Source organism: Vigna umbellata, chromosome 10, assembly GCF_029865625.1.
Source record: "Vigna umbellata cultivar VRB3 chromosome 10, Vumbellata_1.0, whole genome shotgun sequence".
NCBI lineage: Eukaryota > Viridiplantae > Streptophyta > Magnoliopsida > Fabales > Fabaceae > Vigna > Vigna umbellata.
This window is the reverse complement of record NC_142174.1, coordinates 13,608,320-13,673,372: the sequence shown is the minus strand read 5'-3', so window position 1 is coordinate 13,673,372 and position 65,053 is coordinate 13,608,320. Positions and strand designations below refer to the sequence as shown.

At 29.3% G+C, this 65,053-nt stretch overlaps 3 protein-coding genes across 3 annotated transcripts; 2 read left to right on the top strand and 1 right to left on the bottom strand.

The window, feature by feature from the left end:
* Window positions 1-17,563: 17,563 nt before the first annotated feature.
* LOC148191963 (putative N-acetyltransferase HLS1) lies at window positions 17,564-19,360 on the top strand. The gene is made up of 3 exons (XM_088100923.1): window positions 17,564-18,063; window positions 18,212-18,384; window positions 18,482-19,360. Exons 1-3 carry the CDS (start codon window positions 17,881-17,883, stop codon window positions 19,344-19,346), a joined length of 1,221 nt encoding a protein of 406 aa, XP_087957049.1. The 5' UTR covers window positions 17,564-17,880; the 3' UTR covers window positions 19,347-19,360.
* A 12,089-nt stretch (window positions 19,361-31,449) lies between these two features.
* On the bottom strand, window positions 31,450-33,148 carry LOC148191962 (glucan endo-1,3-beta-glucosidase 13-like). The gene is made up of 2 exons (XM_088099980.1): window positions 32,887-33,148; window positions 31,450-32,780 (listed from the first exon to the last, which is right to left on the bottom strand). The coding sequence occupies exons 1-2, from the start codon at window positions 33,005-33,007 to the stop codon at window positions 31,450-31,452; spliced, it is 1,452 nt and encodes a 483-aa protein (XP_087956106.1). The 5' UTR covers window positions 33,008-33,148.
* Window positions 33,149-52,475: 19,327 nt separating this feature from the next.
* LOC148191961 (putative N-acetyltransferase HLS1) lies at window positions 52,476-54,586 on the top strand. Its single transcript, XM_088100887.1, has 3 exons — window positions 52,476-52,883; window positions 53,032-53,204; window positions 53,302-54,586. The coding sequence occupies exons 1-3, from the start codon at window positions 52,701-52,703 to the stop codon at window positions 54,164-54,166; spliced, it is 1,221 nt and encodes a 406-aa protein (XP_087957013.1). The 5' UTR covers window positions 52,476-52,700; the 3' UTR covers window positions 54,167-54,586.
* The last annotated feature ends 10,467 nt before the right edge of the window (window positions 54,587-65,053 follow it).

The window sequence follows — 65,053 nt, the reverse complement described above, 5'->3', positions numbered from 1 at the left end:
AGGTCTACCTTGTTTTTCTATATAAAAATGAACATATATCTCAGCAAATTATATTTCTTTCCCAAATTCAGTTAAATTCATTTCCTTAAATTACTGTGTTTGTGATGAATATTTTCCAAAAATCATAAAAGTTAAGAAACCTTTAACTTAATTTTAGAATAATTTTTTCGCTAACAACACATCATACGGAATCCAAACTACTATCAATACATACTTTTTACTCACGCATGCCATAGTAAGAATAAGAAACCATACAAATAAAGAAAAATAAAAACTTATTAAAAGTTAACACATGAACAAGGAAAATTATCTTAAACCTCACGACCTCACAAATTGTGTGATCTGACCAGAAACCAAAAAAACCTTTAAAATCTTATATAAAGGTCAGGATAAGCTCATGCTATATAAAGTAATAAGTTAATGTTTTAAAAAGATGAGTTATTTTAAATAATTGAAGAATGAATTCGTTTTATATATATATATATATATTCATAGTATTTCAACTACGTAATTGTAGATATGTATTTGATTATTTAACAAGCCAAGGTACGGATTGGACTTTGACATCTATTTTTTTCCTAACTGGATCCATGGACGAGGTATAGGCCGAAGCCAGGCCCAAGATAGTTAACATGTTTCAATTTCACCCTTATTCAAAACTTTGCAATTTATGCTATATGACTCTTTACAACTTGACCCTGTCATATTAAAATTGCTTTAGTTTTTCGAAACGACCATAAGTGTTCACTTTTTCTTATATATGCATTATAGATAATGATTGTTGTAGATCTTGCATCCATTAAGACTCAAATAAACCACATTACCGTCAATTCAATAACAAGACACAATAGGGATATACACATGATAATCGGGAAAATGAGTCAATACGTCATACAAACAATTCAGTTGTTTGAACTAGTTCCTTAATATAAAGGCTTACACGCTAGAAAAATACAATCAGCATCTTTATATAAAGGCTTATAAGTAGGAAAATTCGGGAAAGTTTTGCTTTTTTTAATTTATAAATATATATAATTTTTAACGTTAACTTATCCATGAATCGATTTTTATAAAAGTTAAAGAAAGGAGATTATAAAGAAATTATACTAGAGATGTTTTGTAAAATAGTTTATATGTAAAGGAAGTTGTACTGTATGGTGTGCCGATCGGTATACGTTTAGGTAAATCGACTATTGATGGAGCATGATCGCTCTGTACAGACAATTGTTAAAAAGTAGTTAAAAAATAATTAATGTTGTTTCTGCTGAATGAGACCGGGGAAAACTCCTGCTGCCTCCGTCCGAAAACACTCCTCCTCTGTCGATCGGTCCTTCGCCCTTCGCCTTCCTTACGCTCGTTCTCAGTATAAATGGGGTGACCTGCAGGAAACACTTCGACGTCAAGTTAGAATTGGTCTTTGCAGGTCTATATAATTATAGAAAAACCGAGAGTTTACCTTCTCCTTCGATGGTTATTTATATGGTTTCAGAGAATATTACCCATTAATTTACCTCTTAATGACTTTCAATGCCAATCTTAAATACTCTACAACAACGACCGTTACCTCATTAACTATACATTCACGAACATTCAACCGCTGTCTCCAACCGCTGTCTCCAAATGTGATAACAGACATTAATGAACTATTAACGGATATTTTAACGATCAATAATAATCAATTAATAATTTTTATTATTATAAACCTTATAAATATAAGTTTTATGTCAAAAGTAGAAACACTTTTGGATATAATTCAATTTATTAAGATCTTCTCACGAAAAATACTTAATTTGAATGTTAGAGCGTTTTTTGCAAATTAAATACCGATCGATTTAAACCCTACTTACCCAAGTGTAAGTTTTGAAGAAATTGTTTTTGTTAAAATAGAGAGGCGTGAAAATGAGAGAGGAGGAGAGAGGGGGAGATCGAAAAGACAAAGATCCCTACCTCAGAAGAAAGCGACAGACCACGGTCTCCAACTCAAGTAAAATTGAGGGGCAAGAGCCCTAGCGTTCTCACTTGTCGGGAATTCATGTGCCTTCGCTTTTTAAAGAATATTTTCCTCACATACTTATCTTCTACATCAACGCTTCAACCTTCTTAGCCTAAATTGCTTCACGACAAATCTTCCTCCCCTTCCCATTTTTGTCTATTCTTATTACTTATTAACATCCCACACATTCACCTCTTTAAGGGATGTGTCCCTTCTTTTTTAACTCTCTATTCCATCCATCCACATCACACATATGCATATATACCTTCATCTCATCTTTCTAAACTATATACTTAAATTAAATTACTATATTAAATTAAATTCATTACATAACCCACTACCATATATCAGTCAAAACCTCAAACTACATTTATAACCAAACTCAATCAAGACTTTGGAAGAGAAGAATGTCTATAATTGACACATACCATTAATATTATTATTATTGTTGTACTTATTATTATTAATAGACAATATATTGTATAAAGTTCTTCAATTTATATTTGTGTCGCTATTTACTTGACTTATATTTACAAGGTTCAAAACAGTCATTAAATATAATCCAAATGTGAAGTCCATGATATATTAATTTCTCTAAAATAAGGAAAATATAATATTTAAGAGATATACACTTACTTTAAAAATAACTCTTACTAACTGAACTTCAGATAATTTTTACAAATAAATTATTTTTCTTAGTAATTTAAAACTCAGTCACACATCAACCATGAATTCAATCTACCTCAGAAGGTGTTAGACGAATTCGGTAAGAAAAATATATATCATATATGGTACATCGTATTATATTAACCTAGCTGGTAATTTGATGATGCCGGATATTAGCTTCTCAAATCTAATCACTAGATCCGCATGTTATCTTCTGACTTTATGATGTAGCTTAATCGGAGCGTGTAAGCACTCTCTACGATCGAGGATGCGGAGCCGAAGTGCCAGATAATAATTGGAGACAAGGTTAAGACATATAAATCCCGAGATCTTCGTGTTCGTGGGACATTTGGCATATAATCCGATATTATGGAACAATACTGTGTGGGGACCATGTAACTCCCATCATCATAAACAATAAATATGCACTATAATCTATTATCTTATGAATTTGATTGCGTATTTAAATCGACTAAAACAAGGTCGGTATCAAAATGGTGATGAAAAGTTATCACTTTTGTTATGCAAGCCGAACAATTTGTGGTGAATTAAATATGAAGCTAACATGTGGATATATGGTGGATGGTGGCTGCCACTTTTGAACTTCCCTCGAGTTTAGTCACCGAGTGATGGGAATCGGACAGAAGAGAAAAGATACCTAATTAATACTTGTAATATGTTATTGCAATCCCGTCAAAAAAGAAAAAGGAAAGACAAATTAGCAAGTTGTGTTTATATTATAAGAGGGAGATTGTTTATGTGATAAAGCAAATCCAATTATGTGAGATGAAGAGACTTTAAGATACACTAGAAGAGGAAGAAGGTTGATTAGTGGGAATTCTGTTGCACGTCACTAGAGTGGGTTGGGAATGGATTCTGTGATTTGATATTGCAACAAAGGGGAAAAAGTATTGATTTTTGGATCTCTCTAGTCTGTTGAATGTGCAGGGGTTGCATGCGCCGTGTCACTTCGAGAAAGAAAGAGTGGATGAGCTTATGATGATGGGCATGCAATGGCATGCCAGGCATGCATGTGGGTGGATGGATGATGTGATGATGGTAAGTGAGTGGCGCATGATAAGGTTGCTGCAGGGCTTGGAATTTGTTTCTTTGTTCGTTCGTTCCTTTGTTCTTATCCTCTGGACAAAGCAGTCCCATGCCAAGGACAGGACTTAAACAGGGGCATCATGGTAAGTTCGCACCCCAAAGTTGACTCCAGCCTATGGTCTAACACAACACAGCAACCACTGGCACCAAATCCACCAAAATCTTTATATTTCAGAGGCACTTTTGCGGTGGCGAGAGAGCAAAGTGAAAACTGCAAGCACACACGGCAAACTTGTCCATTGTTGTCGGTGACCGTTTATTTACCTTCCTCGATTACAATTCTCAGCTATTACTATTTATTTCAGACACATAGATAAAATAAATATGGATCATGATAATGCATGAAAACCATTTATTGGACTATGAATAAATTCAGTTTAAAAAACCAAACCTTATTATACTTTATTAATCCAACTTGACTAAATCCAACTGATATCTCACTTTCATAGTTTCAATACAAATATACCTAGTTTAAGGTTTCGGTTTCAGTTTCAGACAAGCAAGGAAAGAAACCAAGTATTGAACATATAATTAAATTTAAATTTACCCCTTAATTACGAACATAAACAATCTTTTTTTCTTTTTACTTTATTATGGCTAGGAACATTTTTTTGTACTAACTAATAAATTATCTACCAAATATTATCTAAACATCTATGACATAACCGGAATGGATTTTATAAAAATAAAGATGGAATAATTTGCACTTCCAAGGACAAAAACACATAATATAATGAAAAGGACTTAACATGCATTGGCTTTCTCTTCCACCTCACTTCTATTTTTTGTTTTATTATCTCTTCAGTTCTCGTCACGCTGTCTGATCACATCTGTGTTCTTTTCCTCTTTCACCGTTTTATCTCGTCATATTAAAAATGCAACCATAAGGAAATTAAGAATAAAACCATAATTTGTAATGTATTTAATTAAGAGTGATGATATACGGACACTTCCATTTCTACTGCACAACACCAATAAAACCATATATTTATTTTAAAATATAAAACAATTAAAAAAATAAATAAAAAAGTAAAAGTATTGGTTTTGTTAGATGTTAGATAGGGATAACAAAATGTAATGGTGGTAATATATAATTTTCCTTTAATTAAAGGGGTTTAGAAACAAACTTTTCTTCCAACACCTATATATCAAACAAGAAAAGTATAAAAAATGGAGAAAAGTTTGCACTGGCAAGTGAGCATTCTGAACGGTAAATCAATAATTGCAAACATTTACCGTAGTATTTAGTTTAGCATTTATTTCTACCGCGATATGATTGTTCCTTAGCTTAGTTTCTTTTAAAAACGTTTGGTGGTTGAAATTTAAAGAGAGTACAAAAATATGTTGGGAGATATGCATGTATAGAGAATACAAAACGAAGTATTTTAAAAAGCTTTAAAATAATTTTAGTTGTGTTTATGTGTTTGTATTTCAGTTTATATTCATTTAGTATATGACTTTTACAAAACCAATAATATATACAAAACCAATAATATATCTAAGAAAATTATAACAATAACTTGTGTTGCGTAGAAACAGTCCATTTGTGTTTCGGTTGAAAGGGTCCGAGGATCGGTCATCCTTCCTGATTTTCTTTGATGCTCTAATCGTTCAATACAAGAACACGATCCACACCAACCGATTGTTGAACTGCAGAAGACACTCCGACGCTTAAGTCATATATGTTTTCCAATGATGTCTTTATTTGATTAGAATGGAAAAAAATGTCGAACATTAATCACATATTTATAGGGTTTGTAACAATCAGATTCATTAATTAACCATTAATATTGTATACTTTTAGGCAATTAAATCCATTAATTAATCATTAATACCGTATATTCGTAGAGAGTATGACAATCAGACTCATTAATTGACCATTAATATCGGTTAATATATTCACTAACTGTTCATAAGTAACCATTAACTAAAATATTATCTTGACTAATCAACTATATCTCATCGTTGGATTAACTCTCGTTGTAACACTGATCGGTATATTTGATATAGTACAATTAGAAAAAAGTAATATATTTTTTGGAATTTGTCAAGAAAAGTAAATAATTTGAATTGATGGATGAATAGTTTTTATTGATAAGCTTAAGATGAAAAGGAGTAATGTTGAATGCATTTGCAGCGTGATCTGCGAGGAAGATAGGAGGAAATGTCATTTCAGGGAAAAATAGAGGAGTGTGATGAGCTGCGATGAGATAGCGCTAGATAACAAAAGAGAGAAGGGTGCAGAAATTTGTTGGACAAGCGTCCGAGCCAGGTCCGCACCCTAGTGTCGGACTCTTAGCATACAATCTGCTAAGAAACACACATAAAATAACAAGTTCAGAGAACTGACACCTCCTCCTCAACCTCTTCTCTTTCTGCATGCTTAGTCTCACTCACCTTCACACACACATGCATGCATCATCAATTGATAACTCCTTCGCCACCTTTTCATCCCATCTCTGCCTTTGTCTCCTTCCTCTGTCAAGCAGCCCCCCAACATGCAAAGCTGTACACCACCTAAGCTACCTTAATTTCTGTTTTTGGAACATTTTTTTTACCTGCGTGTATGGTCACAATTTCAGCACTTCAATTAATTTTGTATTTGTGGGTGGATACCTAGCTATACTACTACCCAAACAGAGAGCATCCTATTTGACTGGGACACTGCAAACCTTGCTTCTACATGCAACGCAATGCCTTTATTATTTTATGTCTTTATTTTATGTGTTTATCTGTGGGTTGCCCTCCAACTTATACACTGTGAAAAGGTCAAGGTGTAGCTATTTTGTGTCGCCAACCCGGAGAACATGTAGGCTTTACTGGATTAAAATATCATTCTTTTTCTTACCGTTTCATTTGTGTTTCTCTTTTGAGTTCTCAATAACGAGGACAAAGAAACGTACCATGTCATGGCCAACTACGCTTTGTCATGAAAAAAATAATAAATTAACCACTAACAACGATTACTCACGGAATTAAGTTCACTAATCAAGAACGTATACAATTATATATTACAAACAAACGGAGAAGAATACGTATACATTACATAGAACAAGCGGCAGTTAATTCAGTGATCGATATCTCATTTCCCACATAAACATTCCTCGAGCCACGCTATCCACACGCCATTTTTTCTTCTGTTTTCCCTAATCATGCATGGTCAATTTACCCAATTTTCTGTCTGTTAATTTTTAATCACTCCTTAAGCATTGTCCTCCTTGTTCGTTCCCACACTGGGCCAGACAAAGTGCAAGATTATGGTGAATGCGCTGCCTAATTGTTGCCATTTGTTTAACCCTAACCCCCTTTCATGCTTCACTGTCGATTGCCAAAGTGGGTGAGGGGATTAATATTTATATTAAGCAAAAGTTTAAGCATTTAATATAATCAGATCCCACAAAGCGAACGTGGTTTCTCCTAACCCTAATTTCTCCATGTGGTAGCCACACAAGAAGAGACATGGCATAACAACAGGGCCTATTGTTTGGAATCGACCCTACAACATTGGTTGTGCTTCGCGACCTAGTGATTAGTATATAAATGAAAATTAAGGTAAGAGGGCATGTACGAAAACCAAACCTGCATTTAATATAATAAAGAAAAAAAGGGGGAACCAGATCTCTACCTTTGATCATTTCCTAGGAGATTTTCCCCTAACTGTTTTCTTTGTCTCTTTATTTTAGCATCCGGATGAAGCACATAAACACGATATGTGTCCAGCACCTACGTTCTTGTTTTTGATTGGGACCATACATAAACCTTCCAAAATCTAAATATATATACATATGCTACACTTCAATATTTCGTCTAAGATCTTTTGTTGAACCATGTTCTGTGGTCCTGCCTTTCTTTTCTTTTTTTTGTTTTTTTTTTTTTGCTAGATTGTACCTTCTTTAAGCTCTACTATTTCCTTATTAAAATTATTCAAAATTGCGAATAATGGCCACACATAACGAAAGGAGTGGAAATAACAACTCGACAAACTTCAAACGAGGTAAACAGTGACAACTTGATCATCTACATTGACCTAATATTTAATGTTCCTAAGTCTATTCAATCAAACATATCGGAATGGAATATGAGAATGGATTAATGCCAAAAGATCGCAGGAATAAATAATGGGTTTGTTAGTGATCTTTTACTATTGGCCCGTTGCACTTATTTATTTGAATGACTTGTATATATAATTGTTGACGAGACATTGTCTAGAGACTTCACTAAAGTAGAGTAAATTAGCGGATGTAAATCCTAGTTTATAAGTCGAAGTTAACTTTTCAAAATGATATTAACGTTTATTATCTTAATAGAGTAAATGCAAGAGATATGTTGGAAATATTATGTTTGGATGCAAAAACCCTATTTGTATGAAGTCAAGCCAAACTAAAATTCATTTTTTTAAGAATTATTATTTTCTTTTAATAGATATTTCGGGTACGATCCAAGAATGAACAGTGAGTAATTGTGGGACAAAATGTTTCTAAGTTTGGAATTCCAAATAACATCATGAACAAAAAGGATAGATTTTTTTATAAAAGAGAAGAAGAAAGAATCAGCCATAAGAAATTCCATTTTAATTGCGATGTGTTTTGATTGCTTTAACTTCATTCCAGATCTAATGGAATAATACAGCTTGAAAAAGTTTTAGACACAGAATAAATAAGTTGGTCAGAAAAATGGTGGTGGACTCTTGGGATCTAGGTTTGATTTGAAGATGGTTAATCTTAAATTAATTAAGAATGAGCAAGAATCTGATCATGTCGTTTTAAATTTTCACACTTTATTCCACTCCGGAGTATACATTGCGAGGTTATGTGCATGTAATACGGCATATGCCTCTCTGTTCACCACCAATTATTGAAATTTGGAAAGGACAGTTGAATCTTGAAAACCTCACTTATCTTCCAATTCTGGTTGGGATTGAAATTTTTAACTTAGATCTGCATAATTAATCTTACTTCTAAGCCTATGTCTTTGTTTTAGTATCTAATTATTATTAAAAAATAAACTAAAAGAATTTAGGTCTGAAAACAAGAGGATGGTTTCTTACTGTCGCTGAGAGCTGTTGTTTTGTCTGGCGTAACTGCAGCTGTAAAATACTATTAAATTTGATCACAGAACGTAGACTCTCCCCAACACAGCAATTTTGAGAACGATAAAGTTGGATAACTCTACCACTCTACATTTTTTTTACAGATACTAACTATTCTATTGCATGAGAGCTGTTCCATCTAAATTTACTGGCTTTATATATACCTATTAAATTAGTTTATAAATTATCTCATGTCATATGCAATACACTATTATCTCACCTCTTATAGTTAATAGTTCTTTTGTGCATTATAATTAAAATTCACCTATACCTTTACCAATGAATTTTAGTATTGTAATTACCAATGGTTATTTCTATATGTAAAATTGAAGCTAAAGTTCTTGTTCTAATTTTGATCATGTGGTTGTGAAATATTTTTGTTATGATTTTTCTTTTCAAACTTTTCAATAATTGAATTTTTTTAAATTTATCAATAAAACTGTTAGTAATTGCATTCTTAAAAACATAATAGTAAATTCTTCAAAAATTATATTTCTTCACCCGTTTCTTGTAAAATATAATAAAATATGTGTTATAAATTCAAAGGGGAGATATGAAAAGAAAAGAAGGAAACAATAAGAAAACAAAGAGAAAGAGCAAAAGCAAGAGAAGAAAGAGAAAACGACATTGAAAACAACACTGACAAAAACAGTGACAACAATGGGAATGACATCAATGACGAAAGCAATGAAGGAGGAGAAAAGAAAAAGGAGGAGGAAAACCTAAACAACGACGATGAACAACGATAACGATGATAGATGTCAATGGTGGTGGGGGCAGGGAGGAAAAAATAGAAAAGGGAGATTATTGATAAGGAGGAAGTACAATTCCAAATCATAATATTTACTCATGAAAAAGATGACATTAATAATTACTGATAGATTTTTTATTGTCAATAATTTCTAACGATTTTTCTTATTAATTGGCAAAATTTATTGACAAAATTTATCGACGAATATTTTACCAACTAATTTTTTGTTGTCTATAAATCGTCAACAATTTTTCTTTACTAATGGATTTTTGTGCATGTTCATGGTTTTCATTTGTCAATGAATTTGAACTTTTTTTGTAGTGTTTTAAGCCCCCTCGATTCACTTACGTTTTGGTTTGAATTGTTTGACCTAGAGTTCTTAATTTTTTCAACCAACACTTTGGTTTTCATCAAAGCTTGATAATTTTCCTTTTTAACTGTTTGACCTATCCCTATCTACCATCCCTGTTCTACCTTATTTTAATGTTTTTGTTGTTTATTTTAGTGATCTTATACATTCAAGTGGATATTGGCATCAATTTAAGTTTGGAAGTTTTAACATTAGGAATTTTATGTTTCATCCATATCCAAATTTTAAATTATGAAAAGGAATTTTCCTTACATCTTGGCCTAAATAAACTTTTATTCCTATGTTGTAATATATTCCAAAAAACACATGTCTAAACACATTTTCATTTTGAAGTATGTACCTTTGTTATTAAGTTTCATTAGGGATAAAAGTTGGAGATAGTGGGCCTTCAGTTCACTATGGTGCATCACACTTACTATCATACATATTTACATTACAAGAAAAACAAATATTATCGATGGTCAAAATTCGTCAGAACGTCAAAAATCTCTCGATAATAGCTTTCTTCTGACGGATTACTGATAGAGTATGGTAACAATGCAATCGGTAATAATTATCGACGTAAATTTATATTCGTCGATAAATAAAGCAAAAATTCGTCGGTAATTATCGAAAGATTTTTTTCATCAGTGATTCCATTGGTAAATACCGCGATTTGATTCATCTTCTTCCTCTCCCCCTTTTTTCTTTTTTTCCTTCTTTTTTCCAATCCACAAAAATAAACACATTACAGACGAATGTTATACATATACAAACAATTTTATGCACAAAATGTAATCACTCCACTTTTATTCATTATTTCGCTTTGCTTTGTTCCACAATTTTATTATCTCCCAATTATCATTACAAAAATTTCATACAAATTCACACAATTTCATAACCTACACAAATCCATCACTGTCCAACGACAATGTGCTTGGACTGGATGCACCCTTGCATGAAAGAAGAAGAACATAATCATTATCCCTCCCTTGCACGTGTTAGAGAAGAAAAATATGAGCATAAGATCCCGAGCTTGATGATGTAGGAGGCAACGGAGACGACGGTTTAGCTCAACGAAGATGGAAACAGGTCAAAGGGGCATGTAGCAGTGATGAAGTAAGCAACGTCATTTTTCCACCATCCTACATTATTTTCGTCGTCAAATGTCACCACATAGTCGCTTCACCACAACTACTACTTCTTCATTCTTCTTTTTTCTTTTCCTTCCACGTGAACTCCACAACCTTCACTTTGCTTTCATTTCAAAATCCCGCAAGAAAATCGTTTAAGTTGTTTTTTATATATTTTTATTTGTAAGGCTAATGTAACTAACTTTTGTTGAGGTTTTTCACATTATCTCAGAAAATTTATGTGGCTTCCAATTTTAACTTGTTTTGTATTCCCAAGTTCATGAAAAATTTTAATTTTTTATAAATATGTTTTTAATATTTTTTTTTGTATATTTACGTTAAAGTATTTTCTTTTATGTTTGATGTACTTTTTTGTATTTTTTGTATATGTTAAATTAGTATTTAACACATTTACTTGTTGTAAAGATAACTTATTCTTATATTTAAATTTTTGCATATTATGGGTATGATAAATATAATGTATTGTTTCTATGCTAGTTTTGTAATATTTTATACATGTATAATATGTAAAAAGAAATTAAAAAAAAAAAATATTATATAAAAAACACTTTCATTAGGTTTGGTTATAATCATAACTCAAATATAGAGTGATATTTAGTTTCAATTCTTGAAAAACCGAAATCTAATATCCTTTCTAATTAAAAATATTATTTAATTTTAAGGATATTTTACATCAATTCTTCCGATGTCAAATACCTTATTTTGTCTTTGTTCTTGTAAGAATTGATATGAAATAGTCTTAAAATCAAAAATAATTTGTTTCGGTTATTATTTGAACCGAAGACTAATCCACATTTTGTTATATTTGTTATTATTTATTTATAGTTGCATATTTCAATTCCAAGATAATTGAAGCATAATAGATACCTTAATGATTCGTTTGATAAATTAATGAACACAAAAAGTCAATATTTTTTCACCTTGCTTAGATATGTTTCAATTATAAAACCGAAATTCAATATTTAAAATAATTGGTGTCAAAACTCTTTTAGTACCGTAATAATAAACTTCATAAAACATTAACAAACTATACTTATTATAAAAAAATATAAATAAATTTACAAAAATAAAATATTAAACCACTTATTATAAATAGAAATTAATTTAACTTACTTATTTTCATTAAGGAAATAATGAAAGACTTTACAACACAGAATATATATAAGTAAATTATAACAAATTAACCTAAGTGTTCTTTTTTCCTTTTCGCACTTTTGTGTATATTTGTCTTTTAACTCCTAGTCTTACCATCTCATATAAGTTATTGCCACTATTAAAAAAACTATGAAATTGATAATATATTAGATTTTAAGTAGTTTAACTGTCCTTTCTCATTTTTGTATTAGATATCAACTACGTAGTATTTTTGTTTTGTTTAGTTGTATGATTTGTGAGATAATGGTTATTTATTTTTAGTGAATATAGTTTGATTCCATGTTTTTATAATTTTTATTGTAGTATAGAGAGCAGTATTTCAATTTATCAAATTCTATTCACATTAAAACTTATAAAAATCAACTAATTACGTCCGTAAAAAATTAAACAGTTTATTTTCTTTCTTTTTTTAGTAATATTCATCTCAATATAATACCGGTTGAAGACTTCTTTTATGTTTTAAATTAATATTTATTTTACAGGAAGAAAAAATAATACATAATAATTTATTTTATTTTCAATTAAAAATATTATAATAATGTTAATATTTCCACATAAAGTCATATATTAAGTGAATTTTGAAATCCCATATATTGAATATCTAAAACTCATCTATTTTATCATCATGAAAAATTATTAAAATAAAATAAAATAATACAAAATTTTAGAATTTCTCAAATTGTTGTGAATGATAAAAAAAGTAACTTAGATACAAAGAAAGTAAACTAACTTGTATTATTAACTAATGCTGTGAATGGTAAAAAAAAGTTACTTAGATACGAAGAAAGTAAAGAAACTTGTATATTAACTAAGATCAATATTGTTGTGAGATAACCATATTCTAATTTAAAAAATAAATTATACTATTTTGATGAAAAAGTCAAATTAATTTTTTATTGTTATATGCGTTCCTTTTTATTATCTTTTGGCAAAGCAAACTAAGTGGTGATGTACACTGTCACGCTGTATAAATACATTTATATAATATAACATAATAGAGGTTAGTTCGTCATAAATAAATTTAAATTTAAATATGAAAACAATATTCAATTATTTTTTATTAATGATTATATATATTAAATAAAATACCATTATTAAAAATCGAAATTATTTTGGTTGTATTCTTTTACACTTTGCATTTCTTGTAGTTAATGTCGTTGTCATTAGTTATTATCACAAAAGAAATTAAATATTAGGGAATATTTCTTTATATAAATCAGAGGGAGGAACCATTTGACATGACCCCTATGCATGCATGATGTATACATTATATAGATTTAATTCTTGTTGATTGAATATTCTTGTGCAAGTAGAAAGTTGTATATTATCAGTTTTTCAGCTTTATTATATGAATTGAGGATCATTTCTGCCTCTGTTTTACTTCAATTCGTCACCTACACGGTGTGGAAGAAAAGTTTGGACATGGGAATCAAATAATTTTAACTTTATAGAAACGGTTTCAAATAACCAGCAAACCACAATAAGACAATATGTCAAATTTGCAGGAAATGGTGAAGTTTTGCTCAACCTTTTTCCGGACAAAGATGGCATAAAATATTCAATAAATTTCAATCACACAGAGTAGAGAGTGTTTTTTTTTTCTAAAATTAAAAAAAAGAAATTCTTCAGAGTGATAGAGTCAGACACTTCTAAAATATTAAAATTAAAGGGGTTTCTATACTTATTTTATTATTTTAATTTTTGGTATTAAAATGAGAAAAAAAATTATATTTGTGCTTGTTATATTTTTGATTTTATCGATAAAATCTGCCCTACAATGAAATTATGTTTTTATAAGTTTTAATCAAATGGACAAAGCGTGTTCAAAAAATGTGTCACTATCGTTCTTGTTACTCAAGTTAGAATTAAGAGATTGTTTATGTAGAAAAAACAAATTAATAAAAAGAAGAGAAGAAAGAAGGGAGACAGATGTAACTCAAGCAATTAAATAAAAGAGCATCTGACCTATATTAAACTTTAAATCCTTATTATTTTAGTAAACATTGTACCCTATTTCTTAACCAATAAGTTAAAAATTATAACATACTTAAAATATTAAATATTAATACTTAAATGCTTCCTCGACTTATCTACTAGATGTTGACATGTTAATATTATATAAGAGTTAAAAAAATAATGATGGCAGTGATTTTTTAGAGAGAGGATCAATCATTTAAATAGAAAATAAACTAATATTAACAATTCTTTAGTGTTTTTATTTTGAAATAAATTGTTTCTTATTTTATATTAAAATAATACAAATAATAAATTTTGTATATAAATAAAAATATAGTTATAATTTTATACTAAAACTTATGATTGTACTCAGCATTATGCCATCGTTTTTTTCTAAATGTATCATCTGTAATGGTACGCATATCTTACTAGGTAGAAAATTACACTAATTTAAATATATATATATATATATCTGCAAATTCAAACCCATTTTAAGAATGACTTATATTATTAGCATCTCTTAGTAGGTATAAAGACCTTCATTCCTTCATATTTTATAAAATAGGGTCATTTTATCTTCTCTAGATATAATATCTATAATACTTTCATATCGATATGTATTATTATCTAAAAGCATAAATATACATTATAGAGAATTGAGTCATGCCTTTGAAATCTATGAAATTACATATTAACATTATTAAAGTAAATATAAATATTAAGAATAGTCTTTTCTAGGTAAGAAATTACCTGTGAGCGAAACTTCAGAAATTATAAACATAAGTTAGGGTGGTTGTAGAATTTTGTTCACTAACTCAATGAAAAAAAAGCAAATTAATTAAATTTAATACTTATAACAATATTTTAATTAATATATAAACTTTTTGTTTATTATAATACAACTACTTTAAGAAAATAGAGGAAAAAATATTAAAAAAAGTTCCCTTAGATTCTTATCACATCCCTTCTAATGTGGCAGTTGCGTCATACAAGAATAAAACTAATAGAAAATGATTGAGTCATTAATTATTAATTAAAACCCAAAACTATGGTAACGTATTAACTTCTTTCATTACTAATGATGATTAAGGTGGTTTTCAAAATAAACCTTTTGGTTTGCACTACCTTAAATATGCCAAATTGGTGCATTAAACAATAGGACACGTACATAAATGTCAATCAAACACGGTTTAGCCTTAGTCAAGTCCTTTTTTTCATTATAGAATTTGCCTTATATTTATATTTTTTCGAGGTGTTCTAATGAAATATTATTTAATTTAAAAAATCATTTTTAATTAAAAAAATTTATATTTATTGAAAGGAATAAATTATGTTAATAGAATTGTTTAAGAATATAATATACTTATTTTTATCATATTTTTTTTCAATAATGATAGGATTGATCATTTTAAAATTAAAAGCTATCTTGTGAATTGTTAAGATAAGAATAGTTATGCTAGATGCTCTCATCGTATATATTGGGAATAATGTTAAGAGTATAGTTAAAAAATATTAAATAGGTCACAACAAAATAGATATTTTTATTATAATTATATCACTATTGCATTAACATCTTTGAGACAATTAATTTATTATCACTATTGCATTAACATCTTTGAGACAATTAATTTATTATCACTATTGCATTTACAATGCAAATATTTGTAATGTATTTTTTTTTATCTTGTCTCATGGTAATAACACTAACGATATTTATTAACATATTATCTGCAAATGAATAAAATAATCTTAAGAAGGATTTTTTGAAAGCATGACATCTAATGTTGTAAATAGATTTTTTTTGTCATGTACCATGTTATAATGATGTTGATTTTATTAGTATTATTTTTTTGCATAATTAATTAAAAGTGAATTTTTAATCATTACTTTAGGACACGACATCTTCTAATCTTGTGGCAGTATGTACGAGCCTCCCATAGGAGTAGTGAAAATTTTGGCTCATAGGCTTTAATCAGTGGTATGATAAAAGTAAGGAGAATCTTTGCTGCTCACGAGCAAAGAAATCCTAGCAGTCGGTTCAGCGACAATGATATCAACGGCCACGATCGTGTTCAGAAAATCAACTAACAGCAGAGCAGTGTAAGAGGAATCGATTTTGCAGTTCAATGGTCACTGCGACAATACATAAATAAACAAAAATAAATTAGAATTTAATTCTATTAATAATTAAACAATATATAAGAAAATCATAATATTTAGTATATTAAAATTACAATTTTATTTACCATGATTACGTCATATAATATGTGTAGAAAAGGAAGAGATCACGTACTGATATGTCGCTTTTGAATTTTACAATTTAAAACATAAATTTTAAAAAATATATATTAAATTCAATTTCATCGAAAAAGTTGATGGAAAATACAAACTAAATAGGTTGCTGGTTGGGGTTTCACTATAGTTTGGTAGAAAGGGAATACAACATTGATATTATCGCTGGCATCCTATGGATGCAAACAGTTCACAACATTCCACACACACTAATGTGTATGTACCGTAGGTTAAAATATACGTATAATTCAAGGTATATAAGAATTTTTCTCGTGTTTAATTTGAAAAAACAAAATAAAAAGATGAAAATAAAAATAAACATTTTATTGTTGATGAATAAAAATGTCTTAGAATACATGATCAAATTATCTGATGCAAAATAAAGAGATAAATAAAAAAAACAGATGGAAAATAAATACAACTGATTTTATATTTTAAAAATATTTTTAATGTTTTCTATAAATTAAAAAAATAAAACAGGTATGTTCTTCTATGTAATGCATACATAGTAAGGAAAGTGAGAGTATGTAGTAGTATTAAAGGTAATGATTACAAATGGGGTCATGATGGCAACGCATCCTTCCGTATAAAATAAATGATTAAAAATTAAATTAAGAACATCACCACAATACTGCGCAGTCATAGCCGCCACTTATTCGTCCCATTGCCTTTTCTCCTGCCTCTGGCAATCAATATTATTCATTCATTTCCGTCATTATTATTGCTACTCATAAAGAAGAAAATTAAAAATGTTAAGTCCAAAAACAGAAGAAAAAAAAGTCTCCCCAATATAGAAAAAACAATAGATGGAGGAAGGAAGAATAGATAAAGACATATTCCAAATTATTTTAAAGTTATAGTATATATAATTGAATAATAGGAAATGAAAGCAAAAGGAAGTGGTAGATTCTAGAGAGAGAAACTAAAAAATAATCATGTATTGAAAATGAACAAAACCAAGAAAAATATAAACTAACAGAGAAGAACTCAAAAGTTCAGTATTTAAAGGCCACAAGAGTTGTACCTGGCAACTGCGGAGGAATAATAGAAGCTGAAATATCTAAATAAACAGCCCCTTCTCTTCTCTTTCTTTTTTTTATTTATTGACTTTCCAAATTCATTCATACCTATACAAATCATTTTTCAGCCTCTGTTTGGGTTCTCAAATTTCGAACTTGGTAGTTTAGGTTTTTTGCTTATGGCACAGTGTAACTATTAATCAGTCTTGAAAAAGCTGCAATTTCCTCACTCTCAGACTCCTCTATAAAACTCTATCCTTCCCTTGCTATAGTTCTTCGCACTTCCTTCTGCCGTCTATCTCTTCTATCTTATTTCTCACCACCACAGGAATATCCTACCTTTCTTCTGATGGATGAAGAGTTAAAACCTATGCTGTCTGTGAGAGAGTTCGATCCTGATCGAGATAGAGAGAGAGTAGAAGCTGTTGAAAGGATATGCGAAGTTGGACCCAGTGGCAAGCTTTCTCTCTTCACGGACATGCTCGGTGACCCAATTTGCAGGGTTCGCCATTCGCCTGCTTTTCTCATGCTGGTATATATCAACTGACCAACTTCAATCAATGTATCTACACAGACACTTTTCTCACCAACTCAATGAGAGACGATTATGCTACTGTAAAGTTTCAACGAGATAATAAGATGTTCTGTGTACATAATTATTTTCTCATGTGGATCAACAGGTGGCGGAGATTGGTGAAGAGGTAGTAGGAATGATAAGAGGATGCATAAAAACGGTGACATGCGGAAAAAGACTATCCAGGAACGGAAAACACAATGCCAATAACACTAAGCATGTTCCGGTGTACACTAAAGTCGCCTACATACTAGGCCTTCGCGTTTCGCCCAATCAACGGTAAGAATAAATTAGATAGATGATTGTGTTAATGATATACTGATGAAGATGTTGATGAGATGTTAATTGATTATTTGCTTGTGCTGTGATGATGCAGGAGAATGGGAATAGGGTTGAAGCTGGTGCACAGGATGGAGGCGTGGTTCAGGGATAATGGTGCCGAGTATTCCTACATGGCAACGGAAAACGACAATTTAGCTTCCGTTAAACTCTTCACCGACAAATGCGGGTATTCAAAGTTCCGTACCCCGTCCATTCTTGTCAACCCCGTTTTCGCCCACAGAGCAAGGGTGTCCCCCAAGGTCACAATCATTAGCCTTTCCCCTTCCGACGCGGAGGTTCTCTACCGTCGCCGTTTCGCCACGACGGAGTTCTTCCCGCGCGACATTGACTCCGTCCTGAAGAACAAGCTGAGTCTGGGGACGTTTCTGGCGGTCCCGGGCGGGTCCTACAGTGCCGAGACATGGCCTGGGCCAGATCTTTTCCTGTCGGACCCACCCAAGTCGTGGGCCTTGGTGAGCGTGTGGAACTCTAAGGAGGTGTTCACGCTCGAGGTGCGAGGCGCGTCGCGCGTGAAGCGCACGCTCGCGAAGACGACGAGGGTGGTGGACCGGGCCCTGCCGTGGCTGCGGGTACCGTCGATCCCAGACTTGTTCAGGCCATTCGGGTTTCACTTCATGTACGGGCTTGGAGGTGAAGGCCCAGATGCAGCGAAGATGGTGAAGGCCCTCTGTGGGTTCGCTCACAACCTCGCGATGGAAAAAGGTTGCAGGGTGGTGGCCACGGAAGTATCACCAAACGAGCCCTTACGGTCCGGTATACCCCACTGGAAGATGCTGTCTTGTGACGAAGATTTATGGTGTATGAAGCGGTTGGGTGAAGATTACAGTGACGGTTCCGTTGGTGACTGGACCAAATCTCAACCCGGAATGTCCATTTTTGTTGACCCGAGAGAGGTCTAACGAGTCAACGTCCATCTCCACTTTTTGGTTCTCTTGTCTTTTTTTCTCTTTTGGTTTCCTCCTATTTCCTTTTCTCTCTCCTTTTGTGCATACTTTCTCAAACTATATTATCTAGTTAGGGTAACGAGTTGGGGGTGGAAATGCAGATAGTTGAGGTATATGTGATTTTATTGTCGTTTTTGCTATGTTGAAGGAATATCCTTGTAAGTTATATCCACCATATCCCTTCACCTTTTGTTGTTACGAATTAGCTTTTTCTTAGGACCCTTTTAGTTTCCGCTCTTATTTACCTATCCTCTTTAGCAATTTGGACTTTGCTTCTTTTTTTTATTGTTTTTTATAATATAGTTATTTTACTAAATATAAGTATCGGAATCTATGACTATGCTACGCTTTTATATCAATAATGGGATATGGCTTTTGAGAGAGGGGGATATGAACTCGTGGGTGAATCCCAATATACTTTTTTGTTTGGACATGTCTTGTTTCTAATCTTTTCTTAAAGAACCTTTTTGACGCCAATGTCTTCTGTCCTTTGATAATATGCCCGCAGCTCAGGATCTTATCTTTGCCTAACTTTATTTGATTATTGAGTTCCTCGCATATTTCTTAGATAAATTGTAGTTGCAGGATGCATTTGCATAATTTTTTTATGCAAACAGATTACAACAGAACAAAGAATGTGAGATAAGATTATAAGTGTGATACGATAAAAACCCTGTTATTTAAATTTAAAGAATATAATATACATTTATGTCTTAATGGTGCTAGTACGAGTCAAAAGCTCCCAATTGTAAGCACACCCATGAAATTTATTTAGGCCTCATTATATTCGCAGTTTTTCTTAACTTTTTTCTCTTATTCACTCAATAGCGATGGCTTTTATTCTCCCCATAAAAATTTATTTCTAAACTACTTTGTCCTTTTTTTTTATTTAACTTCCTTTCTCTCTGATGATTATTTTTTCATCGAAGGATTAAAATGGAATTTTTAAAGTGAGAAAACGTCTAAAAAAGATAGAGAGTAAGAATAAAAGACAGTTAAGATGATTAAATATGTTGTATTAAAACGGTCAACATATATTTGACACCGTTTTGTATGGTAATTTGATTAGTATTTATGTTAATGGAATGTATAATGTCAGAGTGTTGTAATGGTTTTTTGTTTGTGTTATTTAGTAATGTTTGTGTGGGGAAGAAGTAAAGTGTGGAAGGCATGAAAGTAATGGGGAGAGGTGATGATGAGGTGGCGGATGGAGAGTGAAGAGTGTGTGTGGCCTTAGGATTGCACTAAAGTGATGAGTACTAACTTGTTGGAAGTGTGGGACTTAGTGGTGTTATCTTTTCTTTGTGATTCATTTTCCTTCTAATCATAGTATCTTTTTGGGGTTTGCCACCCCCATTCATAATATCCTTCACCCCCATCTTTTTTGGGTGATGGACATGCCATTCATTTTCTTTGACACATGACTCCTCGTTCCAAAAGAGATAGCTACAAAACTGTACCTGCGGTCTGGAAAGGATAACTTAGTCATTTTGCAAGTCAATCGAACTACATGGAGTTGACCACGTACCTAGCATTACCTAATTCCTTCAAAAGTATCGTAGTGCTATCAACTTTGCTCTTATCCTTCACTCACTCCTTGTCGTTTTCCATATATGTCTTTCCCCATTCAAGGATATTTCATTCTTCAAAAAACTCTAATTAACTTTCTAAGTTAAATGTATATTAGTAGTGTTTTGTTTACGGGATTGATGTAATTTGTTTATTATATTTTGGATGTTTGTTTTCATTATTGTTTGTTTTAAAATTTTGTTTGGTCTAAAATTACTTATAAAAGACAATATGACTGAAAATTAATAAAAAAGTTGTTTTGAAAATTATGTATATTGAAAATATAATCAAATATATTTTCACTTCAAATTAGTATGTATAGATTTTAAAATAACTTTGAATTATCAACTGTCTAACATGATTCGATTGATATTAATTATGTTTTGTCCTAAATGAATCATTATCAGAACTAATTATTTTTTAAAATGACCGAATGGTTACAATTGTTCGTCTCGAATATGATTATCATAATCACTCTTATTATTTTGATTATATAAATTATTCAATTTAATATAATTAACTTTTAAAATAAAAACATTTTTTTTTCAAATTTAAATATAACATTTTCATCCTATTTTACGAACTAGATAAATTGTACTCTTTACTTTATTTTATTATGTTGAATTTGAGCAGTACAAAATATGTTATCTTGTTAACTCGATGGAGTAACATGATGGGTTAAAAAAATCAATTTAAAAAGAATTGAATCAATTTCATCTAATCCACATCCAACGGCTTAACCACGTTAAATGGAATTTAAAAAAAAAATTGTAAACTATTGGGTTTATTTTACTATGTTATTGTTATATGTTTACTTTTATAACATATGGAATAAATATAAATAGATTAATAAATTGGTTATACCATAAAAGAAATTGCAGGTTTTATACTAGATACAAATTAATTTATATTCTATTAGTAAATTATTCTACAAATTGGTTTTCTAAAAATAAGTTAAATTTAATTTCACTTTTTAACATGATAAGAAAGTCTGTTTTATTGGATTGGTATTAGATAACTTACAAATATAGAAGTGATAAGAGTGTTAATTATACATTATAAGTAAAAACAACTATCACCTTATAAACATGTAAGTTTATGATAATAAATTAACCTCAAAATTCCTTTTTAATAAGGGATTTAATAAAAAAAATTGAATCAAATTATCAGTTCATTTTTCATCATTAATCTATTGACTCAACAATAAATAAGTCATTAGACAAACTTATTTATAACTAGTCATATATTCATTTTATTCTACACGTTTAAGTTTTTTCACTGTCACGCATTACAAAAAAGTTAAAAACATATTTTATCATTGTTATTTGCATGAATACGTTACTGCACTCTCACACTGATTTTTTTTTTTCATAATAAAATTTTAAATGGACGACTTGCTCCAACTTAATTTTAAGAAAAAAAATATTTATATATTTTTTTTACCAAAAATTCTTTTTTTTATTGTAAACTCCACATTTAATAAGCACCCATGTGTTCTCTATACAAGTTAGTTGGTATATTGCTGGCAAAAATAGATAATTGAACTGACAATGATTTTCAATTTTTTTTTCGTATTATGATATTTTGATCGTTGAATTCAAGAGCAGGGTCATGTATTTCTCTTTCTTTAGGGAAAACGTGATTATCTCCTGTGCTATACTCGTTTTTTTTTTGCCTAAACAAACAGTTGAGTGTAATATTTAATAAAAAGTAAAAAAAGTTATAAAATAATTATATAGAATAAGAAAATTGTTAACATACCATAATCATTAATTTATATATAAAACAAACATAATTTGCAATGGTTGAAAGTCTTAGAAATAAAATTAGTTTAGAGTATATAGGTAAATATAAATTTTAACTTGTAAATTGATTTTGTAAATTTGAATTAAGTTTAAAATCTAATTTTTAATAACCTTCTCGTTCTCAAAATTAGGTTTATGATCATACGTGCATGTAGTTGTTTATGTGACTAAATTCATATTTTCAAACATAATAACATTTGTCCTTTTGTGAGGAGCCTATCGAGAATAGGGGTTCGAAAATTCCGTAAAAATCCAAGGGATACCTTCAACGAATGTAGCACGCGGAAACACCCTAGTCAAGAATGTTAGTGTGAACATTCATAAGAGTAAAATATTGTTAACAATAAAAAAATACAGAGAAAAAGAAAACACATTCAACTTCAACAACAATTATTTACATAATTGAGAAGTTGGTTGCGTTCGTTTACCTTCTGATTATTTAATGACTCAAAATAAATAATACTGAATAGAGTTTGTTTAACTTTCACACCTCATATTTTGTTTTAAATATTACATTTATCTTAGAATAGTTTCCAATCACATGTCTTTTCTCATGCAATATATATGTCAGTGTCAAAATAGTCAACTTGATCTACTACGAGTTTGAACCGAGATAGATTTAAAAAAAATGTAATTTTTTTATACGAATTACTTTTTAACCTGACTGACTTAGAAACCGCTCACCTAGGTCAAATCCGTGTGAGCTGAGTTGGCTTATCAATGCATAATTTAATGACTCAAAATAAACAATAGTGAATAGAATTTGCTTAACTTTCACACCTCATATTTTATTTTAAATATTACATTTATCTTGAATAGTTTCTAATCACATGTCTTCTCTTATGCAATATATATAATAGTCGTGTCAAAATTTCTTCTAACCCGCGAGCCAACTCAACCTACTACAAGTTTGAGTCGGATTGTGTTTGAAAAAAAAATGTAATTTTTTTATGCGGGTTACTTTTCAACCCGACTCACTTAGAAACTGGCTCACCTAGGTTGAACTCGTTGGCTCACCAATTCACCTAATTTAACTTAATTATTTATTATTTTATGTTTCAGTATTATTAGTTAAAATTTTTTAATTATATCGTAGATGGGGATAAAAAAAAATGTTTCAAAGAGAAAAATATTATAGATTTATCTATTCAAGAGATATTATAAATGATAAGTGATACAAAAATTATGAATATTAAAAACTTATTTGTTCGTATTTTGTGTTTGTTTTTGGATTATGCTTAGATTATATAATATTTTTTTTATTTTGAATTGTCTTTGGAGTTTAACATCATTTTAGAGTGAAATTTATTTAGATTTGAATTAAAAAAATTATAATTTTTTTTATTTTAAAAAATTTATAATTAAGTGAGTTAATGAGTAGTGAGCCAACACGTTTAACCCACTAACTTGTGATAACTCGGACCGAATTCGAATTTTTTCAGTTTACTAATAAATGAGCCGAGTTAGATTGATTAACTAAATAATTGTAGAATAGATGAAATATACTATTAGTAAAAATCTCTCGTTAATCTATTACTCAATTATTTGTGACATTCGCAAATAAAAAACATAAACATTAGGTACTCCCGCCACTGAATGCATACAAAGGTTCCGATTTTTAAATTGTGAAGTGATAGATAGATTCAAAGGCTACCTGTAATTGTAATTATCTGAAACATTAAAATAAGCAGAAAAAAAGATTAGCAATGATATAAAAAGAAGAAGGAAGGAGAAACATGCACGAGTGAAGTGAAGTGAAGTGATCACGGATCAGTGTCTTCCGCGTCTTAAGCCCGAAAGAATAAAAGTAATGATTTGACTAACTAATCTCTTAAACAAATTAGTCTTGATTAATTAGGTCAATAAAACGACCTAAGTTTAATTAATTATATTCTGCAAGCAAACTGCGTAAATTATTATTGGTATTAGTCAATTATGCGAATGGAACATGCCGACTTTTGCCTAATGGTCACTAATTAAACATAATTTAGGTGTAGAAGCTCGTTTCTCGAGTCAGAATTTTCTATTTTAGAGCTTCATAAGACAGACCATGGATACTTCGACGGATCAGGTCAAAGACACAAAAGTGATTCCCAGTTTGCCAAGAAAAGAGAGAGACGTAGAAGATTGAAACGTTTTTCTTTTCCACTATAGAATTTAAAAAAGCTCGATTATAAGCTACTCACCGTGCCTGTTTTCCATTTTCTTTTCCCCCATCTTAGTTTAATGGACCAATTCACTGGTTTGGATTTAAGCACAAAATGACAAATGGTTTGTTATAAAGTTGAAGTCAAGATTGGACGCTAGTATTTTTTTTTATAGCCTCAGTATTTAACAATTCTCATTTTATGCTTAAATTTGAAATATATGATAACTATGTTATTTTAATCAAATAACTAAGTTATTTAGATCAATTCAATGTTAATTGGATTAATGAACTAACAAATCATTTAAAAAATTGAATTAGATTTAAAATTCACTCTTTAACATAATATTAAAACTATAAATTAAATTTTATTCTCACAAAATATGTTTATTGTTCCATTCATATTCATATTGAGTTGTTATCAAATCATCCATTAATATTTTAATTCACATTTATACATGTCAATATGAGAAATTTATTGAAATATTACATTAATTAAAAATAAAACTAATAGTAGTTATTATGATAATTTATAGGTTTGATTGAACAAAAGCATTCATAGAAAGGTAAACTTGTTATACATGAATTTTCCGTTAACTTTGTGTAGATTCGTTTAGCCATTTTCAAGTCAAGGACTAGTGTAAAACTTATCTGTTAAATAGCACTACGTATCATTTGTGAAGTGGCTCTATTTTTACTTTTTTTGATGTCTAAATTAAGGAGAGATCGGACAAAGGTGGCAACTGCTGTCGGAAAGATAATGTCACAATTATGTACTAATTGAATGAGATTACATAAAAATTTATTTGTTTGACACCACATGAACAGAAGGAAGTCAAAGAGGGGAAAAGTGTATATTTAATTTGATTGATAAACTCCATGCTTCTTATTATGGTAAAAAAAAAAGGCTTGTTTATAGGAGAAATAAAGTGTCAAATTAAATGAAAAGGAAAAAATGTATATCCTAAAAAAATTTGTAAGTTAGCTTACTATTTTAAATAGCATTCTTACGTCACACAAAAATGTTTTCTTTTTATAAACTCAAAACAAAGCAAAAGAAAACATAAACCATTTTTCTCCTTTTTTTTTAATATTTTTAGCCTATTTAAATGAACAAAATATTCTATTTCTCCTAATTGTATTTTCTGCTGTTTCAACATATCCAGAAGAAAACAGTTCTATGTCAGTCCAGATTTGTAACAAAGGGGTTAAAAGAGTATTACTAGAATAAATATTTCTCTTATTCAATATTAACCAGAGTGCATAGTACTAAAATTGAAAAGGAGTACTACGTTAACGAATAGAACCTTTTGGACGCAAAATTATTGTGATGAGGTTGAAAGAAGGAAGTGTTGCTCCCTCCACCACCACTCCTTCCTTCCTCTACCATTCCATTCATGTTTTACTCCTCTTTTTTATTTTTTCATTCCTATTTTACCTTTAGTAAAATTTTAGGGTTAATATTTTTTAACCTTTACCCACTCCAATCTTATACATGTATGTCGCGGCAACTCTTCTTCCTTTTTATTGTTCGTCCCCTCATTGTTTCATTGTACTCTTCTTTCTCGTTTTCACGTTTCACTTCTTCCTCTCATTCTTTAATTGTGATAGGACTTTCATTAGCTGGTGTGTTTCGTGAAAGATTGCAAGTGATGGTGGAAGCAATTGATCAACCGTGCCAAGATCGGTGTGTGGTGGTGGTGGTGCTTGAAGGATTCGTTGTGAAGGTGCATAATAAACCCTAAAAAAATAAACGTATAATCTTTAAACGGATGTGAGCATCCCTGAGCGGATGTCAACAACCGTTTAAGGAAAAACAAATGTCGATATTCGTTTGTCTTAAATGAATGTTGACATCCGTTGACGGATGCTCACATCCGTTTAAAGTTACATGTTTATTTTCCAATTTATTTTTTATATTAATTTTGGAGATATTTTAATAATATAATTTATGTTTTGATGTATTATTTTTAATATATTTTTGATGTATTTTAATAACGTATTTTTGAAGATCTTTATTGTTATTAGTTTTATTTATATTTTTTTGTATTTTGCAGTTATATATAATTAGTTTTTTTTTTTAATGTTTTTGTATAATATATATTTTTTATATATGGTTTTTGTATTCTTTAATAAATTTATAATTATATAAAAATTATTTATTAGTTTAATTATATGAAATATATAATTTTATTATATTAATATTTTTGTAATTAAAACAAACAGATGTGGTTGAATTGCGGGGTGGGAATCTGAAAAGAGAGAGAAGGACGGTTGGGAGGTGAGACTGAGTGAAAAGTAAAAGTGGACAAAAAGATAGGGATTGAGTTTAAAGTAAATAAATAGGGTTAAAAGTAAAAAACGTTATTTTTATAATTAAATTTTTTTTTCAGAAGATTAGGGAGGTGGAGGGAGAAGTGGTGGTGGTGGAGGGAGCAACACCCGAGAAGGAACTAGGCCTGTAACAACATAAAGGCCCAACATGATCTTGTGATTGGGCTTAGCTAGGTCTAATTAAGGAGGGGGCTTCTTCATGCACCCCATAATTATTTTCATCCTGCACCTCTAGATTTTGAATTGATTCATATTTTGCTCCCTCCAAATTATATACTAATAAATGAATAAAACTGTCATCTTCTTCCTCCCTCCCCAAAACTCAAACTATTCTTCCTGCATATTAATCCTTTTTGGGTTTGATACTAAAGAACCAAGCATCCGCCGAATCCATGCTTAGCTTTGGTGATGGACTACCCAACAAAGTGTCATGCAATTTCATTGATTGAATCGAGATAATATTTTATTTTGAAGTAGTAAACAGTAGCGATGGATTCTCTAATGTGATGATTTGAGTTCTCCTATAAAGGAACCAAATTACATAATTTGGGCAACGTTTTTGTGCATTGAAATGGGCAATCCAGTTTGAGTCACCGGATCCGGAAGAACTAATCGGATTACCAAATGTGAAGGATGTGAACCGAATCAATCAATCCAGTTACCTTTTATCGCAATTGTACACCCGATTGTCCAGTTCATTAGCTACAACCCTCAAAAGATTACACTTTATTGATTGTTTTGGTTTATATCACATCTCCTAAATTTGATGATTCAGTTTGTCCTCTCAAATTAGGTAATCCAGTTTGTTATCCCGAATCCAATAAGTCAAACCGGAATGGACAATCTGATGCATAGAATGTTGACCCGATTTTAATCAGGTGCACAAAATGTTTCCTAAATTTTGTAATCGTGTTCATTATGCACAGGTTGGTTATTCTACAAAAGATTTATGCACTCTAGTGGATGTGCAATTATGCATAGAATTTTGTAGTTCTATTAGTTTGTACGCGGTTAAATTTTCATATTTGAGATGAAAGCTTATTCTTTAGGCTTTAATACTCACATGAAATAAATCAAAGCTTCAACATGGAATATTCTTTCATTTTAGTCAATGAAAGTGAAATGAGTTATACTAGACCTTTTTCAAATTATGAAGTATTTTCTACATGTGAAAGCTACTTGAGTGGGTGTGAGATATTGTTTTTCAACTTTGAGTTTGTTATTATTATGAGATATGAGATATCAATTGGTTTTGTAGGTGTCATTTATCAATAAAAAATGCTAAATGCATTAAAAACTTGATTGCATCAAGATGTGTCAAAAAAAGGTCACTTACCACATCAGAATCTTCTACACATCTACTTTAATGAATGAATTTATCACACTCTAACAAGATCATTAATTGATTAATTCAATTTTGTGTCATCTTAAAGATCATTTGGAAGTATATATTGCATTACACAATTGCTCTATTGTAGTGTCAAGAATAAGTAAATTTTTCATATGAAATTGACACTTATCGTATATCAAATGGTTCTATTTATGTATAAATAATCCCTTTTACTTTATAATCACCAGATAAGGTACTAAGAAGAAGAAAAATAGGAATTGGATGAATATTTATGATTTGCAACAATTTTTTGAAGAATTCAAAAATGATGTAATTGAGCCCAAAAATTCGCAATTGAACATCAATAAGGTGGCCAAGCAAAAATTTGGAAAGTTACTTTTGCAGGTAAGCCACAAGAAAATGATGTTGAACACTTAAAGGTGATGCATGACTGAAGCACAAGAAAGTGGTGCTCATCCACATAGGTTGTAGAGACAGAAAAAAAAATCCCTCCATGGAAGGAAACCTTTGTGACTGAGTTTAAAAGTTGGGCTTAGCACAGTCCAAAAAATTTTATGAATAAAGACCTCGTGTTCTCATTTTAGACATTGAGTAGAGGATTAAATATGTAGTGGTGGAGTAGAGATAGGTATGTAAAGCTAGAGAAATATTCTTATTGTAAATCTTATATGTAGATGATGTTGAAATTGTATAACAATATTCTATGGATAGTTGAACTTTCTCATGTTGAAGTTAGATGTAATCAATTTTAATTCTCTATACTCTTACTTCTTGAGTATTTATCTATTATCAATTGGTTTATGTCTCAGTTAAAAGGGATAATGACAATTTTCTTGTGCCATTATACTAGATTGAAGGTCATATTTATATTTCCTATACTAACAACACATGTTTTCCTTCAGGTTGCTTATTAGCTCTATCAAATCTCATAATAACATAAACAAACCCAAGCTGAAAAGCGATACCTTTCACTCACTTAAGTAAACCATCATGTATAGAAAATACCTAATAAGTTATAAAAGGCCTAGTATAATCTTCATCTTTCATGAAGTCTCTCAAGTCTAAAGAATAAGCTTCCGTCTCCAATATTAAAATTATAGCCACCTACAAACAACATAACACTAATACGACTACAAAATTCTCTACATAATTGCACATCCACGGGATTGCATGCAAAAATCATTTCTATAATAACCAATCCGTCCATAACGAATCATATCTAGGATAACAAACCAGATTACCTAATCAGGACAACAAACAAGGTCATCAAATTCGAGAGATGTGATATGAACCAGAGCAATCAATTCAGTGAAAGCTTTTAGGAATGTAGTTATGCATCTCAATTACTCCGAAACACTAAATTTATTTAAGAAAAAAAAATCCACACCAATAAAATAATATTTGTACTTTAAAATACAAAAGAAAATCATTTAGAATGAATAGACTAGGAAAGTAAAAATATTGTTTTATTGAGTGTTGGAAAGAGGTATAAAAATTGAGATGTACATAAATTTTTTTTGTCTAAATTAGTCTTGATCTTATGATTAAGAAAGAGAATAAAAGGTGCAGCTTGAGGTGCTTAGGTTTTACCCGAAATTACCCTTTCTTTCACCTATATCCTCTTCAAAACCTTTTAGATCTCTTCAAATACAAACAAGTGCGTTGAATACACACTGTGGCTGACCGTTGCTCCTTTTTCATCCTACTGTAACCCATCCATAATGCTTTTTAGGCAGAAGCATTTTCTTGAATTTTGTTTCACCTTCTTTCGGAAACACCAAAATATAAAACAAACTGTAAAAAGCTGCAGCAGGTGGGCCATGAAACCCAAAAAGTTGAGAGGACAACACTTAACACTGCCCCCCACATCTTTTAAATCACTCATCAGAACTGTATAATCAAACATTTTATCCTTTCAGTAAAATTTAAAAACCCTTCTTAAATGATAGCTACACAAAATTCATAAATGCGTTATAATGCTTAACCTTTTACAGAAAAAAGTAAAATCAAATGCTACAGAAGAAAAATCAAATTAAGGACTAAAACGTTCCACAAATATCAAACTACCTTGCACAAAATTTTCGATTGTATAACCCAAATCAAACACATAGTATAAAACTCAAATCATTCTAACCTGACTCCAATAGAATATTTTACACTTTATTATCAGTTTATAAGGAAAAATGGACATCTGAGTACAGCACTGCCCAATATTCAATCCAAATTACTCTTACATGAAATTCTAATAAAACTATAATGCTGACATACCTCGATTTTGTTTATGTGCTAGATGATTAGCGTAGTTCCGGCTTAGATTTTTGAGGAAAAAAAATTTTAGATGACAAAAGGAAAGACATTTCTGTCATACAGAGCAAGAAAAAAACATTGTAGATCAAAAAAGAAAAGACCCTTCGGACAAACAGAGCAAGGATGTTTGAATTGGGGAAGATAATCAACAATGACTGGATTCAAAACGACAAATTGTAATCCTGTTTTGAAAACTAACCATTCAAGATGTTCTATTTCCATACGCAAATTTCTAACTGATTTAAATGGTATGCAAGAAACAAAAATGTGTTGGTACATCTGATAAAATTTGTATTCTTACAGCTAAAACAACAAAAGACAATTCTAGTAGAAAATTGAAGGAAAAATAGACATATAGATCGGAAAAGTAATTCAGAACAGAACTACAACTTAGTTACTACATATATCCATAAACCATGGGAAAACAAACAACATGACGATTATGCTGGAACGTATCTAAGTTAGTCCTTGTTCTATTCCCAATATAGAAGCTGCCTAGGTCCATACATTATAAATAAACAGATTGCAAGGAAATCAAAAGCAATGTCACCTTAACATAAAATCCTCAACACTAACTGCAAGAAAAAGAAGGTCGCCAGCACCACTTTGATTTCGCTTAGCTAAGAATAAACCGACAGTGAAGAAAAACCTGCAAATCAATACCACTCTTTCATAATGAAGGGAACAAGAGAAGAAAACAATAGCACCAACCAAGCTAAAACAGATTTGAGAAAACAAAGACAATATGGACAATGCATGCTTACTTGGGTCAGCATTGATCAACATGGCAGTGCCTCCAAAGTTGCATGTTCCGCCATTTCTCTTGTGCTTCTGCCAGTAACTGTTGAAAGCATAGGAAGCGTGAGCAACCACAGTATCAGGATAATAGCAGTTTCCCTGTGGCGTAATCTCCATGCAATCAGCACCACCCTCTCCACAAGCATAATCCATAGCCTGTTGCAGGGTTTCTTCAGGAACACTGGGCTTAGCCACACACCACACCTTCTGGACAGGGAATATCTGGGGGTAAGGTGAGCCATTGTGTAGTGGATCACAAGGAGGGAGTGTGAAACCATGAGGTGAACTAGCTGGAACACCAAATGGTGGCTCTTCAGGGGCAAAAGCGGGAGAAAGAATTGGTGGGGGTGAAGAAACTACTTGTGCTAAAGGAGGCAAAGGTACATTGGAAGGGGTCATTGGTGCCTTGGCTATTTCTGGTGTTGGAGCTGGCCTTACTGGTAAAGAACCTATTGGGCTAAAATCAACAACTGAAAGCTTTCTTGCCGTGCTTTTTCTCCCTTTTGTAACAATGGCGATGACATTTATGTTGCCGAGACAGAAAAATCCAAGCTTTTTCAAGGACTCAAAGTGGGAAGACACCAAGCTCAAACTTTTATCAGAGAAATGGGAGAAGCCATTATGTGGGATCACAGAGTATGTGGAGTTTACCTCTTGGAGAAACTCTAATAGGGGTTTGACCATTTTCAAATCATTGTTAGAATAAACTCTGTTTAGAGACAAACACTCCAGAGTAAAAGCAACAGAAACTTTTATGTCTTTCTCCAAACCCCACCTCTTGAGTGAGTGGTAGACATTTTTCAGGGAAGACAGAACCTCAGAGAGGTGGTTGTGTTGGTGCTGTTGGCAGAAAGCAGTGGTTCCCACAACTATGGTGGTGATATTGGAGGCAGGGTAGTGTGCAAGAACGTTGTGTCTGAGCCATCTTTCAGCCAATAGAATACTGAAAGAGACCTCATTGAGGTCTTCAGCGCTCACTGAAACAGCCAAGGGAAGCTCATCAGCTTGTGATGAGGCTTGTAAAATGTCATCACTCGTCTCACATAGGTTTAGGAACTCAATGGATTCTTGACCAGTTACTGCAAATTTAAACCAACAAAAAACAAATATTAGATTCAGAAGAAGTAAAAAAAAACACTGCACAACATTCAAAGTTGAGAACTTTATGAAAACAAAACACATTACCAGTAAGACCCAGAAAACAAAGAAAGAAAATAGGACATAGCCACCCCATTTTCTTCAGAGCTTTTGTATGAAGCACACTTTTTAAACAAACTCGAACTTGCTGGGAAGTTCTCGGGCTCATGCACTTCTTATATTGGAAATGTGACCTTTTTTAATAGCGCAGAAGAACACTTAACTCGTGTTGCGATGTTTATGAGTTTCTCTTTCTCCACAATGCCTACATCTGCAGTTCCACATCCAAAGTTTGAACCATTTGGGGGAAAAATAGAAAATAAGACTCGTCGTGTAATAACAGTACGAGAAAATAAATAAATACACAAAAAGGACAAACATGCTAACAAATTCTTACAAAGAGAAATGGAGAAATAACATCAGTACACATAATTAATGGTCATGCAATATTGAGAATTAAAGAAAAAGTGACCAACTGAATATATATTTATAATGATAAATACCCAAAGGTAATAATAATACAGTGAAAGACTTCACTTACAATATAATATTAAAGCTAGTATTTACATTGTTTCAGGTAAATTGTTACACTATATACTTTTTCCTAGTATTTTAAATAATAATCATACTATTTTAAAAGTAAATAAATAAATACTCACCTTTTTTATATTTTTAACGAAACAATATTAATATTTTTATTTTTTTTATTAACTAACATTTTTCCTAAAATTTAAATAAGTAAAATAAAATAAAATTTTAAAATGTAAAGTTAAAGAAATTAATTGTTATATGTTAACAATGTCAACAAAATCACACCATTAAAATTACCATATAATTAAACATTCTATATTTTGTAATGCTTTACCAAAATTAAATCACAATCTATTTTATATTTTGTTTGATTAAAATTTTAGTATAAAATTTAATATTTATTGTATAAAAATTAATATTTTTGTATAAAATTTTATTTGATTAAATCCAATCCTATTTAATATTTAAGTATAAAATTTTATTTGATTAAAATTATTAAATAATAATATAAGTTATTTAATGTACTTTATGAACTAAACGTGTATTTTTAATATTAAATAATTCCATTCCTTACATGTTGGACAATATATCCTTTTTTAAAAAAAAAAAACTTAAACAGTTTGAAAATTAACATTTTAAAACTACAAATTTTACGAAAAAAAAAATTAATTTGTGATTCAAACTAGTACTATTAAAGATTAATTAAGTTAGATTAAATTTAATAAAAATGTAAATATTAATCTCTACTTTCCAAGTTCAGTAATTAATTCACTTAAATCGAACCTATATACACCCATAAATAGTAGATGCAACTCCAAGTATACAATCCAACCACTTATAAATAGGAATATTTTGTAAATTTAAAATTTATTGAACACTCAAAATATTAATATTTGCGTTGTATCCAACTTATTTAATTCATTTAGACCTTATTCTTTTGAGTAGATTTGAGAGGATTTGAAGATAAATTTTTTTGTCGTTTATTTGAGTGAATTTGAAGGTAAATAAGAGTGAATTTGAAAATAAATTTTTTTAATTTGTCACGTCAATACAATTCTATATTAATTCTCACAAATTTTATTTCCAAATTCACTCTTATTTACCTTTAAATTCACTCAAATAAATGATAAAAAAATTTATCTTCAAATCCCCTCCAATTCACTCCCTCAAATTCATTCAAAAAGAACAACTGCCTTAAGCATGGTGTTATCAATACAATGGTGATTTTTAAATTGAAATGTGTTCATTGCAACTTGAATGATTGTGATGAAATTTTAAAAGACAAAAACAATAAATCATTCTAAAATTTGTGTCAACTCGTACTAGAAAATAGACCTAGGAAAAAGTGCGCCAAATTGACTAATTTAGGTTAGTTGATGGGAAAGTTACATATTTAAGTTACTTTTTATAAAAATTATAGATGCGTCCTAAATACTACAAAAATAATCATTATTAAATCAAATAATTTTTTATTTTTTAAATTGAAATTATGTTTATAAAACATACTTTCATAGCGGTGATGTTGTGAAAAAACTCACTTAAAATTAATCGTATTTAAAAAAAGTATAGCAGAGAATAACTAATGCAAAAAAATGTACTGACATGTGTTTTCTTTAGTTTTTAAAGTAAAAAAAAAAAAATTAACGCTGTATAAGAAGACGGTTATCAGATGTCAGAGATAAAAAAATTAGGACGTTAATTGACATTGAAAATAAGATAATGTGTTAATTAATGTTAAAAAATGAAAATTTTTTATGTTTATTTTTTTGTCATTGTCAATTTTTTTTATTTTTTTAACTAAAAGTGATTTATTTTTACAATTCTACAAGATATGAAAAGAAGAAAATTAAAAAGATGTAGTCTAATTTTTGGCATTTTATAAAGCACTGATTATAAGCTATGAACTATAAAAAAAAATTGTCACAAGTAAATAGTGTTATGGTGAATAGTAGTATGAACTTGAAATTGTTTTGATAGTTATGGTTATTGTTTTCTGTTAGATTTTTTTTACCACTCTTTAGAACTCGTGTTTCAGAATAAAAAAAACACCAAAAGTCTTTACTTTGAGTCTACATGAAATATAAAAATTATTTAGAAAGTCAATTGTAATATATCTTTAAACAACCATATCATTAGTTTCGATTGACCGATTTGTCGTTATTATATGTTGATTTAGGGTAGAACAAAATTTTCAATCACGTGATAGCTCATGTAGACGGTTGTTCCTTCTAGGTTTAAAAAAAGGTTGTTTTCTATTTTTTGTTAATTTTTTTACAAACTTTGCAAAAATATTTCACATACTTAAACTTTGAATCTTGATCTAATTTTTTCTTTGTGAGAGCTTCTCATGATATTTTGGTGCTTGAACAAATTTTCAAGTCATTTGGAGTTGTTTTGAATATACTTTCAGTTTTACCCCAAGTTGTGATGTACAACATTTAGTATGAACAACAAACAAGTTTAACAATACAACAAACAAATTCAACAATACAGCAAACAAGTTCAACAATATCAATATCAATATCAATATTAATACCAATAGGTTCAACCTTCTTCAAAACGAAAACAAAAACTAACATTTTTGAAGAAAGATTAGTCGAAATAAAGTGTTGTCACCAGTGAAAGAGAAAGGAGAACACGCTAATGATAGAGAACATGAAACCAATAAGTCAAAACGAACAAAAATCATACCTAAAGTAGTTAATCAACATACATTTGTATAAAATGAAAGAGAGATTACATGTGTTGGTCGACAAACTTTGTGGGTTAAAAGTTTAAGCAGAAAAGAAAGTCTCGTGCAAAAAAAAAATCTTTCGCCCAAATTTTTATTGAATTCACTAACATATAACATTTGAAAAGTGATATTTTGATGTCTTATAAAAACTAGGGCCTTTGAGGTCATATGTAAATACATTTTCACTTTTGCGCTAAAAATTTATCTAATATGATGCCAGAATTCTAAATTTCTGACATCTTATAACCAATTTGCGTAAAAAAAAGTCCAAATTCTGACGTCTTAATTGAACTTCTATTTACAAAAATATCAACAATAATTTTTTTAGCGTTAATTTTTTTGTTTTATGAAGTTGAACGTGAGACTTTGAAGCTTTATTTTGCAGTGGTATATATTACACAACTTTATTTAAACGGGATTAATTTTAAATAAAGTTATATTTAATCTTCATCACTAACACAAAAATGATGTTTTGTAAACATGATTTTAATTTCAAAATTTTAAAATTTTATAATTTAATGACAACTTATTTATAATAAAGTCATATCTACTTAACCCAATTTGATTTTATTTATAATTATTTTTTAAAATAACCTAAATCAATCATTTTCAATGTCAATTTGTCGAAAGGAACGTAACACGTGAAACAAAAAAGACGTGAAACTCGTGAATTGAAGAAAAAGACCCACACTGAACGAGCACAGAAAAGGAATCAAGACGTTACAATGAGCCCACCACAGACCCAATGGCCCAATTCTCAGTACCTTGCTGGAAGAGACTGTCAAGGACAATAGCCTCATTGACGGTTCCTACCCCTAACGTACAACTACTGAATCAAAATTCCACCAAACAACTTAAACAATATTGTTTTCCGTTCATGGCTGTCATAGTAAAACATTATGTTTTATCATGTCTATGACAGTAAATTTTCAGATTAATTATTTATATAATAAACTTACAACTAGGTTTAAAATTATTTATTATTTACCTGAAGAAAACAGTTTAATTAATTATTCCATAAATCGAGTTCATAAGCTTGTTTACACTCTGTAATTTTTTTTTCACGTTTGAAAGGTGCTACTAAACAAATATATTGAAAGGGAGCAACTGGACCAATTAAAAAAAATAGCAGCATTGGACAGAACTAGGCCCAAGAGACATCAATTAAAATGAGTCACTTGACATAAATAGCCAGTGGCTACTTGTATTTTAAGTAGTTGATATCACTTGTGTTAAATATGTTTTTCTTAAACAAAAATAATAGGTTCTAGAATACCTGTTCTTTAAATGATTAACTATTTTTTTTTATAAAAGTTATTTCTAGTTAATGTTGAAAAATACGTCTTGTTTGTATAATGATTATTATAAATAAATTGTTAATTAGTAGTTAATATGTCACATTTGATTAGAAAATAGGAATGAGAATTTCCCATCAATCATATTTCTATGTATTGAACTCTTCTATTTGTTTGTTTTTCAACTCTATGGAAAAAAGATGTTGGTCCATTTATATTTGCTTCCAACTACTCAACCCGAATATTCAATTTATATATAGAGTAATAATAAGTGTTAAATGAGTATGTAAAATAAATCATTTGGGTATCATTATTTGCCTAAAATACATTCTTAGGTATTCGTGTGAAAGAAAATTAAATGGAAAAGAAAAATATAAAGAAAAAAAACTATATTTTTTTTTATTATGATTGAGGAAAAAAATATATTTACATAGAGAGAAAAAAAGAAGAGAAAAATCATCAAAGTGATTATTAGTTTAATATTAGATAAAATACACTGAAAACACACACTTGATTAATTAAAAATTGTAAGAAAACTTGACATTTCATGAATTTTGTTTAATTTTTATTTTTTTTGTAAATTTTTTGTTTATAAATTACAACCAATAATGAAAAGTGTTTTAAAATATCTACCGACATGTTTTAGTTGATTAAAAATATAAAATATGTTTTCATTTTAAAACTTATCAAATTCGATTTTAGTTTTCTCAATAGATTTTTTCCTTCTAATCTAAAAGTATTTCCCTTATATGTCAATACTTATTTTGTGGTGGTCTATTCTCGTTATTAAATATAAATTATGATTATTTTAAGAACTATAAAAGTAAAATACTTCAAAATTAGGCCAGTAGAAAATGGGTTAGTTTTTAGAAGATTAAAATCGAATTTAAATATCTTGATAATAACTAAAAATGCTTTTTATCCAGGAACATATATAATATTTAAATTAACTGAAATATTAAACAAAAAGGAAAAAAAAAAAACTCTTGTTTCACCATATGATCTGAAACACTTGAATCATGTTAATCAACATCCATGTAAACTTTGAGATGTTAGTGTTCTTTTTTTTCTATGTTATAAGCTAAGAAAGACGTTACTCACTATTTCAGTGTGAAAAAAGATTGTTCGGTGTGAGTTCAGAACACCATATTCCAGCTGGAACCCTAGCTTGAATCCATGATGGTTGGTCCACACAAACCATATCTCTGACTTTTTTTAGAATTTCTTTTTCCACCTTTGGAATCTTAAGCTTATGTGCTTCTTTATAAAACAGGGTGATATACTTCCAAATATAAATTGACTACTCTCCCTGTTTACATGTTGTGTCAATTGTAAGCTAATTAAAATAAAGAAAAAAATATTCATACATATCCAAAATATTCATATTCATAGTAGATACTTCTTTAAAAAAATTAAATAATAGATTTGTAAAATATATAATACGATAAGAAGAAAAATAATAAAAAAGTGTTTAATGTTAGATAGAAGAGTACATAGTTTAATGTCCGAAACTAAAATTTTATACAAGTTGTTTTTTTTAAGTAAAAATATAAAATATTAAAAATCTCATACAATATAACTAAATCATAATATATATATATATAGTGAGTATAAATATTCAATTAATATTGAAGTTATATGATAAATGGTATTAATATGAACAATATCATTCATTTGTAAACTTATAATGGTTTTGTTGATGAATTGAATGGAGAGTAAGAGAAGCAAAAGGAAATGTTATTAATAATAGATTCTTACCTTTAATTTTCATGGAGGTCCTTGATGGGCTTAATAATTTCACTTGCTACTGAAGAAACATGTAGAAAGAGTGGCGTGAATGGTTTGTTCTTTAGGGAACAAATATGCGTGCACTACATCTTCATCTTAAAACACTGGGTATGTATCACTATTAAATAAGTAATTATTTGAAAAAATTAATTAAGATAATAACAGTTTATTCTGTATTTTATTTAAAAAAATAATCATGTTTTTACTTTAAAAAAATATTAAGGGGATGTCCCTCTTCTTTATTTATGAGCAGATATATAAATTTGATGCAATTTTTTTTAAATACATTTTATCTTTTCATTTTATGATTGTAAAGGTTCTAATTAAAAATAAAATAATTATGGTATTCTCTAATTTCTTTTATTATATGTATTAAATTAATATATGTCAATACATAAGAGGATAGTTACTATAAATATATAAATAAAATTTAAAATTTTAAAATTAATAAAAATGACACTTATTAAATGAGCGAAGATATTAACATCAATTTTTTTATTGACTAATATAAAATATATAATTTATGTCAAATATTAAAAGAACAAACTTAAAGTTTGTTTTGTGTGAAAACACGAGGAAAACATTAATTTGAGTTAATATTTATTTTTTATGTCAAAATGTTGTGGGTTTGGGATTTATTTATGATTAAGTATTCATCTTTAGATGAGGTTTGTTTGTTAAAATATGTATTTTCATTTGTGACTGGTATGTTTTTTTTTTAGGAATTTGGTAATTATTGTCATCTTATTTGTATATTATGTTTTTTCATTATTGATAAAAATATTAGTAACCTCAACTTTCGCATTGGTAAAAATGTTTGTCCTTTAACTTTTAATCCATCACCATCGTCAAACAGTCATACGGGAAGAATATTAAATTATACAAATAAAAATGATATAGAAAGATTAAAATTTCACAATTATGTTTCAATACCTAACTCAATTTTTTAGAGTCCAACTTCATTTAATATGTAACACATACAAATTGAGAAAGTTTAAAAATACTCATTTTATTATAATTTTTTTTATTGGTAGCAAACTTTTATAAGTCAAATATGATATAATTCAACATAAATTTGTCATTTTTATGTAAACTTTATATAATTCCACGTAAATTTATCTATTCTATATTAATATCGAGCTTAAAACAAACATAAAAAAAATCTAAAATAATTAATATAAAAGGTTGTTGTTATGTCAAATAAATGACTAACTTTTTGTCTGTGAATCACGATGAATTAATTATATATATATATATATATATATATATATATATATATATATATATATTACTTTAAAGACAATAACCGCATTTTTCAAATTCAAGCTATTTTAATTTTATTTTATATCAACCAAGATAAATTATAAATTCGAGAATTTTCCTTTTAATATATTGATAATATGATTTTTTTTTAAAAGTAATTATAAGATGAGAATCATAATTGTTAAAAAAATGTACAAACAATTTTAAATTTTGAATAAATTTAACTAAAACCTTAAGAAATTTGTTCTTTGACTATACACTTAAAATCAATGTGCATTACGGTATATATAAGCCACGAAAATAAAAATTAAATACAACCTTTATACACAAGACACAATATATGTTTTTTTTTTCTGATTAATATGAGCACACAGAGATAGGTATAATAAAAGTGTTAAAATAAATCTCTTTCCATTTTAACCCCTACATTACTTAGGGAATAAAAGAATAAAAATATTTTTTATAAAAACATAACATTCACTTGTAATTGTTTGTCACTACAGATCAACAATAAAATGTTAAATAAATGAAAAGAGTCAATTTCAACTTTTCTAAACAGTCAACTTCACCTTAAAGCACTTAGTTATAGAATTACTTGATAATTTTTCATTTAATTTATTTAATTTAAAAAATTTCAAGTAGTTATCGAAAAACAAATCATTCCATTCTATAAATGACCTAATAATTTACTTAAATGAAAAAGCAACATATAATCTGTCTGTTATGTAACAATTGATAATTTAAATTGAAAGATAATTATATTTTAAAATTTATCAACTTAACACTAGTTTAAAATCTCGGCATTGTTTATTTAGTACATGCTGTGTTACCTCCAAAAGTATTAGCATATTTTTATAAGAAAAAAAAATAAAGAAAACTTCCTTTTTAAGTTAACCTTTTAAAATTGTTTAGTTTTGGGACGACTCACATCAATGGTATTTAGATCTTAATTAAAGACATCATCACAATCAAAAGAACTCTGGTTATAAAAGAAAACATCATTATTATTTTCTTAGTTTTTTAAAAACTAGACAAAAACGTGTTTATTAATTAATTAACTAAAACAACATAGATCTTAGATTTTGTGTAAAAATGGATATAATTTAGCTTAGGTTAAGTTTCAGAGAGGCCTTTTTCATAATGTAGAACACTGCTACTAAAACAAGGGTTTATCCCATGTTTTCCATAATTAAGTTAGACTGAGAAGGAAAATGAGAAAGGGTTGGTGTATTTGAAAAAAAAAATGCATACAAAACATATTTTCTATTAATGGCTTATTCTTTTTGTTGTGATTAGGTAGGAGAAACATAAAGGGGAATATATCTGCAACCATTTAGTAAGGAAGCAAAACATTAAATACAATGTAACATTACAGGATGGTTTGGTTTTATTCCACATGATCTAAGAATATATTCAATTACATGTAAGGATATGGGTAAGACTTTTCCCATAGCATCCTTAAAGAACCGCTGACAAGGGTTCGTTAAAAAATGTGGGTATTTTGATCAATTACCTTCTCAACACCAAATACTATTCCTAATTATGGTTAACGGATACATTAATAATATATAATTAGCCTGATAAATAGGGTCAAAAGAGAGCCAAAAGAATCTAGTGGAGCTTTGTAACTCTTGACCTACTACCACATTTAAGAAACTGCCAAAACAAGGAACTTCAATATTTAGTTTATAGTAATCCATTTTAACACAACAAAAGAGAGGTGTCTGCTAAATAGAGTTGGAAAATTAAAAAAAGTGTATTATCTTTAACATAAAATCTAATATTTATGTTATGTTTGTGAGACGTTATATATATATATATATATTATATATTATATATATATATATATATATATATATTATTCCTTAATGTTTGCGAGTTTTGTTTTTTTATCATAATATAAGACATAATTTATCTAATTCATATTTTTTTCTGACCATAGTGATATCATTGTTGAAACTTTTTTATGAGGTTAGACTAAGAAAATTCACCACTTCTAACATAGGAGTTGCACATTTAATATGATGATAAAACGTTCAACACAAAATCTTAAAGTGTACTGTTGATATTTATCTTTTTATATATTATCTTTCTCCTTTATACTCAACCAAATAAACTTCTACTTTTATTTAAATTCTTAACAAGTATAAATATATTTTTTAAATTCATTTACGCTACTCGGCGAAGTGCAACAAGTCGTAAATACATGTTATTCATTTTGATATTTATTTGTTTATATATGTTTATGGTTTTAATATAGTGATGATAAGGAGTAAGTATATATTAGGAAAAGATAAAGAGTGGAAAGAAAGAAGAATGATCTCATAGAATAACGTGATATATATTATGTTGAATGAAAGAGAAAAAAGAGATGGAAGGGCAGTGATAGTTGATGGAAGAGTGAAAAGAAAAGGATTACGTATTTGTTTAAAAATGAAAGGTAATCCTGTAGTTAGAAGTGACAAATGCATAGTGGTGAAGAAAGGCATAACTTTTGTGAAGAAAAGGAGTTATGGTAAGAGAGTGTGATTGCGTAGTGGAGGAGTCCAAATACAAACAAAAGTGAAAAGGGAGAAAAGAAAAGCTAAAAGCATTAGCCTGGGGCGTGTGCATGTTCCCCACACACCACAAACAGGGTCGGCGAATCAACGAAACAAAGCACAAAGTGGAAGAAGACCATGTCAAAGGTGACCCCACGGTTACATCTTTTCCCACAATTGCAGATTAACTGCTTCCCGACATTCTATTACAACATCCTCTCACACATAATACACCTCCAGGGTTTACAATAAATATGTTTACCGTTTTCCTAATCACTTCCCTCCATTCCGTCGGCAGGATCCGACAAGCATAGCGTTCCACCTCTCTTTTCTTTTTATGCTTTTCTTCCGGTACTGTCTCGTACCAGTTATAAGTCTTTTAATACAGACTCTTTCTAAACTCATAAACCATTTTAGGTACTTAATAACTTGCATAAATAATTTTTTTTTTCCATGATTAAAAATGTTTTAGACGTAGAGTTGAGGATATCCATATAACATTTTATTCCAAGTTGGTTTAAGTAATTATGAGTGTTCTTATTCAAAGTCTTTCTTTGGTTACATTCTAAACTGTCATATTGTATCTGTCAATGCATTTGGACGCACAAGTCAATAGTTAATTCGGAATCACAACAAAGTCTTAAATATGTAATAAATGTAATCACCTACCTTCTTATTTTTGACTTCTACTTATAGGTTTCTATATGAGTTTGATATCAGTGAAACCCTAATCATGACCCAATCATAGCGCACCACCTGCTAAGTAATGCTTTTCAGTAATCTTAATTAGAGGTGATGTTTAGGGATGATTTATGGTTGTAGGTTGTCTGTTCAGTCTCCATTCTTCTATGATCGAAAGGTGTGTATGTTAATTATTTGAATCATATGAAATTTGGTGGCTGACAGAAAACTATTCGACCGATCGTTTCGGTCTCATTCAGATAGTTCTGTCATAAGTGACCATAAAATACAATATCAATTTTGTCAAATTGTATTCAGTTTGATTAACATCAATGAATCTTTGAAAGGATAAAATTTATTGCAATTTTAATAGTTTTTTTCCAAAATATCTTCATATATATATATATATATATATATATTATATATATATATATATATATATATATTATATATATATATATATATATATATACACACACACACGACTATGTATTCGTATTTCACTTATTATTTCAAATATTTATATTTATTCATTCATACTGTTATAATTTGAATTGGTCTCACCAAAATAAATTATAACATAATATTGTTGGAAGTCATAATTTAGATGAAGTCAATTTAATATATATTATTAAAAATTTAAATATAAACATAAGTTTCACATTTAAACATTATATAAACGTAAATATCCAACAACNATAGAAAAGGGAGATTATTGATAAGGAGGAAGTACAATTCCAAATCATAATATTTACTCATGAAAAAGATGACATTAATAATTACTGATAGATTTTTTATTGTCAATAATTTCTAACGATTTTTCTTATTAATTGGCAAAATTTATTGACAAAATTTATCGACGAATATTTTACCAACTAATTTTTTGTTGTCTATAAATCGTCAACAATTTTTCTTTACTAATGGATTTTTGTGCATGTTCATGGTTTTCATTTGTCAATGAATTTGAACTTTTTTTGTAGTGTTTTAAGCCCCCTCGATTCACTTACGTTTTGGTTTGAATTGTTTGACCTAGAGTTCTTAATTTTTTCAACCAACACTTTGGTTTTCATCAAAGCTTGATAATTTTCCTTTTTAACTGTTTGACCTATCCCTATCTACCATCCCTGTTCTACCTTATTTTAATGTTTTTGTTGTTTATTTTAGTGATCTTATACATTCAAGTGGATATTGGCATCAATTTAAGTTTGGAAGTTTTAACATTAGGAATTTTATGTTTCATCCATATCCAAATTTTAAATTATGAAAAGGAATTTTCCTTACATCTTGGCCTAAATAAACTTTTATTCCTATGTTGTAATATATTCCAAAAAACACATGTCTAAACACATTTTCATTTTGAAGTATGTACCTTTGTTATTAAGTTTCATTAGGGATAAAAGTTGGAGATAGTGGGCCTTCAGTTCACTATGGTGCATCACACTTACTATCATACATATTTACATTACAAGAAAAACAAATATTATCGATGGTCAAAATTCGTCAGAACGTCAAAAATCTCTCGATAATAGCTTTCTTCTGACGGATTACTGATAGAGTATGGTAACAATGCAATCGGTAATAATTATCGACGTAAATTTATATTCGTCGATAAATAAAGCAAAAATTCGTCGGTAATTATCGAAAGATTTTTTTCATCAGTGATTCCATTGGTAAATACCGCGATTTGATTCATCTTCTTCCTCTCCCCCTTTTTTCTTTTTTTCCTTCTTTTTTCCAATCCACAAAAATAAACACATTACAGACGAATGTTATACATATACAAACAATTTTATGCACAAAATGTAATCACTCCACTTTTATTCATTATTTCGCTTTGCTTTGTTCCACAATTTTATTATCTCCCAATTATCATTACAAAAATTTCATACAAATTCACACAATTTCATAACCTACACAAATCCATCACTGTCCAACGACAATGTGCTTGGACTGGATGCACCCTTGCATGAAAGAAGAAGAACATAATCATTATCCCTCCCTTGCACGTGTTAGAGAAGAAAAATATGAGCATAAGATCCCGAGCTTGATGATGTAGGAGGCAACGGAGACGACGGTTTAGCTCAACGAAGATGGAAACAGGTCAAAGGGGCATGTAGCAGTGATGAAGTAAGCAACGTCATTTTTCCACCATCCTACATTATTTTCGTCGTCAAATGTCACCACATAGTCGCTTCACCACAACTACTACTTCTTCATTCTTCTTTTTTCTTTTCCTTCCACGTGAACTCCACAACCTTCACTTTGCTTTCATTTCAAAATCCCGCAAGAAAATCGCTTAAGTTGTTTTTTATATATTTTTATTTGTAAGGCTAATGTAACTAACTTTTGTTGAGGTTTTTCACATTATCTCAGAAAATTTATGTGGCTTCCAATTTTAACTTGTTTTGTATTCCCAAGTTCATGAAAAATTTTAATTTTTTATAAATATGTTTTTAATATTTTTTTTTGTATATTTACGTTAAAGTATTTTCTTTTATGTTTGATGTACTTTTTTGTATTTTTTGTATATGTTAAATTAGTATTTAACACATTTACTTGTTGTAAAGATAACTTATTCTTATATTTAAATTTTTGCATATTATGGGTATGATAAATATAATGTATTGTTTCTATGCTAGTTTTGTAATATTTTATACATGTATAATATGTAAAAAGAAATTAAAAACAAAAAAATATTATATAAAAAACACTTTCATTAGGTTTGGTTATAATCATAACTCAAATATAGAGTGATATTTAGTTTCAATTCTTGAAAAACCGAAATCTAATATCCTTTCTAATTAAAAATATTATTTAATTTTAAGGATATTTTACATCAATTCTTCCGATGTCAAATACCTTATTTTGTCTTTGTTCTTGTAAGAATTGATATGAAATAGTCTTAAAATCAAAAATAATTTGTTTCGGTTATTATTTGAACCGAAGACTAATCCACATTTTGTTATATTTGTTATTATTTATTTATAGTTGCATATTTCAATTCCAAGATAATTGAAGCATAATAGATACCTTAATGATTCGTTTGATAAATTAATGAACACAAAAAGTCAATATTTTTTCACCTTGCTTAGATATGTTTCAATTATAAAACCGAAATTCAATATTTAAAATAATTGGTGTCAAAACTCTTTTAGTACCGTAATAATAAACTTCATAAAACATTAACAAACTATACTTATTATAAAAAAATATAAATAAATTTACAAAAATAAAATATTAAACCACTTATTATAAATAGAAATTAATTTAACTTACTTATTTTCATTAAGGAAATAATGAAAGACTTTACAACACAGAATATATCATAAGTAAATTATAACAAATTAACCTAAGTGTTCTTTTTTCCTTTTCGCACTTTTGTGTATATTTGTCTTTTAACTCCTAGTCTTACCATCTCATATAAGTTATTGCCACTATTAAAAAAAACTATGAAATTGATAATATATTAGATTTTAAGTAGTTTAACTGTCCTTTCTCATTTTTGTATTAGATATCAACTACGTAGTATTTTTGTTTTGTTTAGTTGTATGATTTGTGAGATAATGGTTATTTATTTTTAGTGAATATAGTTTGATTCCATGTTTTTATAATTTTTATTGTAGTATAGAGAGCAGTATTTCAATTTATCAAATTCTATTCACATTAAAACTTATAAAAATCAACTAATTACGTCCGTAAAAAATTAAACAGTTTATTTTCTTTCTTTTTTTAGTAATATTCATCTCAATATAATACCGGTTGAAGACTTCTTTTATGTTTTAAATTAATATTTATTTTACAGGAAAAAAAATAATACATAATAATTTATTTTATTTTCAATTAAAAATATTATAATAATGTTAATATTTCCACATAAAGTCATATATTAAGTGAATTTTGAAATCCCATATATTGAATATCTAAAACTCATCTATTTTATCATCATGAAAAATTATTAAAAATAAAATAATACAAAACATTTTAGAATTTCTCAAATTGTTGTGAATGATAAAAAAAGTAACTTAGATACAAAGAAAGTAAACTAACTTGTATTATTAACTAATGCTGTGAATGGTAAAAAAAAGTTACTTAGATACGAAGAAAGTAAAGAAACTTGTATTATTAACTAAGATCAATATTGTTGTGAGATAACCATATTCTAATTTAAAAAATAAATTATACTATTTTGATGAAAAAGTCAAATTAATTTTTTATTGTTATATGCGTTCCTTTTTATTATCTTTTGGCAAAGCAAACTAAGTGGTGATGTACACTTATTGTCACGCTGTATAAATACATTTATATAATATAACATAATAGAGGTTAGTTCGTCATAAATAAATTTAAATTTAAATATGAAAACAATATTCAATTATTTTTTATTAATGATTATATATATTAAATAAAATACCATTATTAAAAATCGAAATTATTTTGGTTGTATTCTTTTACACTTTGCATTTCTTGTAGTTAATGTCGTTGTCATTAGTTATTATCACAAAAGAAATTAAATATTAGGGAATATTTCTTTATATAAATCAGAGGGAGGAACCATTTGACATGACCCCTATGCATGCATGATGTATACATTATATAGATTTAATTCTTGTTGATTGAATATTCTTGTGCAAGTAGAAAGTTGTATATTATCAGTTTTTCAGCTTTATTATATGAATTGAGGATCATTTCTGCCTCTGTTTTACTTCAATTCGTCACCTACACGGTGTGGAAGAAAAGTTTGGACATGGGAATCAAATAATTTTAACTTTATAGAAACGGTTTCAAATAACCAGCAAACCACAATAAGACAATATGTCAAATTTGCAGGAAATGGTGAAGTTTTGCTCAACCTTTTTCCGGACAAAGATGGCATAAAATATTCAATAAATTTCAATCACACAGAGTAGAGAGTGTTTTTTTTTTCTAAAATTTTAAAAAAAAGAAATTCTTCAGAGTGATAGAGTCAGACTACTTCTAAAATATTAAAATTAAAGGGGTTTCTATACATATTTTATTATTTTAATTTTTGGTATTAAAATGAGAAAAAAAATTATATTTGTGCTTGTTATATTTTGTGATTTTATCGATAAAATCTGCCCTACAATGAAATTATGTTTTTATAAGTTTTAATCAAATGGACAAAGCGTGTTCAAAAAATGTGTCACTATCGTTCTTGTTACTCAAGTTAGAATTAAGAGATTGTTTATGTAGAAAAAACAAATTAATAAAAAGAAGAGAAGAAAGAAGGGAGACAGATGTAACTCAAGCAATTAAATAAAAGAGCATCTGACCTATATTAAACTTTAAATCCTTATTATTTTAGTAAACATTGTACCCTATTTCTTAACCAATAAGTTAAAAATTATAACATATGTTATAATTTTTAAAATATTAAATATTAATACTTAACATCTGACCTATAATTATTTTAGTATGCATACTTAAAATATTAAATATTAATACTTAAATGCTTCCTCGACTTATCTACTAGATGTTGACATGTTAATATTATATAAGAGTTAAAAAAATAATGATGGCAGTGATTTTTTAGAGAGAGGATCAATCATTTAAATAGAAAATAAACTAATATTAACAATTCTTTAGTGTTTTTATTTTGAAATAAATTGTTTCTTATTTTATATTAAAATAATACAAATAATAAATTTTGCATATAAATAAAAATATAGTTATAATTTTATACTAAAACTTATGATTGTACTCAGCATTATGCCATCATTTTTTTTCTAAATGTATCATCTGTAATGGTACGCATATCTTACTAGGTAGAAAATTACACTAATTTAAATATATATATATATATATATATATATATATATATATATATATATATATATATATATATATATATATATATATATATATCTGCAAATTCAAACCCATTTTAAGAATGACTTATATTATTAGCATCTCTTAGTAGGATAAAGACCTTCATTCCTTCATATTTTATAAAATAGGGTCATTTTATCTTCTCTAGATATAATATCTATAATACTTTCATATCGATATGTATTATTATCTAAAAGCATAAATATACATTATAGAGAATTGAGTCATGCCTTTGAAATCTATGAAATTACATATTAACATTATTAAAGTAAATATAAATATTAAGAATAGTCTTTTCTAGGTAAGAAATTACCTGTGAGCGAAACTTCAGAAATTATAAACATAAGTTAGGGTGGTTGTAGAATGTTGTTCACTAACTCAATGAAAAAAAAGCAAATTAATTAAATTTAATACTTATAACAATATTTTAATTAATAATATAAACTTTTTGTTTATTATAATACAACTACTTTAAGAAAATAGAGGAAAAAATATTAAAAAAAGTTCCCTTAGATTCTTATCACATCCCTTCTAATGTGGCAGTTGCGTCATACAAGAATAAAAGTAATAGAAAATGATTGAGTCATTAATTATTAATTAAAACCCAAAACTATGGTAACGTATTAACTTCTTTCATTACTAATGATGATTAAGGTGGTTTTCAAAATAAACCTTTTGGTTTGCACTACCTTAAATATGCCAAATTGGTGCATTAAACAATAGGACACGTACATAAATGTCAATCAAACACGGTTTAGCCTTAGTCAAGTCCTTTTTTTCATTATAGAATTTGCCTTATATTTATATTTTTTCGAGGTGTTCTAATGAAATATTATTTAATTTAAAAAATCATTTTTAATTAAAAAAATTTATATTTATTGAAAGGAATAAATTATGTTAATAGAATTGTTTAAGAATATAATATACTTATTTTTATCATATTTTTTTTCAATAATGATAGGATTGATCATTTTAAAATTAAAAGCTATCTTGTGAATTGTTAAGATAAGAATAGTTATGCTAGATGCTCTCATCGTATATATTGGGAATAATGTTAAGAGTATAGTTAAAAAATATTAAATAGGTCACAACAAAATAGATATTTTTATTATAATTATATCACTATTGCATTAACATCTTTGAGACAATTAATTTATTATCACTATTGCATTTACAATGCAAATATTTGTAATGTATTTTTTTTTATCTTGTCTCATGGTAATAACACTAACGATATTTATTAACATATTATCTGCAAATGAATAAAATAATCTTAAGAAGGATTTTTTGAAAGCATGACATCTAATGTTGTAAATAGATTTTTTTTGTCATGTACCATGTTATAATGATGTTGATTTTATTAGTATTATTTTTTTGCATAATTAATTAAAAGTGAATTTTTAATCATTACTTTAGGACACGACATCTTCTAATCTTGTGGCAGTATGTACGAGCCTCCCATAGGAGTAGTGAAAATTTTGGCTCATAGGCTTTAATCAGTGGTATGATAAAAGTAAGGAGAATCTTTGCTGCTCACGAGCAAAGAAATCCTAGCAGTCGGTTCAGCGACAATGATATCAACGGCCACGATCGTGTTCAGAAAATCAACTAACAGCAGAGCAGTGTAAGAGGAATCGATTTTGCAGTTCAATGGTCACTGCGACAATACATAAATAAACAAAAATAAATTAGAATTTAATTCTATTAATAATTAAACAATATATAAGAAAATCATAATATTTAGTATATTAAAATTACAATTTTATTTACCATGATTACGTCATATAATATGTGTAGAAAAGGAAGAGATCACGTACTGATATGTCGCTTTTGAATTTTACAATTTAAAACATAAATTTTAAAAAATATATATTAAATTCAATTTCATCGAAAAAGTTGATGGAAAATACAAACTAAATAGGTTGCTGGTTGGGGTTTCACTATAGTTTGGTAGAAAGGGAATACAACATTGATATTATCGCTGGCATCCTATGGATGCAAACAGTTCACAACATTCCACACACACTAATGTGTATGTACCGTAGGTTAAAATATACGTATAATTCAAGGTATATAAGAATTTTTCTCGTGTTTAATTTGAAAAAACAAAATAAAAAGATGAAAATAAAAATAAACATTTTATTGTTGATGAATAAAAATGTCTTAGAATACATGATCAAATTATCTGATGCAAAATAAAGAGATAAATAAAAAAAACAGATGGAAAATAAATACAACTGATTTTATATTTTAAAAATATTTTTAATGTTTTCTATAAATTAAAAAAATAAAACAGGTATGTTCTTCTATGTAATGCATACATAGTAAGGAAAGTGAGAGTATGTAGTAGTATTAAAGGTAATGATTACAAATGGGGTCATGATGGCAACGCATCCTTCCGTATAAAATAAATGATTAAAAATTAAATTAAGAACATCACCACAATACTGCGCAGTCATAGCCGCCACTTATTCGTCCCATTGCCTTTTCTCCTGCCTCTGGCAATCAATATTATTCATTCATTTCCGTCATTATTATTGCTACTCATAAAGAAGAAAATTAAAAATGTTAAGTCCAAAAACAGAAGAAAAAAAAGTCTCCCCAATATAGAAAAAACAATAGATGGAGGAAGGAAGAATAGATAAAGACATATTCCAAATTATTTTAAAGTTATAGTATATATAATTGAATAATAGGAAATGAAAGCAAAAGGAAGTGGTAGATTCTAGAGAGAGAAACTAAAAAATAATCATGTATTGAAAATGAACAAAACCAAGAAAAATATAAACTAACAGAGAAGAACTCAAAAGTTCAGTATTTAAAGGCCACAAGAGTTGTACCTGGCAACTGCGGAGGAATAATAGAAGCTGAAATATCTAAATAAACAGCCCCTTCTCTTCTCTTTCTTTTTTTATTTATTGACTTTCCAAATTCATTCATACCTATACAAATCATTTTTCAGCCTCTGTTTGGGTTCTCAAATTTCGAACTTGGTAGTTTAGGTTTTTTGCTTATGGCACAGTGTAACTATTAATCAGTCTTGAAAAAGCTGCAATTTCCTCACTCTCAGACTCCTCTATAAAACTCTATCCTTCCCTTGCTATAGTTCTTCGCACTTCCTTCTGCCGTCTATCTCTTCTATCTTATTTCTCACCACCACAGGAATATCCTACCTTTCTTCTGATGGATGAAGAGTTAAAACCTATGCTGTCTGTGAGAGAGTTCGATCCTGATCGAGATAGAGAGAGAGTAGAAGCTGTTGAAAGGATATGCGAAGTTGGACCCAGTGGCAAGCTTTCTCTCTTCACGGACATGCTCGGTGACCCAATTTGCAGGGTTCGCCATTCGCCTGCTTTTCTCATGCTGGTATATATCAACTGACCAACTTCAATCAATGTATCTACACAGACACTTTTCTCACCAACTCAATGAGAGACGATTATGCTACTGTAAAGTTTCAACGAGATAATAAGATGTTCTGTGTACATAATTATTTTCTCATGTGGATCAACAGGTGGCGGAGATTGGTGAAGAGGTAGTAGGAATGATAAGAGGATGCATAAAAACGGTGACATGCGGAAAAAGACTATCCAGGAACGGAAAACACAATGCCAATAACACTAAGCATGTTCCGGTGTACACTAAAGTCGCCTACATACTAGGCCTTCGCGTTTCGCCCAATCAACGGTAAGAATAAATTAGATAGATGATTGTGTTAATGATATACTGATGAAGATGTTGATGAGATGTTAATTGATTATTTGCTTGTGCTGTGATGATGCAGGAGAATGGGAATAGGGTTGAAGCTGGTGCACAGGATGGAGGCGTGGTTCAGGGATAATGGTGCCGAGTATTCCTACATGGCAACGGAAAACGACAATTTAGCTTCCGTTAAACTCTTCACCGACAAATGCGGGTATTCAAAGTTCCGTACCCCGTCCATTCTTGTCAACCCCGTTTTCGCCCACAGAGCAAGGGTGTCCCCCAAGGTCACAATCATTAGCCTTTCCCCTTCCGACGCGGAGGTTCTCTACCGTCGCCGTTTCGCCACGACGGAGTTCTTCCCGCGCGACATTGACTCCGTCCTGAAGAACAAGCTGAGTCTGGGGACGTTTCTGGCGGTCCCGGGCGGGTCCTACAGTGCCGAGACATGGCCTGGGCCAGATCTTTTCCTGTCGGACCCACCCAAGTCGTGGGCCTTGGTGAGCGTGTGGAACTCTAAGGAGGTGTTCACGCTCGAGGTGCGAGGCGCGTCGCGCGTGAAGCGCACGCTCGCGAAGACGACGAGGGTGGTGGACCGGGCCCTGCCGTGGCTGCGGGTACCGTCGATCCCAGACTTGTTCAGGCCATTCGGGTTTCACTTCATGTACGGGCTTGGAGGTGAAGGCCCAGATGCAGCGAAGATGGTGAAGGCCCTCTGTGGGTTCGCTCACAACCTCGCGATGGAAAAAGGTTGCAGGGTGGTGGCCACGGAAGTATCACCAAACGAGCCCTTACGGTCCGGTATACCCCACTGGAAGATGCTGTCTTGTGACGAAGATTTATGGTGTATGAAGCGGTTGGGTGAAGATTACAGTGACGGTTCCGTTGGTGACTGGACCAAATCTCAACCCGGAATGTCCATTTTTGTTGACCCGAGAGAGGTCTAACGAGTCAACGTCCATCTCCACTTTTTGGTTCTCTTGTCTTTTTCTTTCTTTTTCGGTTCCTCCTATTTCCTTTTCTCTCTCCTTTTGTGCATACTTTCTCAAACTATATTATCTAGTTAGGGTAACGAGTTGGGGGTGGAAATGCAGATAGTTGAGGTATATGTGATTTTATTGTCGTTTTTGCTATGTTGAAGGAATATCCTTGTAAGTTATATCCACCATATCCCTTCACCTTTTGTTGTTACGAATTAGCTTTTTCTTAGGACCCTTTTAGTTTCCGCTCTTATTTACCTATCCTCTTTAGCAATTTGGACTTTGCTTCTTTTTTTTATTGTTTTTTATAATATAGTTATTTTACTAAATATAAGTATCGGAATCTATGACTATGCTACGCTTTTATATCAATAATGGGATATGGCTTTTGAGAGAGGGGGATATGAACTCGTGGGTGAATCCCAATATACTTTTTTGTTTGGACATGTCTTGTTTCTAATCTTTTCTTAAAGAACCTTTTTGACGCCAATGTCTTCTGTCCTTTGATAATATGCCCGCAGCTCAGGATCTTATCTTTGCCTAACTTTATTTGATTATTGAGTTCCTCGCATATTTCTTAGATAAATTGTAGTTGCAGGATGCATTTGCATAATTTTTTTATGCAAACAGATTACAACAGAACAAAGAATGTGAGATAAGATTATAAGTGTGATACGATAAAAACCCTGTTATTTAAATTTAAAGAATATAATATACATTTATGTCTTAATGGTGCTAGTACGAGTCAAAAGCTCCCAATTGTAAGCACACCCATGAAATTTATTTAGGCCTCATTATATTCGCAGTTTTTCTTAACTTTTTTCTCTTATTCACTCAATAGCGATGGCTTTTATTCTCCCCATAAAAATTTATTTCTAAACTACTTTGTCCTTTTTTTTTTATTTAACTTCCTTTCTCTCTGATGATTATTTTTTCATCGAAGGATTAAAATGGAATTTTTAAAGTGAGAAAACGTCTAAAAAATGTTATAAAGATAGAGAGTAAGAATAAAAGACAGTTAAGATGATTAAATATGTTGTATTAAAACGGTCAACATATATTTGACACCGTTTTGTATGGTAATTTGATTAGTATTTATGTTAATGGAATGTATAATGTCAGAGTGTTGTAATGGTTTTTTGTTTGTGTTATTTAGTAATGTTTGTGTGGGGAAGAAGTAAAGTGTGGAAGGCATGAAAGTAATGGGGAGAGGTGATGATGAGGTGGCGGATGGAGAGTGAAGAGTGTGTGTGGCCTTAGGATTGCACTAAAGTGATGAGTACTAACTTGTTGGAAGTGTGGGACTTAGTGGTGTTATCTTTTCTTTGTGATTCATTTTCCTTCTAATCATAGTATCTTTTTGGGGTTTGCCACCCCCATTCATAATATCCTTCACCCCCATCTTTTTTGGGTGATGGACATGCCATTCATTTTCTTTGACACATGACTCCTCGTTCCAAAAGAGATAGCTACAAAACTGTACCTGCGGTCTGGAAAGGATAACTTAGTCATTTTGCAAGTCAATCGAACTACATGGAGTTGACCACGTACCTAGCATTACCTAATTCCTTCAAAAGTATCGTAGTGCTATCAACTTTGCTCTTATCCTTCACTCACTCCTTGTCGTTTTCCATATATGTCTTTCCCCATTCAAGGATATTTCATTCTTCAAAAAACTCTAATTAACTTTCTAAGTTAAATGTATATTAGTAGTGTTTTGTTTACGGGATTGATGTAATTTGTTTATTATATTTTGGATGTTTGTTTTCATTATTGTTTGTTTTAAAATTTTGTTTGGTCTAAAATTACTTATAAAAGACAATATGACTGAAAATTAATAAAAAAGTTGTTTTGAAAATTATGTATATTGAAAATATAATCAAATATATTTTCACTTCAAATTAGTATGTATAGATTTTAAAATAAACTTTGAATTATCAACTGTCTAACATGATTCGATTGATATTAATTATGTTTTGTCCTAAATGAATCATTATCAGAACTAATTATTTTTTAAAATGACCGAATGGTTACAATTGTTCGTCTCGAATATGATTATCATAATCACTCTTATTATTTTTGATTATATAAATTATTCAATTTAATATAATTAACTTTTAAAATAAAAACATTTTTTTTTCAAATTTAAATATAACATTTTCATCCTATTTTACGAACTAGATAAATTGTACTCTTTACTTTATTTTATTATGTTGAATTTGAGCAGTACAAAATATGTTATCTTGTTAACTCGATGGAGTAACATGATGGGTTAAAAAAATCAATTTAAAAAGAATTGAATCAATTTCATCTAATCCACATCCAACGGCTTAACCACGTTAAATGGAATTTAAAAAAAAAATTGTAAACTATTGGGTTTATTTTACTATGTTATTGTTATATGTTTACTTTTATAACATATGGAATAAATATAAATAGATTAATAAATTGGTTATACCATAAAAGAAATTGCAGGTTTTATACTAGATACAAATTAATTTATATTCTATTAGTAAATTATTCTACAAATTGGTTTTCTAAAAATAAGTTAAATTTAATTTCACTTTTTAACATGATAAGAAAGTCTGTTTTATTGGATTGGTATTAGATAACTTACAAATATAGAAGTGATAAGAGTGTTAATTATACATTATAAGTAAAAACAACTATCACCTTATAAACATGTAAGTTTATGATAATAAATTAACCTCAAAATTCCTTTTTAATAAGGGATTTAATAAAAAAAATTGAATCAAATTATCAGTTCATTTTTCATCATTAATCTATTGACTCAACAATAAATAAGTCATTAGACAAACTTATTTATAACTAGTCATATATTCATTTTATTCTACACGTTTAAGTTTTTTCACTGTCACGCATTACAAAAAAGTTAAAAACATATTTTATCATTGTTATTTGCATGAATACGTTACTGCACTCTCACACTGATTTTTTTTTTTCATAATAAAATTTTAAATGGACGACTTGCTCCAACTTAATTTTAAGAAAAAAAATATTTATATATTTTTTATTACCAAAAATTCTTTTTTTTATTGTAAACTCCACATTTAATAAGCACCCATGTGTTCTCTATACAAGTTAGTTGGTATATTGCTGGCAAAAATAGATAATTGAACTGACAATGATTTTCAATTTTTTTTTCGTATTATGATATTTTGATCGTTGAATTCAAGAGCAGGGTCATGTATTTCTCTTTCTTTAGGGAAAACGTGATTATCTCCTGTGCTATACTCGTTTTTTTTTTGCCTAAACAAACAGTTGAGTGTAATATTTAATAAAAAGTAAAAAAAGTTATAAAATAATTATATAGAATAAGAAAATTGTTAACATACCATAATCATTAATTTATATATAAAACAAACATAATTTGCAATGGTTGAAAGTCTTAGAAATAAAATTAGTTTAGAGTATATAGGTAAATATAAATTTTAACTTGTAAATTGATTTTGTAAATTTGAATTAAGTTTAAAATCTAATTTTTAATAACCTTCTCGTTCTCAAAATTAGGTTTATGATCATACGTGCATGTAGTTGTTTATGTGACTAAATTCATATTTTCAAACATAATAACATTTGTCCTTTTGTGAGGAGCCTATCGAGAATAGGGGTTCGAAAATTCCGTAAAAATCCAAGGGATACCTTCAACGAATGTAGCACGCGGAAACACCCTAGTCAAGAATGTTAGTGTGAACATTCATAAGAGTAAAATATTGTTAACAATAAAAAAATACAGAGAAAAAGAAAACACATTCAACTTCAACAACAATTATTTACATAATTGAGAAGTTGGTTGCGTTCGTTTACCTTCTGATTATTTAATGACTCAAAATAAATAATACTGAATAGAGTTTGTTTAACTTTCACACCTCATATTTTGTTTTAAATATTACATTTATCTTAGAATAGTTTCCAATCACATGTCTTTTCTCATGCAATATATATGTCAGTGTCAAAATAGTCAACTTGATCTACTACGAGTTTGAACCGAGATAGATTTAAAAAAAATGTAATTTTTTTATACGAATTACTTTTTAACCTGACTGACTTAGAAACCGCTCACCTAGGTCAAATCCGTGGTGAGCTGAGTTGGCTTATCAATGCACCTAATTTAATGACTCAAAATAAACAATAGTGAATAGAATTTGCTTAACTTTCACACCTCATATTTTATTTTAAATATTACATTTATCTTGAATAGTTTCTAATCACATGTCTTCTCTTATGCAATATATATAATAGTCGTGTCAAAATTTCTTCTAACCCGCGAGCCAACTCAACCTACTACAAGTTTGAGTCGGATTGTGTTTGAAAAAAAAATTTAATTTTTTTATGCGGGTTACTTTTCAACCCGACTCACTTAGAAACTGGCTCACCTAGGTTGAACTCGTTGGCTCACCAATTCACCTAATTTAACTTAATTATTTATTATTTTATGTTTCAGTATTATTAGTTAAAATTTTTTAATTATATCGTAGATGGGGATAAAAAAAAATGTTTCAAAGAAGAAAAATATTATAGATTTATCTATTCAAGAGATATTATAAATAGATAAGTGATACAAAAATTATGAATATTAAAAACTTATTTGTTCGTATTTTGTGTTTGTTTTTGGATTATGCTTAGATTATATAATATTTTTTTTATTTTGAATTGTCTTTGGAGTTTAACATCATTTTAGAGTGAAATTTATTTAGATTTGAATTAAAAAAATTATAATTTTTTTTATTTTAAAAAAATTTATAATTAAGTGAGTTAATGAGTAAGTGAGCCAACACGTTTAACCCACTAACTTGTGATAACTCGGACCGAATTCGAATTTTTTCAATTTACTAATAAATGAGCCGAGTTAGATTGATTAACTAAATAATTGTAGAATAGATGAAATATACTATTAGTAAAAATCTCTCGTTAATCTATTACTCAATTATTTGTGACATTCGCAAATAAAAAACATAAACATTAGGTACTCCCGCCACTGAATGCATACAAAGGTTCCGATTTTTAAATTGTGAAGTGATAGATAGATTCAAAGGCCTACCTGTAATTGTAATTATCTGAAACATTAAAATAAGCAAAAAAAGATTAGCAATCATATAAAAAGAAGAAGGAAGGAGAAACATGCACGAGTGAAGTGAAGTGAAGTGATCACGGATCAGTGTCTTCCGCGTCTTAAGCCCGAAAGAATAAAAGTAATGATTTGACTAACTAATCTCTTAAACAAATTAGTCTTGATTAATTAGGTCAATAAAACGACCTAAGTTTAATTAATTATATTCTGCAAGCAAACTGCGTAAATTATTATTGGTATTAGTCAATTATGCGAATGGAACATGCCGACTTTTGCCTAATGGTCACTAATTAAACATAATTTAGGTGTAGAAGCTCGTTTCTCGAGTCAGAATTTTCTATTTTAGAGCTTCATAAGACAGACCATGGATACTTCGACGGATCAGGTCAAAGACACAAAAGTGATTCCCAGTTTGCCAAGAAAAGAGAGAGACGTAGAAGATTGAAACGTTTTTCTTTTCCACTATAGAATTTAAAAAAGCTCGATTATAAGCTACTCACCGTGCCTGTTTTCCATTTTCTTTTCCCCCATCTTAGTTTAATGGACCAATTCACTGGTTTGGATTTAAGCACAAAATGACAAATGGTTTGTTATAAAGTTGAAGTCAAGATTGGACGATAGTATTTTTTTTTTTATAGCCTCAGTATTTAACAATTCTCATTTTATGCTTAAATTTGAAATATATGATAACTATGTTATTTTAATCAAATAACTAAGTTAGTTTAGATCAATTCAATGTTAATTGAATTAATGAACTTACAAATCATTTAAAAAATTGAATTAGGTTTAAAATTCAATTTTTAACATAATATTAAAACTATAAATTAAATTTTATTCTCACAAAATATGTTTATTATTCCATTCAGATTCATATTGAGTTGTTATCAAATCATTTATTAATATTTTAGTTCACATTTATACATATCAATACGAGAGAATTTATTAAAATATTACATTAATTAAAAATAAAACTAATTCAAAATATATAAGTAAATATAAATTTCATCACATAATTTGTATAATTATTGACAAAAATAAATTCATTCATCAAATAATAGTAGTTATTATGATAATTTATAGGTTTGATTGAACAAAAGCATTCATAGAAAGGTAAACTTGTTATACATGAATTTTCCGTTAACTTTGTGTAGATTCGTTTAGCCATTTTCAAGTCAAGGACTAGTGTAAAACTTATCTGTTAAATAGCACTACGTATCATTTGTGAAGTGGCTCTATTTTTACTTTTTTTTCATGTCTAAATTAAGGAGAGATAGGACAAAGGTGGCAACTGCTGTCGGAAAGATAATGTCACAATTATGTACTAATTGAATGAGATTACATAAAAATTTATTTGTTTGACACCACATGAACAGAAGGAAATCAAAGAGGGGAAAAGTGTATATTTAATTTGATTGATAAACTCCATGCTTCTTATTATGGTAAAAAAAAAAAGGCTTGTTTATAGGAGAAATAAAGTGTCAAATTAAATGAAAAGGAAAAAATGTATATCCTAAAAAAATTTGTAAGTTAGCTTACTATTTTAAATAGCATTCTTACGTCACACAAAAATGTTTTCTTTTTATAAACTCAAAACAAAGCAAAAGAAAACATAAACCATTTTTCTCCTTTTTTATTTAATATTTTTAGCCTATTTAAATGAACAAAATATTCTATTTCTCCTAATTGTATTTTCTTCTGTTTCAACATATCCAGAAGAAAACAGTTCTATGTCAGTCCAGATTTCTAACAAAGGGGTTAAAAGAGTATTACTAGAATAAATATTTCTCTTATTCAATATTAACCAGAGTGCATAGTACTAAAATTGAAAAGGAGTACCACGTTAACGAATAGAACCTTTTGGACGCAAAATTATTGTGATGAGGTTGAAAGAAGGAAGTGTTGCTCCTTCCACCACCACTCCTTCCTTCATGTACTATTCCATTAATGTTTTATCCCTCTTTTTTATTTTTTCATTCCTATTTTATCTTTAGTAAAATTTTAGGGTTAAAATTTTTTAATCTCTACCCACTCCAATCTTATACATGTATGTCGCGGCAACTCTTCTTCCTTTTTATTGTTCGTCTCCTCATTGTTTCATTGTGCTCTTCTTCCTCTTTTTCACGTTTCACTTCTTCCTCTCATTCTTTAATTGTGATAGGACTTTCATTAGCTGGTGTGCTTAGTGAAAGATTGCAAGTGATGGTGGAAGCAATTGATCAGCCGTGCCAAGATCGGTGTGTGGTGGCGGTGGTGGTGGTGCTTGAAGGATTCGTTGTGAAGGTGCATAATAAACCCTAAAAAAATAAACGTATAATCTTTAAACGGATGTGAGCATCCCTGAGCGGATGTCAACATTCGTTTAAGGAAAAACGAATGTCGATATCCGTTTTGTCTTAAATGAATGTTGACATCCATTGACGGATGCTCACATCCGTTTAAAGTTACATGTTTATTTTCCAATTTATTTTTTTATATTAATTTTGGAGATATTTTAATAATATAATTTATGTTTTGATGTATTATTTTTTAATATATTTTTGATGTATTTTAATAACGCATTTTTGAAGATCTTTATTGTTATTAGTTTATATTTATATTTTTTTGTATTTTGCAGTTATATATAATTAGTTTTTTGTTTTAATGTTTTTGTATAATATATATTTTTTATATATGGTTTTTGTATTCTTTAATAAATTTATAATTATATAAAAAATTATTTATTAGTTTAATTATATGAAATATATAATTTTATTATATTAATATTTTTGTAATTAAAACAAACAGAGAGAGAAGGACAGTTGGGAGGTGAGACTGAGTGAAAAGTAAAAATTGACAGAAAGATAGGGATTGAGTTTAAAGTAAATAAATAGGGTTAAAAATAAAAAATGTTATTTTTATAATTAAATTTTTTTTCAGAAGATTAGGGAGGTGGAGGGAGAAGTGGTGGTGGTGGAGGGAGCAACACCCAAGAAGGAACTAGGCCTGTAACAACATAAAGGCCCAACATGACCTTGTGATTGGGCTTAGCTAGGTCTAATTAAGGAGGGGGCTTCTTCATGCACCCCATAATTATTTTCATCCTGCACCTCTAGATTTTGAATTGATTCATATTTTGCTCCCTCCAAATTATATACTAATAAATGAATAAAACTGTCATCTTCTTCCTCCCTCCCCAAAACTCAAACTATTCTTCCTGCATATTAATCCTTTTTGGGTTTGACACTAAAGAACCAAGCATCCGCCGGATCCATGCTTAGCTTTGGTGATGGACTACCCAACAAAGTGTCATGCAATTTCATTGATTGAATCGAGATAATATTTTATTTTGAAGAGGTAAACAGTAGCGATGGATTCTCTAATGTGATGATTTGAGTTCTCCTATAAGGAACCAAATTACATAATTTGGGCAACGTTTTTGTGCATTGAAATGGGCAATCCAGTTTGAGTCACCGGATCCGGAAGAACTAATCGGATTACCAAATGTGAAGGATGTGAACCGAATCAATCAATCCAGTTACCTTTTATCGCAATTGTACACCCGATTGTCCAGTTCATTAGCTACAACCCTCAAAAGATTACACTTTATTGATTGTTTTGGTTTATATCACATCTCCTAAATTTGATGATTCAGTTTGTCCTCTCAAATTAGGTAATCCAGTTTGTTATCCCGAATCCAATAAGTCAAACCGGAATGGACAATCTGATGCATAGAATGTTGACCCGATTTTCTAATCAGGTGCACAAAATGTTTCCTAAATTTTGTAATCATTTTCATTATGCACAGGTTGGTTATTCTACAAAAGATTTATGCACTCTAGTGGATGTGCAATTATGCATAGAATTTTGTAGTTCTATTAGTTTGTACGCGGTTAAATTTTCATATTTGAGATGAAAGCTTATTCTTTAGGCTTTAATACTCACATGAAATAAATCAAAGCTTCAACATGGAATATTCTTTCATTTTAGTCAATGAAAGTGAAATGAGTTATACTAGACCTTTTTCAAATTATGAAGTATTTTCTACATGTGAAAGCTACTTGAGTGGGTGAGATATTGTTTTTCAATTTGAGTTTGTTATTATTATGTGATATGAGATATCAGTTGGTTTTGTAGGTGTCATTTATCAATAAAAAATGCTAAATGCATTAAAATCAAGTTGTGTCCAAAAAAAGTCACTTACCACATCAGAATCTTCTACACATCTACTTTAATGAATGGATTTATCACACTCTAACAAGATCATTAATTGATGTAATTCAATTTTGTGTCATCTTAAAGATCATTTGGAAGTATATATTGCATTACACAATTGCTCTATTGTAGTGTCAAGAATAAGTAAATTTTTCATATGAAATTGACACTTATCATGTATCAAATGGTTCTATTTATGTATAAAATAATCCCTTTTACTTTATAATTACCACATAAGGTACTAAGAAGAAGAAAAATAGGAATTGGATGAATATTTATGATTTGCAACAATTTTTTGAAGAATTCAAAAATGATGTAATTGAGCCCAAAAATTCGCAATTGAACATCAAATAAGGTGGCCAAGCAAAAATTTGGAACGTTACTTTTGCAGGTAAGCCACAAGAAAATGATGTTGAACACTTAAGGTGATGCATGACTGAAGCACAAGAAAGTGGTGCTCATCCACATAGGTTGTAGAGACAGAAAAAAAAAATCCCTCCATGGAAGGAAACCTTTGTGACTGAGTTTAAAAGTTGGGCTTAGCACAGTCCAAAAAATTTTATGAATAAAGACCTCATGTTCTCATTTTAGACATTGAGTAGAGGATTAAATAAGTAATGGTGGAGTAGAAATAGGTATGTAAAGCTAGAGAAATGTTCTTATTGTAAATCTTATATGTAGATGATGTTGAAATTGTATAACAATATTCTATGGATAGTTGAACTTTCTCACGTTGAAGTTAGATGTAATCAATTTTAATTCACTGTACTCTTATTTCTTGAGTATTTATCTATTATCAATTGGTTTATGTCTCAATTAAAAGGGATAATGACATTTTTCTTGTGCTATTATACTAGGTTGAAGGTCATATTTATATTTCCTATACTAACAACACATGTTTTCCTTGCAGGTTGCTTATTAGCTCTATCAAATCTCATAATAACATAAACAAACCCAAGCTGAAAAGCGATACCTTTCACTCACTTAAGTAAACCATCATGTATAGAAAATACCTAATAAGTTGTAAAAGGCCTAGTATAATCTTCATCTTTCATGAAGTCTCTCAAGTCTAAAGAATAAGCTTCCGTCTCCAATATTAAAATTATAGCCACCTACAAACAACATAAACTAATACGACTACAAAATTCTCTACATAATTGCACATCCACGGGATTGCATGCAAAAATCATTTCTATAATAACCAATCCGTCCATAACGAAGCAGATTACGAAATTCGGGCAACATTCAGTGCACCGAAATCCCCATTCCAGTTTAACTTATCATATCTAAGATAACAAACCAGATTACCTAATCAGGGACAACAAACAAGGTCATCAAATTCGAGAGATGTGATATGAACCAGAGCAATCAATTCAGTGAAAGCTTTTTAGGAATGTAGTTATGCATCTCAATTACTCCGAAACACTAAATTTATTTAAGAAAAAAAAATTAAGCATAGTAAGACTGATATTTCATTTTTCATTCAACACCTATCCAACACCAATAAAATAATATTTGTACTTTAAAATACAAAATAAAATCATTTAGAATGAATAGTCTAGGAAAGTAAA

Bases quoted from the DNA above. Each gene is read 5' to 3' on its own strand.
- LOC148191963 (XM_088100923.1), top strand. From the start codon at position 17,881: ATGGATGAAGAGTTAAAACCTATGCTGTCTGTGAGAGAGTTCGATCCT. The intron at 18,064-18,211 runs GTATATATCAAC...GTGGATCAACAG, and splicing joins CGCCTGCTTTTCTCATGCTG to GTGGCGGAGATTGGTGAAGA. The intron at 18,385-18,481 runs GTAAGAATAAAT...GTGATGATGCAG, and splicing joins CGCGTTTCGCCCAATCAACG to GAGAATGGGAATAGGGTTGA.
- LOC148191962 (XM_088099980.1), bottom strand. From the start codon at position 33,007: ATGAGCCCGAGAACTTCCCAGCAAGTTCGAGTTTGTTTAAAAAGTGTG. The intron at 32,781-32,886 runs GTAATGTGTTTT...TTAAATTTGCAG, and splicing joins TTGTTTTCTGGGTCTTACTG to TAACTGGTCAAGAATCCATT.
- LOC148191961 (XM_088100887.1), top strand. From the start codon at position 52,701: ATGGATGAAGAGTTAAAACCTATGCTGTCTGTGAGAGAGTTCGATCCT. The intron at 52,884-53,031 runs GTATATATCAAC...GTGGATCAACAG, and splicing joins CGCCTGCTTTTCTCATGCTG to GTGGCGGAGATTGGTGAAGA. The intron at 53,205-53,301 runs GTAAGAATAAAT...GTGATGATGCAG, and splicing joins CGCGTTTCGCCCAATCAACG to GAGAATGGGAATAGGGTTGA.